This window comes from Triticum aestivum, chromosome 3A (assembly GCF_018294505.1).
Source record: "Triticum aestivum cultivar Chinese Spring chromosome 3A, IWGSC CS RefSeq v2.1, whole genome shotgun sequence".
Taxonomy (NCBI): Eukaryota; Viridiplantae; Streptophyta; class Magnoliopsida; order Poales; family Poaceae; genus Triticum; species Triticum aestivum.
In genome coordinates, this window is record NC_057800.1 from 65,708,225 (window position 1) to 65,780,313 (window position 72,089).

The 72,089-nt window shown below is 45.0% G+C and overlaps 3 protein-coding genes across 11 annotated transcripts; 1 reads left to right on the forward strand and 2 right to left on the reverse strand.

Moving 5' to 3' along the window:
• Positions 1-13,136: 13,136 nt before the first annotated feature.
• On the reverse strand, positions 13,137-17,644 carry LOC123060329 (transcription initiation factor TFIID subunit 15b). Of its 5 annotated transcripts, none has more exons than XR_006427890.1 (9): positions 17,454-17,644; positions 17,154-17,376; positions 15,799-16,615; positions 14,839-14,989; positions 14,665-14,743; positions 13,969-14,169; positions 13,810-13,853; positions 13,650-13,695; positions 13,137-13,375 (listed from the first exon to the last, which is right to left on the reverse strand). XR_006427890.1 is itself a non-coding variant. In XM_044483002.1 (6 exons), the coding sequence occupies exons 1-6, from the start codon at positions 17,515-17,517 to the stop codon at positions 14,061-14,063; spliced, it is 1,443 nt and encodes a 480-aa protein (XP_044338937.1). In that variant the 5' UTR covers positions 17,518-17,644; the 3' UTR covers positions 13,861-14,060. The 5 variants fall into 5 exon arrangements, 1 of the variants encoding a protein (XP_044338937.1); XR_006427889.1 differs by having other exon boundaries at positions 13,139-13,375; positions 13,810-13,859; XR_006427888.1 differs by lacking the exon at positions 13,137-13,375 and having other exon boundaries at positions 13,454-13,695.
• A 2,303-nt stretch (positions 17,645-19,947) lies between these two features.
• On the reverse strand, positions 19,948-26,478 carry LOC123060330 (uncharacterized protein At5g43822). 5 transcript variants are annotated; one of them, XR_006427891.1, is made up of 8 exons: positions 26,351-26,478; positions 25,067-26,090; positions 24,596-24,714; positions 24,305-24,481; positions 23,944-23,991; positions 20,741-20,825; positions 20,521-20,585; positions 19,948-20,432 (listed from the first exon to the last, which is right to left on the reverse strand). XR_006427891.1 is itself a non-coding variant. In XM_044483003.1 (8 exons), the coding sequence occupies exons 3-8, from the start codon at positions 25,196-25,198 to the stop codon at positions 20,389-20,391; spliced, it is 585 nt and encodes a 194-aa protein (XP_044338938.1). In that variant the 5' UTR covers positions 25,199-25,303; positions 26,003-26,090; positions 26,351-26,478; the 3' UTR covers positions 19,948-20,388. The 5 variants fall into 5 exon arrangements, 4 of the variants coding, with proteins under 4 accessions (XP_044338938.1, XP_044338940.1, XP_044338941.1 ...); XM_044483003.1 differs by lacking the exon at positions 20,741-20,825 and having other exon boundaries at positions 25,067-25,303; positions 26,003-26,090; XM_044483005.1 differs by lacking the exon at positions 20,741-20,825 and having other exon boundaries at positions 24,561-24,661.
• Positions 26,479-30,675: 4,197 nt separating this feature from the next.
• LOC123057922 (non-classical arabinogalactan protein 30-like) lies at positions 30,676-31,529 on the forward strand. Its single transcript, XM_044480786.1, has one exon. It carries the CDS (start codon positions 30,676-30,678, stop codon positions 31,219-31,221), a length of 546 nt encoding a protein of 181 aa, XP_044336721.1. The 3' UTR covers positions 31,222-31,529.
• Positions 31,530-72,089: the final 40,560 nt, after the last annotated feature.

The window sequence follows — 72,089 nt, forward strand, 5'->3', positions numbered from 1 at the left end:
TTGATCCACCTATTCCCATGCTTCATGCTAGTATGATTTCTCCATGCGATGATTTACCCATTTATGATGAGTTTGATGATTGCCATGAGGAGTCTATTAGTTGTGATGTCATGTTACATAGGATTTCTTGCGATAATTCTCTTGGTCACATCATGTTTGCCAATCCGCTTGACTTGTCATATGCTATGAATGAGATACACCATATGTCATATTTACAATCTCTTCATAGTGACTATGCATATGCCATTAAGATAAATCCAATTTGCACATATGGCATAGATGACAAGCCCATGGTTATTGGCATTTGTTTTTCTTGTGATGATATTGATATGCTTCCTTTGCATCATTTATCCTATATGCCATGCCATGACCACCTAGCTTCCGATATGCATTGTTTTGGATGTAGTTCATATTCTCCATATGATGTTTCCACTATTTCTCATGAGGAGACCCCATAGTTTCCTCATACATTTTAGGAGATTTTGATCCATCCTATCCATTGCATGATCCCAATACTTGTGTGCACCATATGCTCCCCATGAATAAAAATGATATTGATGTGCCATATACTTGCATTCTTAATTTGTGTCCCCATCGCGTCATACATAACAACTATTCTTTCATGATGGATGACATGTTCTTATACCATGCATCAAATTTCTTTGAGCGATGCTTATCTTGTGCTAACTCACACATGCACATACACATCATGATGGATGATGTGTACATTTACCACGGACACACTTTCTTTGGTTTGTGTCTCTTTTGTGTAGGTACCCATGAATACTTGTAAACCTCGCAATCCCACGAGTTGACAAAACGAGCTCTAGAGAGCAATGATGACTTGGGATCCCATGGATTGTCTTTCCCACCGCTCTCTTCGCGCAAAGACTTCGCGCATTTCTTCTACATGGCTCTCACATGGTTATGGGTTATCGTCCACTACATATTATATGCCCATCTTGCCATGTTCACTTTGCATGATATGCTCATTCCTATGCCTTTTCCATGCATTTGTGACCCATGCTTTGCATTACACATGATGATTGATTCTCCTACTTGTATGTGTATTTGCAAGCTTGGTGGAGATATTGCTTGTTATTGCCATGTTTGCTATGTGCCCCATGCCTACGATGATACTATGATCTTGCTTTGTGTTCGTCCTCGCAATATGTCATGTGCATTCCTTATATCTATTATGTTCTCACATGACATGATTGCCATGACTTCCTCTAGTGTGTTGCATCTTCGCTCCACTAGTTTGCACGACTTGATTGCTATGCTTTCTCATGTTGCATCCAGTTCTTGGATTAGTTGCCCCTATCATATGTTTGGTTGCAACAATGTCATTATTTCACATACGCCATGTACCATTGCGTGTCACTTGCTTCACTTTCTTGCCTCACACATGTTGAACAATTGCTATATCATTTGTGTTGAGTGCCTCCCTTTCTTCACTATACCATGTGCACATTATGCTTGGATTGTCTTGCACTTGCCTCATGCGTTTCAACATATCATCTTCTTTGGTGTTGTGAATGAGTCTTATGCCTACCATAGACCGTTCATGGAGAGTCTTATGCATGTTTGATATGATCTTGAGGTCGATACTTGTTCTCTTGTCACACATATTTGCATCACCACCTCACACATACATGATTGTTTCCATGATGTCTTTGCTTGTGCTCCATTTATATGCCTAAATGCCATGACACACTTCGTTGTCAAACCATATGCTATGCTTGATGACAACACTTGTTGGGTGAATCACCTCTTGAATGCTTGGTTTTGCTTTAATGCCAACCACATTTGTTTTTCCAAGTGCTTGTTATCTTTGCTCCTTTTGAAGGACCTACAAGATAGTGCAACATTGGAGAGTGCCCATTTCGAGCATCCACATGACAAGTGCTTGGCGGTTGTCCACTCCTACATGGCGACGCCATCTCTTTCCCATGGTGATGAAGATCACGATCCGTGGACGGATCTCTCCCAAGGGGGGGAGATGATGCGGAGCATCCCTCGACCATCCCCATGGACATCACGCCACCACCGCAAACACCTCGAGGACCAATGACAAGAGCACGTGCACGCAACATCGAGAACGAGGTCACTTCTTTCCTCTTCGAGTTTCGTTCGGATTCACATATGAATTGGGTTCTACCTCAATTGGAAACTCTATGCACGCTTAGGTACCAAGGAGATGACAGGAAGGAAACGACGACGGAGAGTCAAGCAACCATGGAGAAGGACGAGCAGCGAGGGAACGAGAAGAATGGAGCAACGGAGGGCTCGGACCACTTCGGGTGCCCGGCCACCTCCAACCGCCGAGGCCGCGGCCTCCCTGGCTGGCCCGGGTGCCCGGCCCTCTCCCGCCCGGGTGCCCGGCCCCCCCTGGGGCGGCGCCTCTGAGTGGCCCGGGTGCCCAGCCCCCTGGCACCGGGTGCCCGGCCCCCCCTCCTGGGCCGCGCCCAGCTCACCCCGGGTGCCCGGGCCCTCAACCCCGGGTGCCCGGCCTACCCCGCCCAGCCACCTGCGGCCACCCCCGGGTGCCCAGTCCTAGGACCCCCGGGTGCCCGGTCCACCTACAGTCGGCGCCCCTGACCGGTCCGGGTGCCCGGCCGGTTTGCCCCCGGGTGCCCGGACCCCTCCGCGTGCCTGCGTGCACTTTTGGGTTTTTACCCATGTATTCCCCCTCCTCCTCTTATTGGGTCCCTAGACTATATATACCCCTTCCCTAGCTCATTTAGAGGATAGCAAAGTATTTGATAGACAAAGAGAGAGCTTTGCTCATCTTCCTCCTCATGGAGATCATGACCTCCTAAGGGGGAAGATCCACTTGTGGATATCAAGCCCTCCTCTTGGGGAAGGATCTACCTAGATCATCAAGCCCTCATATCCTTCATAGGATTTGGAATGAACTCTACCATGTATCTTGTTTCCCTTTGATTGTTCATGTACCTTGTGGATCTTGTGTGTTTGTTGGTCTAGTGGATGTGTGATTGGACTTGTTCTTGAGTGTTCCTCTTGTTTTCCCTCTTGTTCTTGGGGATTCCCCCTCCAATTCGTGAAAGATCTTCACTTAGGGTTCCACCCTACAACACATGGTAGTCTGTTATAGCCCGGTTTACCGGAGTCCTGTTAGCCCAGTTGTTACTGCTCCGGAACACTTAGACTGGTCGGCATGTGTCCTTCTTCGATCTTGTGTCTGTCCCTTCAGGGAAATGTCACGCGGTGTCTTTCGGAGTCCTGTTAGCCTGCTACAGCCCGGATTCTCAGAGTCCTGCTAGCCCAGTTGCTACAGCCCGAACTCACTCGCTGATGACCGACACGTTCGTTGCTGGGTCATGTATGCCTGTCCCTATAAGTTAGTGCCACTTTGGGTTCACGACTAGTCATGTCGGCCCGGGTTCTCTGTCATATGGATGCTAGCAACATTATCATATACGTGAGCCAAAAGGCGCAAACAGTCCCGGGCCAGGTAAGGTGGCACCCGTGGGGATACCGTGCGTGAGGCCGCAAAGTGATATGATGTGTTACATGCTAGATCAATGTGGCTTAGGATCGGGGTCCTGACAGCCGGACTAGTCGTGAACCCAAAGTGGCACAAACTTACAAGGACAGGCATACATGACCCAGCAACGAACGTGTCGGTCATCAGCGGGTGAATTCGGGCTGTAGCAACTGGGCTAGCAGGACTCCGGGAATCCGGGCTGTAGCAGGCTAACAGGACTCCGAAAGACACCGCATGACATTTCCCTGAAGGGACAGACACAGGATCGAAGGACACATGCCGGTCAGTCTAAGTGTTCCGAAGCAGTAGCAACTGGGCTAACAGGACTCCGGTAAACCGGGCTGTAGCAGACTACCATGGCTCAATGGAAGCACTAGACTACATTTCCCCATAAGAGAGGCTACCAAGGATAGACAACTAGGTTGTCGGATCCCACACATACCAAGCATTTCAATCATACACACAATATGCTCGATATGTAAAAATACAACATGGCATCACAACAAAACTCTACGACTCAAAGTATTTATTCATAAGACCCCGAAGAGTCAGATATTACAAACATGGGCCTCATGACCCAGCATTCAAGTCATACAAGCAATAGCACAAGCGGGAGCTTAAACATGTCTGAGTACAGACAACTACAAATGAAAAAGGCTGAGAAGCCTGACTATCTACAAGACCCTGCCGAGGGAACAAGATCGTAGCTGAGGTAACAAGCTAAACGTCAAAGTCCACACGGAACTACTAGCGAGACTGAAGTCTCTCTGCAAAAACATAAATTAAGCAAACATGAGTACAAATGTACCCAGCAAGACTTACATCAGAACTATCTACATATGCATCAGTATCAACAAAAGGGTGGTGGAGTTTGACTGCAGCAAGCCAACTTTGACTCAGTGGCTATACTGAACTATGATTGCAAGTAACTTTTTGAGGTGGCGCACACGAGTCCACATATTCACCATATCAATACACCACTATGGATCTGCTCTCGTCTCCCTACGAGAACGCCATCCATAGCACTCACGCTTATCTTGCACATTTTAGAGAATCCACTTTCACTTGTCTATGAACTGTACAAGCAACCCAGAAGTCCTTCACACGGCTATTCGAATAGATCATTTATAACCCTGCAGGGGTGTACTTCTTCACGCATGCTCTCGCCACTTACCACCATGTACACGTCGTGTATCTCGGCAACCTTCAAGCGGAAGCCTGGCGAGGGAATCGGCCACGACCTGACTAACTGCACAAGTCTCTAGTCTAGGTTTATCACCTATTCGGGTTCCATCCGCAAGGAGATCCGGCCGGGGTGTCGCTCACGGCCCCAAACGATGAGAGCAGGGTTCCCGAGGCACCAAACAGGCGTCCGGTACACCGTGCCTCGTGTCTCTACCGCATCATAGCCCATCCCTAGGGTTAGCACTACGCACGGCCTCCAACACATATCCTACAAACACCAGAAACTAGTTGCAACTCCTGAACAGAGATCAAGGCGAGTAATAAGTCGAGAGAGTCAATTAAGGATCCCAATGTGTGGTAGTAGCTGTTCATGGATCACAAACACAGAACTCAGTTCTTGAGGACGGTTTCAATGAGAGAACCCACCATGTACTCCTACATGGCCTCTCACCGCTACCTTTACCAAATCGTGTTCACACACTTAGCTCTCAATAGTAAGACATGTTCACCACATTCCAATTCATCCCCGATGAATCAGACCTGACTCAACTCTAAGCAGTAGCAGGCATGACAAACAAGCATGAATGAGTAGGCACATCAGGGCTCAAACAACTCCTACTCATGCTAGTGGGTTTCATCTATTTACTGTGGCAATGACAGGTCATGCAGGGGAAAGGGGGTTCAACTACCGCAGCATATAACAGATGACTCGTTGTTGTCCTAATGCAGTAAAAGGGAGCAAAAGCGAGAGAGTGAGATTGTATCGGAATGAATAAGGAGGTTTCGCTTGCCTGGCACTTCTGAAGATAGTATAGTTCTTCATCGGTGTCATTGATCTCTTCGTCAGAACCACATTAACTGAGAGGGGACAGTTACCGGCAACATAGAGAAAACACAATCAATGCAATGCACAATATGATCCATGATCATGACATGGCAACATGCTGTGATTTGAGCTAATGCAACTAGAACAGAAGGGTTTGAGTCATTTTGAACCAAAGGTTCAATCCCAAACTCAACTTATGAATTTTAAATAGTGCCTTATCATGTTTTGCACTAAAGAGAAAGGTTAAGTTGCTTAAACATGCATGAAACCAGTAAAGATGGATAGACTGGATTTTTCTGATCATTTTTCATATATAACTTATTTCATTCTGAGTTATGGTTGAATTTCTATGAATTTTAGAAGTTAGCACTATTTTTTGGAATTTCCTGAACAAGAATAAATCCAGAAAATGCATTACTACGTCAGCATTAAGTCATGCTGACCTCAGCAGGTCAACAGGCTGTCTAGGTCAAACCTGATGGCTGGGACCCACACGTCAGTGTCTCAGGGCTGGTTTGGGTGGATGACAGGTGGGATCGGTCAACGCTGACTTGGCTAAACTCAAAGCTGGCACGTGGGATCCGCAAGATTAACACTAATCCAAACAGGAAATTTAGACTAACCTAATTAGTATCAGGGACCCACATGTCATTGACATAGGGCACTAACTAAACATGATTAGCACCTAATCTGATGGTGCCACGTCAGCTGCCGGCGTTTAACCGCCAGCGACCACAGACCGTGGCGGTGCCCGCGTCGGGTTTGCTCTACAGGCCACCATTCGACGCGCGGAAGGGCGCGTTTGAAAGAGGGGAGTGAGACGCATCCGTGGGTGGTCATGGTTCGAGCGGGGTGGATGGAGTCAACAGCGGCGACCAAAATGGCGGTGGCCGGAGCTCGGATGTGTTGCGGGTTTGGTGTTCCAGCCCGCAAACTAACCAACTAACAAGCTAGCCATGTTCAACATGCAGCCACGAGCTCGTTGGATGCTAGCACGTGACCAAATGGTCACCGGAGTGACACTGGCGTCGAGCTCGTGCAGCGGTGGGTTTCGGCCTTGACGGAAACAACGGCTAGAGGACGCGCTGGAGTGAGGGAACAGGGGGGATAGAGAGAGAAGCTCATGGCGGGGCTAGCAGAGGCGAAGGCGAGGTCAGGGAAGCGCTGTGGCTGGCGAATCAACGACGAGGGTGACGAAGCAGAGGCGGCGATGAAGACGATGGTGGCAGCACTCTGCTACTCCTGGTGTTGCGTGCGTAGACGAGAAGATGAAGAGCGGGACGATGGAGCATCTGGACCGGCCGGAGAAGCGAGTGGGAGGCAGTGGATGCGGCGGTGCTCGTCGGTGTTCTCAGGCGCCCATGAACAGAGAGAGCAGAGGGGAGAGAGGCTGTGAGTGAGGGGAAAGGACCAGGGGGCTCGGGCGTTTCCAGTCGCTCGGTCAAGGACGGGGGAGGAAGTAGGAGGTGGCGGGGAGACGTGGCCGCGGCCGTCTGTGATGCGGGCACGCAGCAGCTCCTACTGGCAGGAGCTTGAAGAAGCTCCTGGCGGTTGGGTTAGGCTGTCTGCTGGCTGGGCCAAAACAGGTAAGTGGGCTGGTGCCAGGTTAGTTTCCTTTCTCTCTCTCTTTTCTGTTTTTTCTATTTCTTCTGTAACTTTGTGGCTTTTCTAAAAACACTAAAACTAACTCAAAAATCATGAAACTACTCATTTTAATTTATGTAAACATTTTAGTTTATGATTATTTGGACATTTAAAATATTTTATAGCATTTAAATGTCCAAATGCAAATAACATAAGATTTAATCCAGTGACCTTATGATGACCTAGAAAAGTGTGCACCATTTTTGTCATAGGTTCTGGACCAAGGCGAAGATGATGAACATTTTAGAAGGGCATTTCAGGTTCATTGAAAAAGATTTTAGTAAACCCTAGTTGGATTGAGGGGGTGTTGGGGGTTTCTGTCATCCCCATTTCAACTTTCTGTGAAAAGTAAACATGATGCAGTCACTCTAATGCATGCACTGACTAGGGTTGTGACAACTCACCCCCACTAAACAAGAATCTCATCCCGAGATTCAAGACGTGAGGTAAGAAGACAGAGGGGACACGAAGCTAACACAATCTTCACGATCCAGGTTGCACTTCATAAGAACACTAGAAGAACGCCCGTGCGTTGCAACGGGGCCACATTAACTTTAAGAGTTCAATATTAATCATGTTAATAATACATTTAATATTCTCATACATATCAAGTGACACTAGCAACCTTTTTTGTCAATTTAGCAACGGGCTCAGTTGCAACGGGCTCTTTATACATATCAGACAACTCGCTACTACTTAAACTACAACTATGGCTACCAATATTTTTTTGTCAATTTAGCTCAGCAATAGTGTCTGGCTTAATAGACTGCTTTGCATTCACCCCCTCAGAAGACAGAGAGAACCAACTCAACATGTCAGAAGATTAACAGAAATTTCATTTGTATGGCATGAACATATAGCAGGAGCACCAACACATAGATCAGCAAAGAGCAGAGCACAGCATGCACACACACTCGGGCCATCTATATCATACACACACAGCAACGCACACACGCATCACGCTGGCATACACATACAGAAAAGCAGGCACACACGCATCATGCGCATTGGTCGGTGCGATGCACGCAGAGCAAGTACGTACGCACGGAGAGCAAGCTAGCAAGCACGCAAGCGTCCAACCCCACCGCTGCATGCGCTGGCAGAAGGTGAGGCAGCAAGGGAGACTGCACATTGAAGCTGTCCATGCAAGGCTGGAGGTGCTGGGCCGGCGACGGCGGTGTCGGGACGCCGCTTGATTCGTTCCCGGTGGCGTGCAGCTTGGGGCGGCAACGCGGCGATAGCTAGTGCTCGGGGATGGGGGTTTGGGGCGGGGGCAGTCGACCCGATGGCTGGCGAAGTTAACGGGCTCGGGCGGCTGAAAATTCGGCGGGTGGCGGCGGCACAGCGCGAGGATGGGACAGGCGGAAAACCTAGCGGGCGTTCAACTACCAATACCCACGCCTTTTTTAGGGGAATTGCTTGTGAAAATAACGTGCGACGACGACTTAGCGAGCGGATCCCCTTAAAAAAGACATAGCGAGCAGATTCCCTTAAAACTGGTAGGAATAGATACGATTGATGACGTTGATAAATAGTGGTGAATGTTGGCCTAATTTACTATCATCATGCATGGAAACGAATCATCAAGAAAAAGAATACTTCCTATTACTACACTCATAGGAAGCTTCCTAATCTCTGCTACCGAACAGTTTCTACCCAAACAAGGAAGGAAAGTTATGGACGTGATTCGAAAGGAAACAAACGTTATGAAGATTAATTAATTTAGATTTGATCTTCAGAGATTGATTATGATTGATTCTTTTACATAAAGACATTACTAAATAATTTGCGTCAGTATGGAAACGAATCATCAAGAAAAAGAATACTTCATATTACTACACTCATAGGAAGCTTCCTAATCTCTGCTACCAAATAGTTTCTGCCCAAATAAGGAAGGAAAGTTATGGACGTGATTCGGAAGGAAACAAACGTTATGAAGATTAATTAATTTAGATTTGATCTTTAGAGATTGATTGTGATTGATTCTTTTACATAAAAACAATACTAAATAATTTGCGTCAGTATGGAAAGTTCTGATCCGTTCAGTTTTTTTGTTGTGTGAGAGGGTGAAGTGAAAATAAACCGATGAAGTGGGGGAGGCGACGAAAAAATCTACGACGGTTAACCTATGAAAAAAAACGAACGAAAGTGGTGGGACGAAAAAAAACCTGGAAGCGAGACTACCAACTGCTCCATTAGGAGTACAGATTTATTCAATCATCCTCTTTGTCTCGACGTCTTGCTTTGAGAACTCCATCCAACATGACAATGAGAAGAAAGGAAAAACTCTAGAAGAATCGATCTTTCGAATATCGAGCAACTGATGATCAACTCACGAAATGAGACATTGAAACATCTCTCGGGCTGAGACATGAAACATACATCCAGAGGGATGGAGTGTAACAGATGACGAAGGTTCACCAGGTAGATAACAATTTCACGCTTAAGAAGGTGGTGAACGGTTGTCAACGTAGCGAGGAGTTGAGTTGCCATGATACCATAACGAGACATCTTAAGGAAGATGACTCGCAAAAATATTCCCTTAAGTGGCTAAAGGAATTACTTTTGATTCAGAGATCATTGATACTCTTTATACCAGCCTAAGGAAAATCACAACAATCGTTTGACGGAGTACGAAGGGATGGCATACCCGGACTAGAATGGATGATGTGGACTACCTTGTTGAAGACAACGCAATGGATGATTTTTGCTTATCATCGGAAATGGATGGGACCCATGGTAGGACCACTTTTGAAGGTGATCCTGACCAGAAATTAGCGAGAAGGGTAGTCCATGGTTGAATGACACAATGGCGGTGCAAGCTAGGAACAAAATGCTAATGCTGGGAATGATTCTAGTAACTGGGAGAAACTCAACAGTAGAGAGTGATTCCACTATTTGAAAGGTTATGGCATAATCGAAGAAACTGAGAGCGGATCCCAATTAATGCCGACGATAAATCCTAGTGCTTGCGCGTGCTCTCAAGAACTTGAGCATTTCCATATTCATCAAGGTTTTACCAATATCCGTGTCAAGGATCCTGGCAACACAACATACTACCATGATGAATAGTGATGGACGATGCAGATGCAAAGGGAGATAACACCTTCTCGGATTTCTCCTTAGCGAGGCCAAGGAAACAAAATTTGATGATCGACCGAGACATTTAGCACTCTGCTTCTAATGTTCTCCTTGATGTGCTAGCGTAACCCATTTATTGATATGATTTGGTATCTAGAACATCAGGTAGAAGGTCAGACTTTGGGAGCGCAAGAATCCATAAGGAATAACTATGAAAGTAAATCCTACGGAATCCTTATGGGAAGGTGGCCAATTTTCTCAATCAAGATACTACAATAATGGGTCTTTCGGATGGGTGTGTTGGCCACGACATCCACTTTACCGGGTTATAGAGAGACCAATATTATAGTTCTTGGGAAACATTCCAACCATCACACCTGCCTGAGATTCAGATCTGGTTGGTGTCAGGATAATCCGGACTCATCTAGTCTAGAGAGAAAAATGAAAGTTTGTAACATAAATCGACGAGATGACGTTGCGAGATTCTCGGGAGATGAACTACGATAGCAAGCTCCAAAACATGAGCCGGTTCTGCTACACACCTGCGAACACACTGTCCTAGACAAGCATGACCACATGATAGTCTTATAATAAAACACTACCGAGTTCTGGTTGGGAACCATCATCACGGATAACGAAGTCCTTGCATAAGTCATATGATTAGCTCTTATGAAGGAACTTCTTCTCTTTGAACAAATCAGTTAGTGGCTTGGTGTGCCAGGGATACATATAAAATGAAGGTTGCAAGTCTCCAAACCACAGTATACTTCACACATATGCATGACTGACTTGGGATGATTCCAGAGGAAGCAAAACAAACTTTCTCGAATTCACGGCGACAACTTGCTTCAAATGCACATGAATTAGAGGAAGTCACTTCTTTCATCCAACATATCCTTCATGAATGGGACATGAAGAAAATTCTTACACAAGTTTCCAACACTAGCTGGATGTTCAACACGAATCATGGAGGAGACAAAATGCTGCTGATGGGCTCAACAGCAACTCATCGGAATTTCCATATCACTGGACTCCCACCATTATGTGAACAATGTGATAGTATTGGTCAGACCAAAAGATGTAGTGATGTATGCTCGAGGAATCAACCACGAGTAAGACAACATTACAGATATCGTTGGTTCTAACTTGATTGGACGATGGCCTACACTCAAATCAAGGTTTGGACAAGACGATAGGTTCAGCAACTGATCACGAGGACCAATCGATGAAGAAATCATCTTTCTACAACAAACACACAAAACAAGATATCCCTTTGAAAATGAACTAAGTTAGACAAGCTTTTATCTTCCAACTCTCCAAGTTGTTGTTTAGCTTGACCGACTAGCTCAAGGGTATTCAACACAGATTCTTGGAGAAGGGGGGTGGTTTACAAGAAACCAACTTGATCACGAACTCAACATAGCAGTCAGGTAACAACCTAGTAATACTTCCGAGAAGATATTCGAAAAATCACGAGCCACCGATGTGTTATTAAGCTCGAGAACAATCATGCTTTTCAAGGCAAGACGACATGATCACAAAAGCAAGGGATTCAATCCTAACTCAAAGATCAAAGAGTGCACCATAAATAAGGACAAGGTAGCACAATCAATCCTAGAATAGTGACTTGATAACCAACACGCTAAGAATGATATTAATGTCCATTAACTACCAAGTAACACGGTTGCTAGGAGTATTGATTTCACATATCATGATTCACTTGTCGATATTCCGGTTGCGACAACACAAAACCGATGAGTGAATAATGATGGCAAGAAGTATCAGTACGTCAAGAATTCATAAGAGAAGGTGCAATTCTCATGACATTCCTGACATAAGGTGGGTAATACTTCAGGGTAGAACGGACCAAAAGCTTGATTGCATTTGATCTACAAAATACAATTGCTTTGACCCAATCCTAGATATGAATGAGGTACTGGAGTTTGTTTCTCCTAGTTATTCCGAAATAGAACGGCTTAACAGACCATAGGAATAATAGGCATCGACGAACGATTGATAGACAATGGTCGAAATACAAGTAAAGAGTAACAACTCAAGAAACATATATCTTTCTGAGTTGTGGATGCATAGATTAGTATGTCGAGCAAAGCTCAACATTTCTTTCGGATAACCCATGCAGAAAGGTAGAACTGGCAGATTCACCATGTAGAATGGAGAACTCAAGAAACATATATCTTTCTGAGTTGTGGATGCATAGATTAGTATGTCGAGCAAAGCTCAACATTCCTTTCGGATAACCCATGCAGAAAGGTAGAACTGGCAGATTCACCATGTAGAATGAAGAACTCATTAAAAGCACTCTAGTTGTGATCTTTTGGTTCAAAGAACTTCTGCCATAAACAGTTCATGGTATTTGAAAGAAGGAAATACCATGGACCTCAAGGACTATCGCAAAGGTTACTAATATCCTAAAGGAACTAGCAAACACTATCAACAAGAGGTGAGTGGAGTGAATCTCAGGTTCAAAACCCCCCAGTTTGCCTCTATGTAAAATCACACCCCCCCAGTTTGCCTCTATGTAAAATCACACGGTTGCCGGTGGTTTTGGGGTCCACGTTGGAGATGCCCTGGAAGGTTGTATTCTCACAAAATCAACATCGTATCGCTGTGAAAGAGTTGCTATAATTTTGCACGTACGTTGTGGAAGATTTTCCATCACGTTGGCTCACTACTCTATTTTACGTGTACAGAAAACCCAGTTTATCTGTGAGCTGACTTCTGTGATGGTTCAACGTCCACGCATGGTAACGTAGACGCACGCATTGCGCACGTCCTGTCCTGAGGAGGACAATGAGAGTACCAACATAAACTGATACACATCAGGTAAATCCTCTTGGTAACACATAAATCGTATTTGACCTTCTATTGGCTACAATTCTTCTGAAGAAATAAGTGAAACATTACTCAAGTACCATAAGTTGCTCAAAACATCACCAGATGAAGTGAAATATTACTCAAGTACGTCATATAACAGCTGCAATGAAACATTACTCAAGTATGTCATATGACAGCTGCCGTTTACCGTGAAGAACCATACGAGGAAAGAAATGAATTGAAGAAAATCAGAGCCAATTGAACTGAAGCTGGATCTGCAGCTTCAGGATTGTCTGAAAGAGCAGACAGCAATGACACACCACTGAAGTTCAGTTAGCAGATGGAAACTCGAAAGGACTAGATAAAGGAAATGTCGTTAAGAGCTGCTAATTTCCTCGTATTCATAAAGGCTTTACTTCAAGTAAATTAAATTTTACAAATAGATGGAAAAAATCACTGAGGTGCAAGTCTACGAAGATTCTTTGATACATCTAAGATTCACAGAAACACATCGCTAGCAGACTATCCTGGATCAAGCGAATCAACCACACAACAAAAACGCCCTACCTGTTCTCCAAAGCAAAATCCAAAGCTTACAGCAGTGATCCACCGGCTGAATACCATGTGGAATGTAAGCATTAGATCAAAAAAAGGAAAAATAATAATATGGTGAAACTAATCACCATAAGAGCAAAGCATTGCATAATCATAATAGTTCGGCACTCACCTGTAATAACATCTCAAACATATCAGCATTTGGAGCTTATCCAGCTGCCTCTAAGGAAAAATTCACATAACATAGATCAATCACTTCTGACAAACAAACATCCAACCAACACTGGAGTAAGACAATGGAACAGAAGTCCTGGAAAAGCAGACAACCTACCTTACGATCTCTTGTATGAGTACAAGTCCAGAGAGAACATGAATATAAATGGTTTCTTGCAGATGACAATCTTAGTAATTATATGACTCTTTTCAGTACGGCCGCGAACGTGAACCACCACCCTGGTTTCTGTTAGGCCCATGGCCTCCTCCATCTCTGCGTCTGTCCCCGCCATAGCCACCGCCTCCACCGCGTCCGCCTCTGCACAACAAGTAATGCGGCAAACAGGTTATTTATTAACATCATACAACCAATCATGATTTTAGTTATACTCAGCTGGAGATACGTATGATATATGCTGATTTAAAGGCTCAGCTGCTTAAAAGAAAAACTGCATATTGGTCAACTGTACTTGGCAATGATTCCAGACTTTATCTGGTCATCCAAGGCATATGTAACATGACAACAATGTCTGATACATAATTTGATTCAGGTTAACTTGGTTGGGTTCCATTCTGTCCTCTTCAGGCCAAAATGCAACAACCAGACAACTCATGGCATATTCTCATATCCGCTAAATAGTTTTAAGAGGCCTGTAAATCACACAATGACACAGGACAAAATAATATGACAATGCTAGGAAAATGCAAATTGAGATATCAAACTGTAGCATGAGCCAGAGGGTATAATTGGCCCAGAGTAGACATTACATTTCAGAATTTGCACTTATCATATAATGAAGCAAGATGTACTTACCCATGGCCAGATGTAGGAGCTCTAGGTGCTGATTTCTCAGCCATCACAACACTAATTTTACGGCCTCTCATGTCATAATCTGAAAAGGAAGAGTATATGCATTATGAAGTGGAAAGCACACAGTGTTAAATAGAAAAATGTGATGCATCGTTGCAACCACAGCACTAAACATACCGTTGTAGAATCCTCCAGCTGAATGAGCAGCAGAAGGATCTTCATAAGCAAGGCAAGCATCTCCTTTGGCTTTCCCAGAATCATCAGTGTAGATTTTTATGTTCCAGGGCCACTGGTCTTTGTAGCCACGTTTTTGCTTGATCCTTCCAACCTTTAGAAAGTAGTTGCAAGTATTGAAAGAACAAAATAAAATGACCAACAAGTGCTCGACATAATTGAAAAACAACAGTATTCTATTCTCTAAGATTAACAAAAGCAATGGGGGTGCCATCTTGCGCGTTCTTGGGCAAAGATATGTTACCTGACCGACTCAGCATGGCTATAAAGTTTTTAAGTAAAAAACTAAAACATATATTGAGGTAACAGGAATCAAGAAAATATTGGCCTATTTTGGAGTATAATTATGTGAGCAGAGTCAAGCTGACTATTACTAACTATGTATCAGATAGAATTACCCTCACTATGGTCTCACCACACGTAAACTTCGCATTTGGTTTATAAGCACCTTATATCTTAAAAGAATGATGGATGGGGTCCAACCATGCAGTGATTATAGAAAATATTATTACTAATATCAATAAATGCAGCTTACACACTTAATATGAACTATGAACTGATGAAAACAGAACACAACTTCACATCATATGACACAGGCATTAACAGTCCAAGTGGAAAGTGAGATATTTTAAGAGGAACACATACCAAGCATTTCAGGCAATATAAAGAACTACTCCCTCCGTTCGGAATTACTTGTCGCAAAAATGGATGTATCTAGACATATTTTAGTTCTAGATACATCCATTTCCGAGACAAGTAATTCCGAACGGAGGGAGTAATACATACAGTTCAAATTAAGGAGCACCTCATAAAATATGTTTTTAGAGGACGCACAGATCTACAGCACGGAGATCTCTAGGATATTACATATTGATAAAGAATTCAAGAGAAGGTAAATTATACCTGGCCAATTCCTCCAAAAAGCTCTTGCAGTTCCTCAACAGTCACATCTGGAGGCAGGTTTGAGATGTAAATCCTTGCATTGTCGCAGGAATCATCACAGTTTGCATCACACTGCTTAACCTTTGTAGTAGGTTCAGGGGCAGCATTTGCAGAATAACCACCGCCGCCTCCGCCTCCACCATGATAAGAAGGTGGAGCACCACCTGCGCCTCCACCCCCAGGCGCAGACCGACCACCATAACCACCATCATATGTAGGTGGCAGGCCTCCTTGCCCCCCTGGGGCACCGCCACTATATGGGTTCGGAGGTGGGGCACCATAGCTTGGTGGGTAAGGGCCTCGACCGCCACCATAGCTGTTAGGGGGTGGCACTGCAGAGTCTGAACTGTACACATTGTTGCCTCCATAGGAACTTGGGGGCGGTGCGTAGTCACCTGGAGGAGCGCCATAGGATGGAGGGCCTTTAGGGGGAGCCTGTCCATAGCCACCGTCACCTTGGTTGTTCTCTTGGCCTCTTCCATAACCACCACCGCTCCCACCACGGTGGTCATCAAAACCACGGCCGCTACCACCATCACGATTATATCCTCCTCTTGCTCCTCCAGCACCACCATCACGACCACCAGAGTTGTAATCCCCATCACCTCTGCTGTAGCCACCACCTCCTGAACCATGATCACCACCACCACGATTGTACCCTCCACCTCCACCAGACCTATCGTACCCGCCGCCACCACCACCACCTCCACCTCCACTTGGGTTAACTGCCCCACACTTATTGCACTCAGTCCTCCTTGCAAAGTTCACATTAAGACAGCTGCAACAAGAGTTCATATATTTTTAGTCTCAAGGATTCCATAGAAGATAATACCCTCAGCATCAACACAACTGGTAGTGTTTACAAACTAGAGACCATCAATGTTTCCAATAAGAGCAGAACATTGGTAACACATAAAACCGTAAATTAAATGTATGCTCTGGTGTAACAACCAACAAAATATACTACAGGAATAGCATCAATATTTTCGAATGTAAATAACCAGGGCAAATATGCTGGTATATCAACATATAGCCCAGCACTATTTTTTTGAATATAAATTGCACACAGGAATAGGATCGCATCATAAGTTATGATTTTAAAGCCATAGGGCATCTAGCAGAAGTTGAAACTAAGCCATCAGAATGATGTGATGTTTGAAATTCCAGTCACGGCGCTGCAGCATAAGCTCCCAACAATAAAATACCATGAAAGTTCTGCCTAGCCTAAATCCCCACGACAAGTTCAGAAGACCACGGCTGGATCAGCGAGTCCAACGCCAAATCCTAGAGCGAGATGATGAGAATTCGATACCCACCTTGCATCAGGGCAAGTCCAGTCGCCTTCGCGTCCACCCCCGCGCCCGCCACCTCTCCCGCCACCGCCGCCGCCGTAGCCTCCTCCACCACCACCACCCCCTCTCCCGCCACCGCCGTACCCTCCCCCACCGCCACCACCTCCATATCCTCCACCACCGCCACCGCTGCCGCCATATCCTCCCCCACCGCCGCGCCCACGACCACCTCCGCCGCCGCCGCCGCCTACACAAACACGAAAAAGGTCAGAAAAACGATCCACGAAGAGGAGACAAAACCGATTCCGAGGATCCTGAGGCGACCTCGGCCGCCGTAGCCGCCGCCGCCGCCGCCGCGGTAGTCGTCGGATCCGTACGCCCCCGACATGGGGTTCACGCCAAAGCTAGGGTTTGGGAGTGTTCGAGAGGCCGCGGGGGCGGAGCCGAGTATTCGCGATGCAGGGGAGAGGCGCCCGCTGTGGATTAGGGCAAAACAGTCGCGACGCGATTGCAAGGGTGAAGCATCGCGAACATGGGCCGAATTTTATTGTAAAGAGTTCTGTTTGATTCGGTTGCGCTGACCGACTCCGGCAGGCCTTCTGACTGACTGGGGAGTTGCCTGAAGCCCACTACGTAGTTTGGCCCGGCCCGTTTAGATGTTTTGACGTGTGAAGCCCGCTACATAACCGTCCAATCTATTTGTGTGTTTATATGATGCTCAGAAAAAATGTGTGTGTTTATTTGTGTAGAAAAAATTGTGTGTTACTGTCTTCTCAAAAAAAAAGTGTGTGTTTATTATATTGTTTGTTTGATCTGTTTCAATTTTATACGACTCATCTTTATACAAAAATTCATATAATAACCTTAACGCAATATAGCAACCGTGAGGTGAGCCTTAGCATTTCTCTAAAAGAAAAAATTAAGAAACTTGCAGTTAATCTGAATCTTGATTTTAAAAGACAAATTATGTGGTTTTTACTGAAGCTGAACGACATTTTTCACTTACACGGCATGCATTAATGAACAAGATTAGTGCAACTTCATATCGGGTCTTGCATGTAGGACACACCTGTCAAAGATTTGCGGCTTATTTAGTGAATGTTAGGGAAGATGTCTAGATTGAACAAACAAACGAAGAATAAAGATCCATGACTACAAGTTACGTGGGGTTCTTTGAAGTCGGTGTCTCCAATTATCACTTTTAGCATATCTGCTTTCCACCAAAACATTAGTGAAGAAACTATAGAAGTCCTTTTTTCTGGAAAAAAATAGAAGACAAAGCCTGCATAAAACCATATTAGCCTTAAAGATTTCGAAAAATCGCACGAACCACCCCACCTATCCGATGAAAATATGTGATCATAGCGCGTGTTATGACCAAATACACATCCCTTGACCATTGGAACAAACGTGTCGAAGTGTACTTCATCACCAAGCTCACATGAAGAAGACTATGAGCACCCTGACCCTGGCACAGAAGAATAGAAGAGGAGTACCTTTAACCTAAGCATACTTCACACCATTGTCGTCGCCTTTCACCAACATAGGCCGAAGGTCAAATAAAAATTCATAAGATCAAGGTCTTACCACATCAACACACCACGAGGGAGATAGAGCCTCAAGAGTTTTTGAGAGCCGGAATTTTTTTAAAGCATTCAAGAACTTTTGTAAGTCACACAAATGATGGGTTCTTAATTCTACCCCCTGTCCGAAAATATATGGTGTTTTTTTTTTGTTAAGTCAAGCATTATATATTTGACCAATTTTAAAGAAAGACATATCAACATCTACAAAGCCAGATAAACAAAATATGAAATTATATTTTATGGTAAATTTAATTATACTTTTTTTTGTTAAGTCAAGCATTATATATTTGACCAATTTTAAAGAAAGACATATCAACATCTACAATGCCAGATAAACAAAATATGAAATTATATTTTATGGTGAATTTAATTATACTTTTTTTTGATAGAAAGACTGTAAGGGAACCCCCTACAGTATAATTGGTGCAACAACCCCAAATTGCAAGTACCATGCCTTGAACCTGAGTGGGTGGGAAGGCATCAGCCCCTTCCAACCACTAGGCTATGCCTTAGTCTGCAAATTTAATTATACTAATCTGATACAGTAGATAATAATATTTTTCTCACTAAATTAGGCTTTAAAAACATACACCTTATATTTTGAAACCGAGGGGGTACAATTTTTTCTACCCTGCAAAATCTAATTCAAGGACAACTTTTCCTGCCTACATTGTACACTCCACACGGCTTTAACCAAACTGTTTTTTTACTTGTTGATTTCCTCTTCTCACCTGATAACTTCTTTCTCCACCCTTGCGTGCTCGGGCTCAATCAGTGAAACTCGTTTCGGTAATTCCTCTTTATCCCTATAACGGTCGGCACATGTCATGGTCCATGAGAAAATTGTGACCAGGAACGATGAGCATCCACTGTATAAACACATGGCCGAACATTTTCTAGTGTAATTTGGAAACAACTTGAACTCAGACGACAAGTGTTGATTTGCATCCCATCTGAGTTATGTATGCTCAGTTTCTCTATCGCTCAGCTGGTAATTGATCGCCTGGCGATTGTTCCTCATATGACCAGGTCCAGTTATCATATACTACCAGATTTTTTGAAATGGTGGCCGGTAACAACTTCTTCTATTGCAAGAACAAAAAACTTTACGAAAGAGAATCCCAGCACAATTTGTCCATCCACATTCAATAATTTACATGTTCTTGTACGGTTGTACCAAGCATGGAAGAAATATCCCTCAAAAAATGTTTGAAAGATATAAAACAAATTCGTAATCTCCAGGAACGATAGTTATATAACGATCTTATATTTCTTTACAGAGGGAGTACAACAGAGAACAAAGGGCCAGATGTGCAAAGTTAGGTCATAATCATACACACATTAGCAGCTTCACGCAAGAAACTCTCAGTAGCTTTATATATAAAAAAAAACTCCCAGTAACTATTTTCAGTAGACCACTTTAAGTTGCAGCAGATCAATGGCGCTACTTCCCAATATGTCGACCGCACTATGCACCGACTTACAGGTTTACAAGCTAAACGGTTCTGTAAATTAATTTCAGCCTTGTCACGATTGCTATAGGAATTGGGGCCACTAAACCTGAAACTGCAGACTCCTTCATGCTTTGTCCAGATATAAGAATGTAGATCAAAATACAGTGGCTTCAACATGTCTTGGCAATAAGGCTCCCGATGGTAGGATACACACTCAACTTAACAAATTTCATCCGCAAATATAATGTCGAAAATAGATTGCACTGCAAAACGAGGAAGATACAGTGGAGTAGCATCAGATCAAACCATTATTAAAAATCATATCTTCAGTTCTATTGTTTCATTTCTTACCTTCATCTTTCGGTATGTTTGGTTGGTCTACCAAGAGTTGACGCATTGCAGCGATTTCACTTGAACTGCAAAAGAAAGGGCACCAAAAGTAAATGAAGAAAGATAAGAATCAAGATTTGGCTAACTGCTAGTTTTAAAGGACGGAGTGGGCAGAGGCGGAGGACGGAAAAATTTTAAGGTGTGGCAAACTTTTAAGTAAAAAAAAGTTCATGTTGCATACCTCGGTCTTGATGATTTTCAAGGAGTTGACTATGAAAAGATGTTTGCATCTGTTGCTCGACTCGAGACGGCGAGGTTGCTCCTAGCTATGGCAGCACAAGAGGATTGAAAGGTTTTTATATGAATGTTAAATCTACTTTCCTCAACAATGATCCCATAGAAGAAGTGTACGGGGAACAACTTCTTGGTTATGAGAAAAAAAGATAAAGAAGAGAAAATTTGCAAGCTCAACGAGGCACTATATGTTAATGTATAAGGCCAACTCCACCGCGCGACCCCAAACGGACGTCCGTTTTGTCCGGATTCTGTCCGTTTGGGTAGGACAATGGGGTCGTGTCCGGGCCTGTCCTGGGATGCGGTGGCCGTGCGCCCAGCGCGCGGCCGCATCCGTTTGCCCCATCCCGTCCGTCAGGGCCTAAAATGCCCATATTTTCATATGAAAACAAGTTTGCACGTCCAAATATTAATTGTTTGAAAATTAAAATAGTTTTACAACCCAATCGAAATTGTCTCTAATAAAGATAGTTTTACAACCAAATCGAAATTGTCTTGAATGAACATAAAACGAACCAATACATCTATCGGTTGCCAATATGCTCCCACACGTGTTCAACCAAGTCATTTTGAAGAGCCTTATGAGTATGCCAATCACGCAGCTCACGATGGAACTGGACAAACTGATCAAACGTGGCCGGTTCTTGGTGCAGGGGCTCAACATTGTCACCTTGAAAATCAAATCCTTGGTCGAAGATACTGTCATCACGCTCGTCCTCGACGATCATGTTGTGCATGATCACACAAGCAGTCATCACCTCCCAAAGCTTCCTTTCATCCCATGACAGTGCAGGGTATCGAACGATGCCCCATCGGGATTGAAGCACACCAAAAGCGCGTTCCACATCCTTTCTAGCACTCTCTTGCATTTGGGCAAATCTCTTTCTCTTCTCACCTTGGGGCTTCGAGATTGTCTTCACAAAAGTTGACCACTGAGGATATATACCATCAGCTAGATAGTATCCTTTGTTGTACTGGTGGCCGTTGATCTCAAAGTTGACAGGTGGGGAGCGGCCTTCTGCAAGCCTCGCGAAGACTGGAGAACGTTGCAGCACGTTGATATCATTGTGAGAACCTGCCATGCCGAAGAAAGAATGCCATATCCAAAGATCCTGCGATGCCACCGCTTCTAATATGACAGTGCACTCGTTGACATGCCCCTTGTACTGGCCCTGCCAAGCAAATGGACAGTTCTTCCACTCTCAGTGCATACAATCTATGCTGCCAAGCATGCCTTAAAAGCCTCTAGCTGCGTTGGTCACCAACAATCTCTCTGTATCAGCGGCAGTTGGCTGCCTCAAGTACTCTGGGCCAAACACCTCGATCACAGCCTGGCAGAACTTGTACATTGACATCAGACATGTTGTCTCGCTCATACGCACGTACTCATCCACCAGATCGCCTGGAATTCCATACGCAAGCATGCGGACGGTCGCGGTGCATGTTTGGTAAGAGGAGAACCCAAGCTTGCCAAGGGCATCCGTCTTGCACTCGAAGTATGGGTCATGAGCAACCACTCCCTCTCAGATACGATTGAACACATGCCTTGCCATTCGAAAACGGCGAATGAATTTATCCGGCTTGAAGAGCGGTTTGTTGGAAAAGTAACCGGCATAGAGCAGGGCGTGGCCTCTCTTCCTGTTGCGGTTCAGATTGGGAGCACGGCCAGGGACTGACCCCCTGTACCGAGGAAGCTGCCGTTGAATGTGGTCGTGAACGACTAGTGCAGCCACCACAAGATCTTCATCATCCGACGACGAATCGTCCGATGAACAAAGGAAGTGGTGGAAGAAGAACTCGTCTCCACTGTCCATACCTTTGTGGTCAAAATGTCGAACACCTTGCGGTCGTGGTGGCGAAGAGGCCGCGATGATCACCTGGACGCAGCAAGGGTGGTTGTCGGCCGGCTACTGGCCGCTCTGGAGCCGTCGGAAGCTGATGCGGCCGCTGTGGTACGTCGCCGGCGGTCGTGTCTCCTCTGCTACCGACAAAGACGGCGACGGCCAAACCTCCTCCGATCGACGGCCAAAACTACGACGAAAGCGCGGGCGTGGTGGCGGCCATGTCTACACGTGGTTTGGTATGAACGGCCGGGGGCTGCACGGTGCGGAGGCGGCCGGAGCATAGCGGCGGCGCCGGCGGCGGGGCGGGGCGGGAGAGAGAGGGTCGAAGCGTTGGGAGGGAGGGACTGCTAGTGTCCCCGACAGGCGGGCCACGGGGGGACAAGGGCGTGCGTCGCGGCCGTCCGCGCGCATCCGTTTCACCCCAAACCGAGCGCAACTTTGGACCGGGGATGGGTCGAAAACGGACGAATTCCGGACATTTGTCCGTTTGAGGCCGTGCGTTGGGCCGCGCTATTCGTCTATTTTACTCCAAACGAACGCATCCGGACAAGATGGGGTCGCGCGGTGGAGTTGGCTTAAGGGCTAGTGACCTAGAGGTCGGAACAAAGTTAGACCTGTCTCAGTTTCAAGAGGTATTCCTTCCAGCACGTAGTCTATACAAGAAAATCCAAAAGTTCAACCTGCTAGTTGAAGTGTATGTCGACGATCTGGTTATAATCGAAAATAGCATGTTGGTCTATCCCTAGTCGCATAGTCCGTAACGCTTTGAGCACGGTAAGTCGGTTTTGTACTGTCAAAGAAAATATATCCAAAAAGGTACAAATTGCATGCGTCATCAAAAAGTTCTCCTTTCAGTTTTCTGATCGCAAGTTACGAAAAAGTTCTGTCAAGGGCAAACCACCGAGATAATCGATCAGATCGTTGTGCAGCAGAAGATGCAGTTAGACGTGCATGTGCTAGACAGCACATCAATCAAGCTACCTGCTTGTGTTTGTGTGCTTCCTAGCTTTGCATATAGCATGTGCTTGGCAGCTCATCAATTAAGCTGCGTGCTTGTGTACTTTCAATCTGGGTTTGCATATAAATGCCTTGCGCTTGGCTAAGTGTCTAACAAACAATATATTCATAGGTATAAAAAGTTTTTGACATAGAGTCAAGGTGTGGCGGCCGCCACACCTTGCCCACTGGAGTCCTCCGCCAGTGGGAGTGGGCATTAGTCTTGGGTAAACTAACAGAAATACAGAATTATCGGAAACAAATCTAAGGAGATCAAAAGAGAATTTAGTGGCCATAAATTCCAACTTGCCTGCTTTTCCATGTCAACAAAGAGATGATTGATGATTTTAGCGCATACCTGGCACATCAATGTATTATCAGTAAAGAAGTAGCTTCTGCTATGATAAAAAGAGTAAGATGCATATCAACGAACTGTCACAAAAGAAGGCAAATAGCATCTTAAACCTATGACACCAGCAAAAACAAAATGCTACAAGAGAGACGGTACTGGTGAAAGCAGGTGAGTTTCCCATATATGAGATGGCAAATGTACATATCAGCAATAGCGCGACAGTCAAATGAGTCAGCCACCTATTATTAGCTTCATTTTTTTTTTGAGGATGTTCTAGAAAAACAGCAGGTTTGGTGAAGGGATTTCACTTGGTTCTTACTCAGCCTGGTGCATATCAGACAGCGTTTGTAGCCCACCCAAGCAATCCGCAATAGTTGGCAAAATTCCCACTTGTAATTGCAACTGTTTCGCATTGAATGCCAATCCACCCCTCACCATCTGATTAGTATCGCGTAGTACCTTGCTCAAACCTTTGGCAATGCCACTGAACTCCTCCCTGAAAAAAAATGCAGCAACATTGTAACACCAACTCGAAACAATTCCGTTGCATATATGCTTCTAGAGTTGGACCAAACCAAAAGCGGTTGCAACAACAGTGACAGCAGCTTACAGAGCCTCCCTCATTGAAACAAATATGAGCTCCAAGCTCTCCATCTGCACCCCCAAGAGATCCTCCCTGAAATTGGGCACACACCGCAGGACACCATAATTTTTAGCATCTCCAAGTACCTTGTCAACACATGACACAGAGTAAGATTTTGAATCCTCCAGATACATGACAATCCAACATCACAATGCAGCTAGGTAGCTACTAGTCACTAACATTAAATGAGCACCCTAGCTTGCATATTAGCAGCAGTATCAGGGATCACTATTACTAAATTTTGGTCTCTTCTTTAACTGAAACCAATAAAATTTGCTACTGTAACCACCTTACTGTGAACCGTGTAGAACATTTACTAGATTTCTCAAACCCCATTACAGCTGCGGAATTGAGCATGCGCAGCACATCACTGAAGCTGCTGCGTACAAGTAGGACGCAGATAAATGCAAGGAAGGATCTGAGGAGAATGAAAGGTACTGGAAGGCGGGTGATGATGGCGGCGGCATTGGAGAAGTGGGACAGGAGGCGGGAATTGAGGTCATCCCATCGCTCCGTCTCCTCCCGTGCCTTCCTCACCCTCTGCTGCATCTTCCGCACCGCAGCCTCCATCCCTATCGACCGCTCGTCTCGTTTCCCTTCGCGACCCCGATCCTCGATCAATTTCTTGGCGGCGCTTGCCTGTTGACCCTTGTGATAGGCTAGGCTGGGCTCGACCTGACCATTAGAGGCGATGACGTTTTGAGGAAAAAAAAACTAACATACTTTGAGCTAACAAGAATCATATAAATAATTTTCTATTTGGGAGCAGACTATGTGAGCACACAGACTCGAGAATTCGAGATGATTATGGCCGTGTCAAACTAACTATGCAAGGTTGTTCGTGCACTTTGACGAGCAACACACATTTTCATATTTGATCAGTAGAAACGAGTCTATTTGGTACACTTACCCTCACTATGATCTCACCACACATAAACTTAACATTTGGTTTGTAAGCACTTTATTATCTTAAAAACCTCACATTATATGCCACGAGCATTAACAGTCCAAGTGGAAAATGAGATATTTTAAGAGGAACACATACCAGACAATAAAGAACTAATACATACAGTTCAAATTAAGGAGCAGTATAAATACACATCCCCGTCAGGAAGTGATAGGTTCATAAAATATATTTTGGGAGGACACACAGATTCACGAAATGTGGAATTCTTGGCTATTACGTATTGATACAGAGTTCAATGGAGAATTTAATTATTTTGCCACAATTTACTTTGCATTTTGACAATTTGCCACTAGTTACATTGCAATTGCCTTTTGCCACTCTTTACATTGAACTATGATTGTTTGCCCTTTTTGCCTCAAAACAATTCTTTCAAATGTATTTGATGATAGATGCTCAAAACTAGTTACTGTAATGTCATTTGTATATGTTGACTGAAGAAGTAGTCCTTCACACGAAATTCCCCAATGTGCAGCGATGAACCCTAGCTTCCATGGTCTGCACCAAAATCGGGCAATGTATGTTAGCAGCATAGGAAGCATCGAACAGTAGCAAGCAAGCAGCAGCAAGCCAAGGACAGGGCCAGGTTGTGGACGCAGGAGACGGCTAGGGGCAGTGGCCAGGTTGTGCACTCGGGAGACGGCCAGGTGGAGGACGCAGGAGACGGCCTAGGGCAGCGGCGGCGGCGACCTCTTAAACCTAACCCTAGATCGGCCTTGGGACATGGGGATGAGCAGGACAGGGGAGAAGAGACTCACTGTAGCTGTCGCCGGGAGGGTGCCCCCGCCGTCGATTACCACCGTCGCCGCCGTCCGCCGGTGTGTCGCTTCGAGGAAGAGCAGAGAGGCTGGCCAGGGGTAAAACCGGGATTTCAAGCGGGCCCCACCTGTAAGAGGGCAAACGTCCAAGTCCAGTGTGAAGAGTGGCTAAAAGTTCAAGGTAAAACCGTGACAAAAAAAACAAATTTCCCAAATTCAATAGATGGTAAACCGTGCTAAATCCTAATTTTCAAAAATGATGATGAATTCAAAAATGCTCTCAAATTTCCAAAAAATCCCAAATTTCGAAAAATTCTCATGAATTATTTTTTTCCTGGTTTTAGAAAAATGTTCCCGGTTTTAAAATTATGAATTACACAAACTAAACAATGTAAAAAATAAAATAAAAACAGAACATGAAAAGAATGTGAAAAAGGTAAAAGGGGCAAATAAAAAAACATAAAAAAAATAAAAAAACGGTCCACGGAAGGTTCTTTTCAAAACTAGTGGAAACAACATCACTAAAAGCCCAAAGTGAGTCGGCCCAAATATGCGCCCTGGGGGTGGCCCCCTCCCCGGTGTTACACGTCAAATAGGAAATCCCATGGTTTAGCAAAGCATTTGCAATTACAAAGAAGGGACTCTCGCAAACATGGGTCGGATACTTTTATAAATAATGTGTTTGACTCGATTGCCCTAACTGCATCTGGACTAAGTATAACTTCTGACAAGGGATTGCATGAAGCCCACTACTTAGTTCGTTGGTGCAGCTTTTGGCCCAGTCCATTTTATTTTGACATGTGTGAAGCTACTCTTTTCATGATTTTTTTTTCTTAGTCCACATTTAGCATTATGGTGGATATAACCGTCCAATCTATTTTAAAACAAAATTACCTGTTGTTTGATTAATCTGTTTTAAATACTAACTAATGTCATCCTACAAGTGGACAGGACTGGTTGAAGCACACTTTCATGAAAGTATTATCCCAGCTTGTGTCTCGTTCTCAACAAAGAGCACATGCAAGCATCATTGTGAGTGTTTCGGTCGCACTCGAGGTGTCGCTAGCCTCAAGCGAATTGTCTAGTTTCGTACATGCAAGGATTATGATAATGGTGATGGAAGAATTTTTTTGACTATAATGACGGAAGAATAATTGTGGTGTAAAATAATGGAACTTGATTAAGAGTTGCATGTAAATAACATGAAACTGGATAAACGGAAAGTAAATAGTGGTTCGTGTAATGGAGAAGTTAGGCACGAAGAGGTTCAGTTCATGGTGAATAATGAATGTGCCTTGTGCAATGATATGTAATGGTACCGTCTATATTAAATGTTTGGTAGACAAGTAATCCTTGAATAGCCAAACTACATTGTCCCGCTCACATTACCGTTAGTCCATCACCAATGGTCAATTCAACAGTTAAGGTCATTAAGACGGACCAACACTTTTGGCACCGTGCCTTCTTGTGCTCCTCATATTGACTTCGTTGCTCATTGATATCAACATCTGTCACTGGAGGGCGCGGATTCATTGTCTAATAGGTGCCTAGCCATGTAGGTCTCCAGATCATGTTGCTTGGGCCCTTAAATTGGATAACAATCATTGCAGACGCCATGAATAATTAACCTAGTAATCAGTAATAAAAGTAAGGTCACAAATATATATCAAGAGTGAGAGATAAATAACAACTAAACACATAGATCAAATAGAAGGGGATCAGCTCGAAATTACCATGATTCTCCATAATAAGATGAATGATTAACGAGATTGCGATATCTGAGTCAAAGTACAAATGGAATTTACAAACTCTAGCCTTACGAGTTGGAATCTCTCTATTATGACGTTGTCGTCGATGGTGGAATGGAGGATCGCGCCAGAGAGGAACCCATAATGGATCGAAGTGAAGCAATTATCCTTCGGATCTCTCTTTCCTCTGGCTTTTGTTTTGCCTCCTTTGTCGCTTTGTTGTGTGTTTCCCAGTTACGAACATTGTTGGTGTAGACGAGGGGAAGGCAGCGACACTTAGTATGACCACTGGTACGAGCAGGTGGGTTCGCACCACACGTTGTCTTCCCTCGTGTTGACGTCAAATGCACTTTTTCAAAGGGAAAATTGTCCATTTCCTCGTCAATGATCCAAATATGGCTTTATAACCTTTCATAAGTGTTCGATCCTTAAAATCAAGGAAGAATACAAGGTTTCTTTATTTCCAATAAATATATGTTAGTGAATAGGCGAAAACAGGGAAAACCCTGGATTAAACTAAGCAAATACCCTCGGAGAACACTATATAAAACAAAGCCGTCACTTTTATGACTCGTTTTCTACAACATATCATAAAATAAACACAACATAATTCGGCAACCATGGGTCAGTCGTAACATTTCAATTTTTTGGAAAAATTAAGAAAATTACAATTAGTTTGAAACATAATTTTAAAAAAGACACATTCTACTTTTTTTAATGGACTCAAAAGACATTTTTTGACATGACATGCATTAATGAATAGGATTGATGCAACTTCATGATGGATCTTCGCATGCAAGAGGAACCTATCAAAGTTGTGGGTTTATTTAGGAGGAGTCTAGATTAAAGAGACAAATACAACTACCAAGGATAAAGATCCATGACTAAAAGTTAAATCCGGGTTCTTTGAAGTGAGTGTCTCTAGTTTTCATATTGTGCATTCTTGCATCCCACCATACTATTAGCAAATAAACAATAGAAGACCAAACATGCAAAAACTAAATTAGCTCAAAGGTTTTGAAAAGACCCACAATCGCCCACCCAATAGGTAAAAATCCTAAGATCATTGGACGATTGTGACCGAGGACGCATCCCTTGGAAGGGGAGTTGTTGAAGTATGCTTCACCATCAAGCTCTCAGGGAGAAGACATGAGCGCTAAAGAAATGGAAGAGGAGTACCTTCAACCAATGCATACTCGACACCATTGTTGCCGCCATCCGCCAATATAGACTTAGTCGGACGATAATTTGTACGGCCGGGGTAAATCTGTAGGACCAAATCACCACATGCTCCTTGGTGGCAATTGTCACCACGACTCTCGAGACTTTTGTTCCATGCAACATGCTTTCATGGTCGAGACATCTCCGTCACGATCCTGATACAAAAACAGAAATAAAAGTTGCACTCCAACTTGATCAGTGGTTTTGTCGCCTCTAGGTGCCAGAAGTGCCGCAAAAGGCGAGAGAATAGCATACACACGGGTGATGAAAATGAGATTGCTTTATGGTGGCTAGGGTTCCTGCCTCTGCCTCTGCGTCATGTGTGCATAGAACCTATACTTATGAGAATCGCTTTATTACATCACGAAAGCTTAAAGCCTAGCCAATTAGAAGCATGCTACGTACCCCACTAAGCATGAATTCAAACAAACAGTAGACACATATTACATACTGCCACTGAAACTGGGATACGAGTTCTAAAAAGATAGTACTATTTTGTGATGTTTTTTTAGATCGAAGGACTATTTTGTGACCGTTCATCTAATTTATATTTACGGTAAAAATATTTTAATTACTTGTGTGAGTTAACCACAAAAATAAGGACCATGATAAGTGCCACATGCGTTGCATGAACACATGGCAACTCCGAACGTTTTTTATGTCAAGTTTATTGACGCGAGTATGGCAAATTTAGTTGTGAAGCATGTCAATTTTCTTTTTTTGGTGACAAGTTTCAGTTTTTTGGTTTATTTTTTCGAATGGTAATTTTAGTTGTAAAACGTCAGAGCCGGATTGCTTCGTGTCACACGTGTGGCAGTAATCATTTGGAAAAAATAAACCTTCTATGAGTTTCTGGTGGGTGCATCCATGCCTCCTGGCTACCGTACCAAGAGTTGTTGTTTGTTCCTTGATACCGTGCCTCCATGGTGTTCGATTTGCCTACATGCTTTGTACTAAGGTCCTTATAATCATATACCCATTTTTGACAATAATATATCGAAACCTCCACAGAAAACAAAGTGATCATCACGCACGCAATCTGAAATCTTTGCTGCCGATCGAACGCCACACACACCAATCATTACCCGATCGTGTGCAATGATTTTGTACCAACGTAATCTCCATTGTTCCAATTCCCGCAAAAAAAAAAAAAAATCTCCATTGTTCCAAGACCGACAATCTGAGAGACAAACTGGCTCCCACGTAGGCCATTGCCGGCCGGCCGGCCACCTACATGGCCGCACGTCTACACTATTTTAATACTCTCCCTGACCCCTCACCTGGTCACCTTGCCGCGTCTATATATGAAACCCACGCCTCCCGCCATTTCCACACAGCCAGTCTTCCCTTCCAGCAATGGCGGCCTACCTCCCCCTCGCCGTCCTCGTGGCCCTCCTCGCCGCCACCGGCGCCAGCGCCCACGGCTACAGCCAGACCCCCTCGCCGACGCCTGCACCGGCTGCCAAGTGCGACAAGGTGATGCTCAAGGTGGAGGGCATGGTGTACTGCCAGAGCTGCACGCACCGGAACTCATGGTGCCTCGACGGCGCGACGCCGCTGCCGGGGGCGAAGGTGACGGTCACCTGCCGCGACGCCAAGAACCGCGTCATGGCCTCGCGGACGCCCGTGGCCGACGGCAAGGGCTACTTCCTCGCCGAGTTCGACGTCGCCGAGAAGGCCGACTACTATAAGGGGGACCCCGCCAAGGCCTGCTTCGTGCGCCTGCTCGCGTCGCCGGACCGCAAGTGCGACGACCTCACCAACGTCAACTACGGCATCGAGGGCGCGCCGCTCCGCCACGAGGGCAAGCGGTGGTCCGGCCAGGGGTACGAGAACGTCGTGTGCGCCGCCGGCCCGCTCTCCTTCAAGCCGGACACCTGCGCGCCCAGGGGCCACTACTGATGATCGTTTTTTTGATTTTTTTTAGTATTATCTAATCTAAGCATCATAGCCCAATTTCATCATTTCAAATATGGAGTTGATAACCACGCATACTATGTGGTCGCTGATGATTAACTTCGTTATTTTGAAGTGCATGTGTGTACGCGCGTGCGTGCGTGCGACAAAGCTTATATGCGCCAGGCACGGCTGCTTTGGGTCTCGGACCTTGTATATTCTGTCTTTTTTATTTTCTCCTACAAAACTTCTATTGTATCCATCATCAATCATGACAGTACAAAGAATATCACAAATAATAAAATTTATATCCAGATCTGTAGACCATAACGATGACTACAAGCACTGGACCAAGCCGAAGACGTGTCGCCGTTATCACCCCTTCCTCGCACGGAGTTGGGCAAAACTTGTAATAGTAGACAGTCGGTAATAGCACCCTATGACACAGGAAATACGCTTTGGTTTCTGGTTGTATATACATCCTGTATGGGATTTTTAAAAAATAATTAAACAAAAAGTCAAAATAACTTAGGAGTTTTTTAGAATAAACTTGACTTACTTTTGCACCAGTATATAAATTTTCACGAAAAAAACCTAACATTGACTTCATAGCGAAAAAGACAAAAATTATTTGCTATTATAGGTCACTATTCACATTATTTTGGCCAAAATTTTGTCTTTTTTGAAAATAAGTCAAAGGGGGATTTTCTTTTGTGAAAATTTTCTCACAAGTACAATGTAAGGTCAAGTCTATTTCAAAATATTTTCAGAATTTTTTGACTTTTTATTGAATTGCCTTTTTTTATATAGGGTCTATATGTTACCATAGACCAAAAGTCCCCTCCCCTATGACCCAGCCCTAGGGAACCAATTATCATGCAATTCGTTTACCTTCGATCCATCGCTGATGGCCATATGATCCCATGCCTCAACAAGTCCCTCGCATGCATAATGTTGCGCCATGTAGAAGAACAACCATGTGGGCATGTCACTGACATGATATCCAAGTCTCTGAAGTACCCTGCCTCGAGCACGCGAGCGCTCATTGAATTAGGAACCACAGTAATTCTTCAGATTGGTCTGGCTAGAAGGTAGAGTAGTAATATTGCCCATGTTACTACTCTATGTTACTATCTTTATAGTGGGGAGTAACATATATGTGGTAACATGCAACACTTCATTTATTAGGCTATAGACTTATCTTGCTTTGATATGTGTGATATTATTCATACTAGTAGTAAGAGCAAGTACAATAGAGCTGAGTCAGCTGGCTATAAGAAATAAACTAGTATATTCTTGCTTAGTTGGAGGAAAGAGAAGAAGAGAGAGAAGGGAAGCGGACTCTTGGTGAAGAGCCAGCTCTAGCACGTGCTCCTAGGCACTTTGTGAGAGTGAAAGGTGGGCCATATAATAAAAAGGTAGTACACTCTTCTAATCAACTATTGTACATATTGGCTATAAGATGGGCTATAGATGACATGGTAATGGCTTATAGCCAGCAGTTGGCTATACTATTAACCATGCTCTAAGGCTGGTCATAATGGGCAAGAACATAGTCTAGTAACTTACACACTTCCTTAGACTATGTTACTACCTCCACAGTGGGTAGGAACATCTATGTAGTGTCATGCAACAATGTATTTATTAGGTTATAGACTCATTGTTTCTTGGAGTGTGTGATGTTCCGGTAACTTAGCTAGTTACCACAAGCACCTCTCTTCATTAAATATGTGACACATAAGCAAAGTTGTATTGGAGTGTGTGATGTTACTCCTAAGTTCCTCCCCATTGTGACCAGCCTAACTAGCTATGTTACCACATGCCTCTCTTTCTTTATTTATTGCTTGCCACATCATCTATTTTATCTAGATATGTGTAATGTTACTACCTATATTAGTCTGATTGAAAACATAAAAAATTCTAAGCCCGAGACCACCTTCGCGCTTTCTTATGCACATCTTGTCCCCCGCTGCCCAATAGACTTTCCTCTCACCGTTGGCCGCTTCCCGCCAAAATTTAGAAGAGATAGATTTCGGGTTTCTACACAATTCTTGTAGAGCTAAAATCATCTCATTGTATACATAGGTGTCGCATGCGGCAATGACTTAATGAGAACTTCTCTTCCAGGCTTGGATAAGCCTTGTTCGTTCCACCCTGCCACTTTCGATCTGAGCATTTCCGGACATGTCTAAAACATTCCTTCTCGAAACAGGCTTTCACCTTGCTTTATATATAAAGCAACACCCAAGAAAGTACATGGACGAACGATACAAAATGATGAGGTAGCCCACTTACAGAGCCAATCCTAAGATAACTGGCAGACGCAAAATGTAAGAACTAAACACCCCCACGCATGTAAGAGGGCTACCTCACCATTAATTGGTTTACAATAATTTTGGGGGAATTATGTAGGATAGAATTTCTATAGGAAAATTTTCGAGCCCTTTTGGTTTGTAAGAACGAACATATGATTAATTCCTATCCTTCACCTTTTAAAGGAAAAACGATTTCCTCATACCTAATGGAAAAATATCCTATGAACCAAATGGCATCTCTTCCTACAGAAATTGATATGCATGACATCTCATTCCTACAAATTTCATGTTCCTATGATTATATCCTATGAACCAAATGACATCTCTTCCTATAGAAATTGATATACATGGCATCTCATTCCTAAAAATTTCATGTTCCTATGATTATATCCTATGAACTAACGACCAACCTAGGGAAAATTTCTAAGGTTTCCAATCCTCTAAAATTCTTATGAGCATCCCTTGAATCAAAGAGGCGCCAAATGTAGAATCCAGGATATTCATGTATCTAAAATAGAAGGAATTAGACAATACATCTCGTGTTATTGCAAAAGTTAATTGGAATATATTTCAAGGAGATTTGTTTGTATGAAAGATGAGTATTTGAATTAATAACATGAACACTAAAACTGAAAATACATATGATTTATGCATTGTATAATTGTAAAAAAATATTGAATTTACATGGCATAATGGAATGAAAAACCTTGTACCATGCATGGATGCATGTTAAGGTTTGATTTTTCTATGCATCGCATACTGAGCTTACATGCTTACGGGTTGAGAAATATCACATATTTAGTTATGTAGGACGTGCTTAAGCCCAACAATGTAGTCTTTTGGATAGTACATGTGGTAGATGTTGGAAATATGCCCTAGAGGCAATAATAAATTGATTATTATTATATTTCCTTGTTCATGATAATCGTTTATTATCCATGCTAGAATTGTATTGATAGGAAACTCAGATACATGTGTGGATACATAGACAACACCATGTCCCTAGTAAGCCTCTAGTTGACTAGCTCGTTGATCAATAGATGGTTACGGTTTCCTGGCCATGGACATTGGATGTCGTTGATAACGGGATCACATCATTAGGAAAATGATGTGATGGACAAAGACTCAATCCTAAGCCTAGCACAAGATCATGTAGTTCGTATGCTAGAGCTTTTCTAATGTCAAGTATCGTTTCCTTAGACCATGAGATTGTGCAACTCCCGGATACCGTAGGAGTGCTTTGGGTGTGCCAAACGTCACAACGTAACTGGGTGGCTATAAAGGTACACTACAGGTATCTCCGAAAGTGTCTGTTGGGTTGGCACGAATCGAGACTGGGATTTGTCACTCCGTGTAAACGGAGAGGTATCTCTGGGCCCACTCGGTAGGACATCATCATAATGTGCACAATGTGATCAAGGAGTTGATCACGGGATGATGTGTTACGGAACGAGTAAAGAGACTTGCCGGTAACGAGATTGAACAAGGTATCGGGATACCGATGATCGAATCTCGGGCAAGTATCGTACCGCTAGACAAAGGGAATTGTATACGGGATTGATTAAGTCCTTGACATCGTGGTTCATCCGATGAGATCATCGTGGAACATGTGGGAACCAACATGGGTATCCAGATCCCGCTGTTGGTTATTGGCCGGAGAGTCGTCTCGGTCATGTCTACGTGTCTCCTGAACCCGTAGGGTCTACACACTTAAGGTTCGGTGACGCTAGGGTTATAGAGATATTAGTATGCGGTAACCCGAAAGTTGTTTGGAGTCCCTGATGAGATCCCGGACGTCACGAGGAGTTCCGGAATGGTCCGGAGGTAAAGAATTATATATAGAAAGTGCTATTTCGGCTATCGGGACAAGTTTCGGAGTCACCGGTATTGTACCGGGACCACCGGAAGGGTCCCGGGGGTCCACCGGGTGGGGCCACCTGCCCCGGGGGGGCACATGGGCTGTAGGGGGTGCACCTTGGCCTATATGGGCCAAGGGCACCAGCCCCAAGAGGCCCATGCGCCAAGAGAAGAGGGAAAGGAAGAGTCCTAAAGGGGGAAGGCACCTCCGAGGTGCCTTGGGGAGGAGGGACTCCTCCCTTGGCCGCACCCTTCCTTGGAGGAAGGGCCAAGGCTGCGCCCCCCCTCCCTTGGCCCTATATATAGTGGGGGGAAGGGAGGGCAACCATACCTAAGCCCTGGCGCCTCCCTCTCCCTCCCATGACACATCTCCCTCCTCCCGCAGCGCTTGGCGAAGCCCTGTTGGAATCCCGCTACTTCCACCACCACGCCGTCGTGCTGCTGGATCTCCATCAACCTCTCCTCCCCCTTGCTGGATCAAGAAGGAGGAGACGTCGCTGCTCCGTACGTGTGTTGAATGCGGAGGTGCCGTCCGTTCGGCGCTAGGATCATCGGTGATTTGGATCACGACGAGTACGACTCCATCAACCCCGTTCTCTTGAACGATTCCGCGCGCGATCTACAAGGGTATGTAGATCCACTCCTCCCTCGTTGCTAGATGACTCCATAGATAGATCTTGATGACACGTAGGAAAATTCTGAATTTATGCTACGTTCCCCAACAGTGGTATCAGAGCTAAGTCTATGCGTAGTTTCTATGCACGAATAGAACATAAAGTAGTTGTGGGCATTGATTTTGTTCAATATGCTTACCGTTACTAGTCCAATCTTGATTCGGCGGCATTGTGGGATGAAGCGGCCCGGACCGACCTTACACGTACTCTTACGTGAGACTGGTTCCACCGACTGACATGCACTAGTTGCATAAGGTGGCTAGCGGGTGTCTGTCTCTCCCACTTTAGTCGGATCAGATTCGATGAAAAGGGTCCTTATGAAGGGTAAATAGCAATTGGCATATTACGTTGTGGTCTTTGCGTAGGTAAGAAACGTTCTTGCTAGAAACCCATAGCAGCCACGTAAAACATGCAAACAACAATTAGAGGACGTCTAACTTGTTTTTGCAGGGTATGATATGTGATGTGATATGGCCAAAGGATGTGATGAATGATATATGTGATGTATGAGATGATCATGTTCTTGTAATAGGAATCACGACTTGCATGTCGATGAGTATGACAACCGGCAGGAGCCATAGGAGTTGTCTTAATTTATTTATGACTTGCGTGTCAACATAAACGTCATGTAATTACTTTACTTTATTGCTAACCGTTAGCCATAGTAGTAGAAGTAATAGTTGGCGAGACAACTTCATGAAGACACGATGATGGAGATCATGGTGTCATGCCGGTGACAAGATGATCATGGAGCCCCAAGATGGAGATCAAAGGAGCTATATGATATTGGCCATATCATGTCACTATTATTTGATTGCATGTGATGTTTATCATGTTTTTGCATCTTGTTTACTTAGAACGACGGTAGTAAATAAGATGATCCCTCATAATAATTTCAAGAAGGTGTTCCCCCTAACTGTGCACCGTTGCGACAGTTCGTTGTTTCGAAGCACCACGTGATGATCGGGTGTGATAGATTCTAACGTTCACATACAACGGCTGTAACACAGATTTACACACGCGAAACACTTAGGTTGACTTGACGAGCCTAGCATGTACAGACATGGCCTCGGAACACAAGAGACCGAAAGGTCGAGCATGAGTCGTATAGAAGATACGATCAACATGAAGATGTTCACCGATGATGACTAGTCTGTCTCACGTGATGATCGGATACGGCCTAGTTGACTCGGATCATGTAATCACTTAGATGACTAGAGGGATGTCTATCTGAGTGGGAGTTCATAAGATGAACTTAATTATCCTGAACATAGTCAAAAGGTCTTCCCAAATTATGTTGTAGCTCGCACTTCAGTTCTACTGTTTAGATATGTTCCTAGAGAATTTTTAGTTGAAAGTTGATAGTAGCAATTATGCGGACTAGGTCCGTAAACTGAGGATTGTCCTCATTGCTTCATAGAAGGCTTATGTCCTTAATGCACCGCTCAGTGTGCTGAACCTCGAACGTTGTCTGTGGATGTTGTGAACATCTGACATACACATTTTGATAACTACGTGATAGTTCAGTTAAATGGTTTAGAGTTGAGGCACCGAAGACGTTTTAAAACGTCGCTAAACATATGAGATGTTTCGAGGGCTGAAATTGGGATTTCAGGCTTGTGCCCACGTCAAGAGGTATAAGACCTCCGACGATTTTCTTAGCCTACAAACTAAGGAGAAAAGCTCAATTGTTGAGCTTGTGCTTAGATTGTCTGAGTACAACAATCGCTTGAATCGAGTGGGAGTTGATCTTCCAGATGAAATAGTGATGGTTCTCCGAAGTCATTACCACCAAGCTGCTTGAGCTTCATGATGAACTATAATATATCAGGGACATATATGATGATCCTTGAGATATTCGCGATGTCTGACACCACAAAAGTAGAGATCAAGAAGGAGCATCAATTGTTGATGGTTGGTGAAACCACTAGTTTCAAGAAGGGCAAGGGCACGAAGGGATACTTCATGAAACGGCAATTCAGCTGCTGCTCTAGTGAAGAAACCCAAGGTTGAACCCAAACCCGAGACTAAGTGCTTCTGTAATAAGGGGAATAGCCACTGGAGCAGAATTACCCTAGATACTTGGTAGATAAGAAGGCTGGCAAGGTCGATAGAAGTATATTGGATATACATTGTGTTGATGTGCACTTTACTAGTACTCCTAGTAGCACCAGGGTATTAGATACCGGTTCAGTTGCTAAGTGTTAGTAACTCGAAATAATAGCTACGGAATAAACAGAGACTAGCTAAAGGTGAGCTGACTATATGTGTTGGAGGTGTTTCCAATGTTGATATGATCAAGCATCGCACGCTCCCTCTACCATCGAGATTGGTGTTTGCGTTGAGCATATACATGATTGGATTATGTCTATCGCAATACGGTTATTCATTTAAGGAGAATAACGGTTACTCTGTTTATTTGAATAATACCTGCAATGGTCTTGCACCTAAAATGAATGGTTTATTGAATCTCGATCATAGTGATACACATGTTCATGCCAAAAGATAGTAATGATAGTACCACCTACTTGTGGCACTGCCACGTAAGTCATATTGGTATAAAACGCATGAAGAAGCTCCATGTTGATGGATCTTTGGGCTCACTCGTTTTTGAAAAGTTTGAGACATGCGAACCATGTCTATTGGTGTATATGCATGAAGAAACTCCATGCAAATGGACCGTTTGGACTCACTTGATTTTGAATCACTTGAGACATGCAAATCATACCACATGGGCAAGATGACTGAAAGCCTCGATTTCAGTAAAATGGAACTAGAAAGCAACTTGTTGGAAGTAATACATTTTGATGTGTGCAGTCCAATGAGTGCTGAGGCGTGTAGTGGATATCGTTATGTTCTTACTTCACAGATGATTTGAGTAGATGTTGAGTATATTTACTTGATGAATCACGAGTCTGAATTATTGAAAGGTTCAAGTAATTTCAGGGTGAAGTTGAAAGATCGTCGTGACAAGAGGATAAAAGATCTATGATATGATCATAGAGATGAATATCTGAATTACAAGTTTAGCACATAATTAAGACATTGTGGAAATTGTTTCACAACTAATACAGCCTGGAACACCATAGCGTGATGGTGTGTCCGAACATCATAACTGCACCCTATTGGATATGATGCATACCATGATGTCTCTTATCGAATTACCACAATAGTTTATGGGTTAGGCATTAGAGACAACCACATTCACTTTAAAAGGGCACCACGTAATTCCGATGAGATGACACCGTATGAACTATGGTTTAGAGAAACCTAAGCTGTCATTTCCTTAAAAGTTTGGGGCTGCGACGCTTATGTGAAAAAGTTTCAGGCTGATAAGCTCGAACCCAAAGCAGATAAATGCATCTTCATAGGACACCCAAAACAGTTGGGTATACCTCCTGTCTTAGATTCGAAAGCAATAAGGGATTGTTTCTAGAATCGGGTCCTTTCTCGAGGAAAAGTTTCTCTCGAAAGAATTGAGTGGGAGGATGGTGGAGACTTGATGAGGTTATTGAACCGTCTCTTCAACTAGTGTGTGGCAGGGCACAGGAAGTTGTTCCTGTGGCACCTACACCAATTGAAGTGGAAGCTTATGATAGTGATCATGAAACTTCAGATCAAGTCACTACCAAACCTCGTGGGATGACAAGGATGCGTACTACTTCAGAGTGGTACGTAATCCTGTCTTGGAAGTCATGTTGCTAGACAACAATGAACCTACGAGCTATGGAGAAGCGATGGTGGGCCCGGATTCCGATAAATGGCTCGAGGCCATATAATCCGAGAGAGGATCCATGTATGAAAACAAAGTGTAGACTTTGGAAGAACTACTTGATGGTCGTAAGGCTATTAGGTACATATGGATTTTAAAAGGAAGACGGACAATGATGGTAAGTATCACCATTAAGAAAGCTCGACTTGTCGTTAAGATGTTTTCCAACAAGTTCAAGGAGTTGACTACGATGAGACTTTCTCACTCGTAGCGATGCTAAGAGTCTGTTGGAATTATATTAGCGATTACTGCATTATTTATGAAATCTTGCAGATAGGATGTCAAAACATTGTTTCCTCGACGATTTTCTTGAGGAAAGGTTGTATGTGATACAACCGGAAGGTTTTGTCAATCCTGAAAGATGCTAATAAGTATGCAAAGCTCCAGCAATCCTTCTAGGGACTGGAGTAAGCATCTCGGAGTTGGAATGTATGCTTTGATGATGATCAAAGATTTTGGGTTTATACAAAGTTTATGAGAAACTTGTATTTCCAAAGAAGTGAGTGGGAGCACTATAGAATTTCTGATGAATATATGTTGTTGACATATTGTTGATCAGAAATGACGTAGAATTTCTGGAAAGCATATAGGGTTATTTGGAAAGTGTTTTCAATGGAAAGCCTGGATTAAGCTACTTGAACATTAAGCATCAAGATCTATAAGGATAGATCAAAACGCTTAATGGCACTTTCAAATGAGCACATACCTTGACATGATCTTGAAGGTGTTCAAGATGGATCAGTCAAAGAAGGAGTTCTTGCCTGAGTTGTAAGGTATGAAGTTAAGACTTAAAGCTCGACCACGGCAGAATAGAGAGAAAGGACGAAGGTCGTCCCCTATGCTTAGACGTAGGCTCTACAGTATGCTATGCTGTGTACCGCACCTGAAGTGTGCCTTGCCATGAGTCAGTCAAGGGGTACAAGAGTGATCCAAGAATGGATCACAGGACAGCGGTCAAAGTTATCCTTAGTAACTAGTGGACTAAGGAATTTTCTCGATTATGGAGGTGGTAAAAGAGTTCGTCATAAAGGGTTACACCGATGCAAACTTTGACACTAATCCAGATTATTCTGAGTAGTAAACTGGATTCGTATAGTAGAACAGTTATTTGGAATAGCTCCAAATGTAGCGTAGTAGTTGCATCTACAAGATGACATAGAAATTTGCGAAGTACATACGGATCTGAAAGATTCAGACCCGTTGACTATAACATCTCTCACAAGCATAACATGATCAAACCCAGAACTCATCGAGTGTTAATCACATGGTAATGTGAACTAGATTATTGACTCTAGTAAACTCTTTGGGTGTTAGTCACATGGGGATGTGACCTTGAGTGTTAGTCACATAGCGATGTGAACTGGATTATTGACTCTAGTGCAAGTGGGAGACTGTTGGAAATATGCCCTAGAGGCAATAATAAATTGATTATTATTATATTTCCTTGTTCATGATAATCGTTTATTATCCATGCTAGAATTGTATTGATAGGAAACTCAGATACATGTGTGGATACATAGACAACACCATTTCCCTAGTAAGCCTCTAGTTGACTAGCTCGTTGATCAATAGATGGTTACGGTTTCCTGGCCATGGACATTGGTGTTGGAAATATGCCCTAGAGGCAATAATAAAAGTATTATTATATTTCAATGTTCATGATAAATGTCTTTTATTCATGCTATAACTATATTATCCGGAAATCGTAATACACGTGTGAATACTTAGACCACAATATGTCCCTGGTGAGCCTCTAGTTGACTAGCTCGTTGTGATCAACAGATAGTCATGGTTTCCTGACTATGGACATTGGATGTCGTTGATAACGGGATCACTTCATTAGGAGAATGATGTGATGGACAAGACCCAATCCTAAGCATAGCATAAAAGATCGTGTAGTTCGTTTTGCTAGAGCTTTGCCAGTGTCAAGTATCTCTTCCTTCGACCATGAGATCGTGTAACTCCCGGATACCGTAAGAGTGCCTTGGGTGTATCAAACGTCACAACGTAACTGGGTGACTATAAAGGTGCATTACAGGTATCTCCGAAAGTATCTGTTGGGTTGACACGGATCGAGACTGGGATTTGTCACTCCGTATGACGGAGAGGTATCTCTGGGCCCACTCGGTAATGCATCATCATAATGAGCTCAATGTGACCAAGGTGTTGGACACGGGATCATGCATTACGGTACGAGTAAAGTGACTTGCCGGTAACGAGACTGAACAAGGTATTGGGATACCGACGATCGAGTCTCGGGCAAGTAACGTACCGATTGACAAAGGGAATTGCATACAGGGTTTGATCGAATCCTCGACATCGTGGTTCATCCGATGACAACATCGAGGAGCATGTGGGAGCCATCATGGGTATCCAGATCCCGCTGTTGGTTATTGACTGAGAGCGTCTCGGTCATGTCTGCATGTCTCCCGAACCCGTAGGGTCTACACACTTAAGGTTCGGTGACGCTAGGGTTATTAGGAAGACTAGTATGTGACTACCGAATGTTGTTCGGAGTCCCGGATGGGATCCTGGACGTCACGAGGAGATCCGGAAGGGTCCGGAGGTAAAGATTTATATATGGGAAGTTGTCAAACGGACACCGGGAAGTTTCGGGGTCATACCGGTATTGTACCGGGGCCACCGGAAGGGTTCCGGGGGTCCACCGGGAGGGGCCACCCCTCCCGGGGGGCCACATGGGCTGCGTGGGGCAGGGAGCCAGCCCCTGGTGGGCTGGCCGCACCCCCTCCCTTGGGCCCATGCGCCTAGGGTTGAGGGGGGAACCCTAGAGGGGGCGCCCCCTTGGCTTGGGGGGCAAGCCACCCTCTCCCCTCTCCCCTAGGCCGCCGCACCCCCCCTAGATGGGTTCTAGGGGGCCGGCCCCCTTCTCCCTTCCCCCTATAAATAGAGGGGTGAGGGGAGGGCAGCCGCACCACCCTCCAAGGCGCAGCCCTCCCCTCCCCAACACCTCTCCTCCTCCGTTGTGTGCTTGGCGAAGCCCTGTCGGAGTACTGCCTCTCCACCATCACCACGCCGTCGTGCTGCCGGTGGAGCTGTCTTCCTCAACCTCTCCTTCCCCCTTGCTGGATCAAGAAGGAGGAGACGTCTCCCGTCCCGTACGTGTGTTGAACGCGGAGGTGCTGTCCGTTCAGCACTTGGTCATCGGTGATTCGAATCACGTCGAGTACGACTACATCATCACCTTGCAAGCTTCCGCACGCGATCTACAAGTGGTATGTAGATGCAAACTCTCTCCCTTGACTCGTTGCTTAGATGAACTCATAGATGGATCTTGGTGAAACCGTAGGAAAAATTTTAATTTTCTGCAACGTTCCCCAACAGTGGCATCATGAGCTAGGTCTATGCGTAGTTCTCTTTGCACGAGTAGAACACAATTTTGTTGTGGGCGTGGATTTTGTCATCTTACTTGCCTCTACTAGTCTTTTCTTGCTCAACGGTATTGTGGGATGAAGCGGCCCGGACCAACCTTACACGTACGCTTACGTGAGACCGGTTCCACCGACTGACATGCACTAGTTGCATAAGGTGGCTGGCGGGTGTCTGTCTCTCCCACTTTAGTTGGAGCGGAATCGATGAACAGGGCCCTTATGAAGGGTAAATAGAAGTTGACAAAATCACGTTGTGGTGATTCGTAGGTAAGAAAACGTTCTTGCTAGAACCCAATTGCAGCCACGTAAAAGATGCAACAACAATTAGAGGACGTCTAACTTGTTTTTGCAGCGATTGATCATGTGATGTGATATGGCCAGAAGTTGTGATGAATGATGAATTGTGATGTATGAGATCATGTTCTTTGTAATAGGATTCACGACTTGCATGTCGATGAGTATGACAACCGGCAGGAGCCATAGGAGTTGTCTTTATTTTTTGTATGACCTGCGTGTCATTGAATAACGCCATGTAAACTACTTTACTTTATTGCTAAACGTTAGTCATAGAAGTAGAAGTAGTCGTTGGCGTGACAACTTCATGAAGACACGATGATGGAGATCATGATGATGGAGATCATGGTGTCAAGCCGGTGACAAGATGATCATGGAGCCCCGAAGATGAAGATCAATGGAGCTATATGATATTGGCCATATCATGTCACAACTATATAATTGCATGTGATGTTTATTATGTTTATGCATCTTGTTTACTTAGGACGACGGTAGTAAATAAGATGATCCCTTATAAAAATTTCAAGAAGTGTTCTCCCCTAACTGTGCACCGTTGCTACAGTTCGTCGCTTCTAAGCACCACGTGATGATCGGGTGTGATGGATTCTTACGTTCACATACAACGGGTGTAAGACAGTTTTACACAGCGAAAACACTTAGGGTTAACTTGACGAGCCTAGCATGTGCAGACATGGCCTCGGAACACGGAGACCGAAAGGTCGAACACGAGTCGTATGGAAGATACGATCAACATGAGAATGTTCACCGACGATGACTAGTCCGTCTCACGTGATGATCGGACACGGGCTAGTCGACTCGGATCGTGTAACACTTAGATGACTAGAGGGATGTCTAATCTAAGTGGGAGTTCATAATTTGATTAGAACTTTATTATCATGAACTTAGTCTAAAACCTTTGCAAATATGTCTTGTAGATCAATGGCCAACGCTAATGTCAACATGAACTTCAACGCGTTCCTAGAGAAAACCAAGCTGAAAGATGATGGCAGCAACTATACGGACTGGGTCCGGAACCTGAGGATCATCCTCATAGCTGCCAGGAAACAATATGTCCTAGAAGGACCGCTAGGTGACGCTCCCGTCCCAGAGAACCAAGACATTATGAATGCTTGGCAGTCTCGTGCTGATGATTACTCCCTCGTTCAGTGCGGCATGCTTTACAGCTTAGAACCGGGGCTCCAAAAGCGTTTTGAGCACCACGGAGCATATGAGATGTTCGAAGAGCTGAAACTAGTTTTTCAAGCTCATGCCCGGGTCGAGAGATATGATGTCTCCGACAAGTTCTACAGTTGTAAGATGGAGGAAAACAGTTCTGTCAGTGAGCACATCCTGAAGATGTCTGGGTTGCACAACCGTATGACCCAGCTGAACATTAACCTCCCAGATGAGGCGGTCATTGACAGAATCCTCCAGTCGCTCCCACCAAGCTACAAGAGCTTTGTGATGAACTACAACATGCAGGGGATGGAAAAGACCATTCCTGAAGTGTTCTCGATGCTGAAGTCAGCAGAGGCTGAAATCAAGAAAGAACATCAAGTGTTGATGGTCAATAAGACCACTAAGTTCAAGAAGGGCAAGGGTAAGAAGAACTTCAAGAAGGACGGCAAAGATGTTGCCGCGCCTGGTAAGCCAGTTACCGGGAAGAAGTCAAAGAATGGACCCAAGCCTGAGACTGAGTGCTTTTATTGCAAGGGGAAGGGTCACTGGAAGCGGAACTGCCCCAAATACTTAGCGGATAAGAAGGCCGGCAACACCAAAGGTATATTTGATATACATGTGATTGATGTGTACCTTACCAGTACTCGTAGTAACTCCTGGGTATTTGATACCGGTGCCGTTGCTCATATTTGTAACTCACAGCAGGAGCTGCGGAATAAACGGAGACTGGCGAAGGACGAGGTGACGATGCGCGTCGGGAATGGTTCCAGAGTCGATGTGATCGCCGTCGGCACGCTGCCTCTACATTTACCTACGGGATTAGTTTTGAACCTTAATAATTGTTATTTAGTGCCAAGTTTGAGCATGAACATTGTATCTGGATCTCGTTTAATACGAGATGGCTACTCATTTAAGTCTGAGAATAATGGTTGTTCGATTTATATGAGAGATATGTTTTATGGTCATGCTCCGATGGTCAATGGTTTATTCTTAATGAATCTCGAGCGTAATATTACACATGTTCATAGTGTAGATGCCAAAAGATTTAAAGTTGATAACGATAGTCCCACATACTTGTGGCACTGCCGCCTTGGTCACATTGGTGTCAAGCGCATGAAGAAGCTCCATGCCGATGGACTTTTAGAGTCTCTTGATTATGAATCGTTTGACACGTGCGAACCATGCCTTTTGGGCAAAATGACCAAGACTCCGTTCTCCGGAACAATGGAGCGAGCAACCAACTTGTTGGAAATCATACATACCGATGTGTGCGGTCCAATGAGCGTTGAGGCTCGCGGAGGATATCGTTATGTTCTCACTCTCACAGATGACTTGAGTAGATATGGGTATGTCTACTTAATGAAACACAAGTCTGAGACCTTTGAAAAGTTCAAGGAATTTCAGAATGAGGTAGAGAATCAACGTGACCGAAAGATAAAATTCTTACGATCAGATCGTGGAGGAGAATACTTAAGTCACGAATTTGGTACACACTTAAGGAAATGTGGAATCGTTTCACAGCTCACGCCGCCTGGAACACCTCAGCGAAACGGTGTGTCCGAACGTCGTAATCGCACCCTATTGGATATGGTGCGGTCTATGATGTCTCTTACCGATTTACCGCTATCATTTTGGGGATACGCTCTAGAGACAGCTACATTCACTTTAAATAGGGCACCGTCTAAATCCGTTGAGACGACACCGTATGAATTATGGTTTGGAAAGAAACCTAAGCTGTCGTTTCTAAAAGTTTGGGGATGCGATGCTTATGTCAAGAAACTTCAACCTGAAAAGCTCGAACCCAAGTCGGAAAAATGCGTATTCATAGGATACCCTAAGGAAACTGTCGGGTATACCTTCTACTTAAGATCCGAAGGCAAGATCTTTGTTGCCAAGAACGGATGCTTTCTGGAAAAAGAGTTTCTCTCGAAAGAAGTAAGTGGGAGGAAAGTAGAACTCGATGAAGTACTACCTCTTGAGCGGGAAAGTGGCGCAGCGCAGGAAACCGTTCCTGTGATGCCCACACCAACTGAAGAGGAAAACAATGATGATGATCAAGGTACTTCGGATCAAGTTACTGCTGAACTTCGTAGGTCCACAAGGACACGTTCCGCACCAGAGTGGTACGGCAACCCTGTCCTGGAAATCATGTTGTTAGACAACAATGAACCTTCGAACTATGAAGAAGCGATGGCGGGCCCGGATTCCAACAAATGGCTTGAAGCCATGAAATCCGAGATAGAATCCATGTATGAAAACAAAGTATGGACTTTGACAGACTTGCCCGATGATCGGCGAGCGATAGAAAACAAATGGATCTTTAAGAAGAAGACGGACGCGGATGGTAATGTTACAATCTATAAGGCTCGACTTGTCGCTAAGGGTTATCGACAAGTTCAAGGGATTGACTACGACGAGACTTTCTCTCCCGTAGCGAAGCTGAAGTCCGTCCGAATCATGTTAGCAATTGCCGCATACTATGATTATGAGATATGGCAAATGGACGTCAAAACGGCATTCCTTAACGGGCATCTTAAGGAAGAACTGTATATGATGCAGCCGGAAGGTTTTGTCGATCCTCGGAACGCTAACAAAGTATGCAAGCTCCAGCGATCCATTTATGGACTGGTGCAAGCATCTCGGAGTTGGAACATTCGCTTTGATGAGATGATCAAAGCGTTTGGGTTTATGCAGACTTATGGAGAAGCCTGCGTTTACAAGAAAGTGAGTGGGAGCTCTGTAGCATTTCTCATATTATATGTAGATGACATACTCTTGATGGGAAATAATATAGAATTTCTGGACAGCATTAAGGCCTACTTGAATAAGTGTTTTTCAATGAAGGACCTTGGAGAAGCTGCTTATATATTAGGCATCAAGATCTATAGAGATAGATCGAGACGCCTCATAGGTCTTTCACAAAGCACATACCTTGATAAGATTTTGAAGAGGTTCAAAATGGATCAGTCCAAGAAGGGGTTCTTGCCTATGTTACAAGGTGTGAGATTGAGCTCGGCTCAGTCACCGACCACGGCAAAAGATAAAGAAGAGATGAGTGTCATCCCCTATGCTTCAGCCATAGGATCTATTATGTATGCCATGCTGTGTACCAGACCCGATGTAAACCTTGCCGTAAGTTTGGTAGCAAGATACCAAAGTAATCCCGGCAAGGAACACTGGACAGCGGTCAAGAATATCCTGAAGTACCTGAAAAGGACGAAGGACATGTTTCTCGTTTATGGAAGAGACGAAGAGCTCGTCGTAAAGGGTTACGTCGACGCTAGCTTCGACTCAGATCTGGATGACTCTAAGTCACAAACCGGATACGTGTATATGTTGAATGGTGGAGCAGTAAGCTGGTGCAGCTGCAAGCAGAGCGTCGTGGCGGGATCTACGTGTGAAGCGGAGTACATGGCAGCCTCGGAGGCAGCGCATGAAGCGATTTGGGTGAAGGAGTTCATCACCGACCTAGGAGTCATACCCAATGCGTCGGGGCCGATCAAACTCTTCTGTGACAACACTGGAGCTATTGCCCTCGCCAAGGAGCCCAGGTTTCACAAGAAGACCAGGCACATCAAGCGTCGTTTCAACTCCATCCGTGAAAATGTTCAAGATGGAGACATAGAGATTTGCAAAGTGCACACGGATCTGAATGTCGCAGATCCGCTGACTAAACCTCTCTCGCGTGCAAAACATGATCAACACCAGAACTCTATGGGTGTTCGATTCATCACAATGTAACTAGATTGGTGACTCTAGTGCAAGTGGGAGACTGTTGGAAATATGCCCTAGAGGCAATAATAAAAGTATTATTATATTTCAATGTTCATGATAAATGTCTTTTATTCATGCTATAACTGTATTATCCGGAAATCGTAATACACGTGTGAATACTTAGACCACAATATGTCCCTGGTGAGCCTCTAGTTGACTAGCTCGTTGTGATCAACAGATAGTCATGGTTTCCTGACTATGGACATTGGATGTCGTTGATAACGGGATCACATCATTAGGAGAATGATGTGATGGACAAGACCCAATCCTAAGCATAGCATAAAAGATCGTGTAGTTCGTTTTGCTAGAGCTTTGCCAGTGTCAAGTATCTCTTCCTTCGACCATGAGATCGTGTAACTCCCGGATACCGTAAGAGTGCCTTGGGTGTATCAAACGTCACAACGTAACTGGGTGACTATAAAGGTGCATTACAGGTATCTCCGAAAGTATCTGTTGGGTTGACACGGATCGAGACTGGGATTTGTCACTCCGTATGACGGAGAGGTATCTCTGGGCCCACTCGGTAATGCATCATCATAATGAGCTCAATGTGACCAAGGTGTTGGACACGGGATCATGCATTACGGTACGAGTAAAGTGACTTGCCGGTAACGAGACTGAACAAGGTATTGGGATACCGACGATCGAGTCTCGGGCAAGTAACGTACCGATTGACAAAGGGAATTGCATACAGGGTTTGATCGAATCCTCGACATCGTGGTTCATCCGATGACAACATCGAGGAGCATGTGGGAGCCATCATGGGTATCCAGATCCCGCTGTTGGTTATTGACTGAGAGCGTCTCGGTCATGTCTGCATGTCTCCCGAACCCGTAGGGTCTACACACTTAAGGTTCGGTGACGCTAGGGTTATTAGGAAGACTAGTATGTGACTACCGAATGTTGTTCGGAGTCCCGGATGGGATCCTGGACGTCACGAGGAGATCCGGAAGGGTCCGGAGGTAAAGATTTATATATGGGAAGTTGTCAAACGGACACCGGGAAGTTTCGGGGTCATACCGGTATTGTACCGGGGCCACCGGAAGGGTTCCGGGGGTCCACCGGGAGGGGCCACCCCTCCCGGGGGGCCACATGGGCTGCGTGGGGCAGGGAGCCAGCCCCTGGTGGGCTGGCCGCACCCCCTCCCTTGGGCCCATGCGCCTAGGGTTGAGGGGGGAACCCTAGAGGGGGCGCCCCCCTTGGCTTGGGGGGCAAGCCACCCTCTCCCCTCTCCCCTAGGCCGCCGCACCCCCCCTAGATGGGTTCTAGGGGGCCGGCCCCCTTCTCCCTTCCCCCTATAAATAGAGGGGTGAGGGGAGGGCAGCCGCACCACCCTCCAAGGCGCAGCCCTCCCCTCCCCAACACCTCTCCTCCTCCGTTGTGTGCTTGGCGAAGCCCTGTCGGAGTACTGCCTCTCCACCATCACCACGCCGTCGTGCTGCCGGTGGAGCTATCTTCCTCAACCTCTCCTTCCCCCTTGCTGGATCAAGAAGGAGGAGACGTCTCCCGTCCCGTACGTGTGTTGAACGCGGAGGTGCTGTCCGTTCAGCACTTGGTCATTGGTGATTCGAATCACGTCGAGTACGACTACATCATCACCTTGCAAGCTTCCGCACGCGATCTACAAGTGGTATGTAGATGCAAACTCTCTCCCTTGACTCGTTGCTTAGATGAACTCATAGATGGATCTTGGTGAAACCGTAGGAAAAATTTTAATTTTCTGCAACGTTCCCCAACAATTGGATGTCGTGATAACAGGATCACATCATTAGGAGAATGATGTGATGGACAAAGACCCAATCCTAAGCCTAGCACAAGATCATGTAGTTCGTATGCTAGAGCTTTTCTAATGTCAAGTATCGTTTCCTTAGACCATGAGATTGTGCAACTCCCGGATACCGTAGGAGTTCTTTGGGTGTGCCAAACGTCACAACGTAACTGGGTGGCTATAAAGGTACACTACAGGTATCTCCGAAAGTGTCTGTTGGGTTGGCACGAATCGAGACTGGGATTTGTCACTCCGTGTAAATGGAGAGGTATCTCTGGGCCCACTCGGTAGGACATCATCATAATGTGCACAATGTGATCAAGGAGTTGATCACGGGATGATGTGTTACGGAACGAGTAAAGAGACTTGCCGGTAATGAGATTGAACAAGGTATCGGGATACCGACGATCGAATCTCGGGCAAGTATCGTACCGCTAGACAAAGGGAATTGTATACGGGATTGATTAAGTCCTTGACATCGTGGTTCATCCGATGAGATCATCGTGGAACATGTGGGAACCAACATGGGTATCCAGATCCCGCTGTTGGTTATTGGCCGGAGAGTCGTCTCGGTCATGTCTACGTGTCTCCCGAACCCGTAGGGTCTACACACTTAAGGTTCGGTGACGCTAGGGTTATAGAGATATTAGTATGCGGTAACCCGAAAGTTGTTCGGAGTCCCGGATGAGATCCCGGACGTCACGAGGAGTTCTGGAATGGTCCGGAGGTAAAGAATTATATATAGGAAGTGCTATTTCGGCTATCGGGACAAGTTTCGGGGTCACCGGTATTGTACCGGGACCACCGGAAGGGTCCCGGGGGTCCACCGGGTGGGGCCACCTGCCCCGGGGGGCCACATGGGCTGTAGGGGGTGCGCCTTAGCCTATATGGGCCAAGGGCACCAGCCCCAAGAGGCCCATGCACCAAGAGAAGAGGGAAAGGAAGAGTCCTAAAGGGGGAAGGCACCTCCGAGGTGCCTTGGGGAGGAGGGACTCCTCCCTTGGCCGCACCCTTCCTTGGAGGAAGGGCCAAGGCTGCGCCCCCCCCTCTCCCTTGGCCCTATATATAGTGGGGGGAAGGGAGGGCAACCATACCTAAGCCCTGGCGCCTCCCTCTCCCTCCCATGACACATCTCCCTCCTCCCGCAGCGCTTGGCGAAGCCCTGTTGGAATCCCGCTACTTCCACCACCACGCCGTCGTGCTGCTGGATCTCCATCAACCTCTCCTCCCTCTTGCTGGATCAAGAAGGAGGAGACGTCGCTGCTCCGTACGTGTGTTGAACGCGGAGGTGTCGTCCGTTCGGCGCTAGGATCATCGGTGATTTGGATCACGACGAGTACGACTCCATCAACCCCGTTCTCTTGAATGCTTCCGCGCGTGATCTACAAGGGTATGTAGAGCCACTCCTCCCTCGTTGCTAGATGACTCCATAGATAGATCTTGGTGACACGTGGGAAAATTTTGAATTTATGCTACGTTCCCCAACAGTAGAATCATGTGCATTGAAGAAGATATCCAACGATCAACAATGCTCAAATTTTCCACATCTTTAGCATTAGATTTGCATAATCCAATGTTCAAAAATATTCTTATACTTTGTAGAAGAACATGACAGAATATGAAAAAAAATCTGTTTTTCTTCTAGCTACAAACATTTATGTTAGTGCACCTTTTATCCATTTTAATTTATAGTATTGCTAATGAAGGAATTTAATTGTTTTAAATTGCCTGAAGTAATGGGACTCGCACATGTATTCAGTAAATTGAATTAGTGGTAGAAAGCCACACTTTTCTTTTTAGTGGTACTTAACTCTAGGTGTTATGATCATCTGATGTCACGAAACCACTGAAGGAAATATGCCCTAGAGGCAATAATAAAGTTATTATTTATTTCCTTATATCATGATAAAAGTTTATTATTCATGCTAGAATTGTATTAACCGGAAACATAATACATGTGTGAATACATAGACAAACAGAGTGCCACTAGTATGCCTCTACTTGACTAGCTCGTTAATCAAAGATGGTTATGTTTCCTAACCATGGACAAAGAGTTGTTATTTGATTAATGGGATCACATCATTAGTTGAATGATCTGATTGACATGACCCATTCCATTAGCTTAGCACCGGATCGTTTAGTATGTTGCTATTGCTTTCTTCATGACTTATACATGTTCATATGACTATGAGATTATGCAACTCCCATTTGCCAGAGGAACACTTTGTGTGCTACCAAACGTCACAACGTAACTGGGTGATTATAAAGGAGCTCTACAGGTGTCTCCAAAGGTACATGTTGGGTTGGCGTATTTCGAGATTAGGATTTGTCACTCCAATTGTCGGAGAGGTATCTCTGGGCCCTCTCGGTAATGCACATCACTTAAGCCTTGCAAGCATTGCAACTAATGAGTTAGTTGCAGGATGATGTATTACAGAACGAGTAAAGAGACTTGCCGGTAACGAGATTGAACTAGGTATAGGATACCGACGATCGAATCTTGGGCAAGTAACATACCGATGACAAAGGGAACAACGTATGTTGTTATGCAGTCTGACCGATAAAAGATCTTCGTATTATATGTAGGAACCAATATGGGCATCCAGGTCCCGCTATTGGTTATTGACCGAAGACGTGTCTCGGTCATGTCTACATTGTTCTCGAACCCGTAGGGTCCGCACGCTTAAGGTTTCAATGACAGTTATATTATGAGTTTATGCGTTTTGATGTACCGAAGGTTTTTCGGAGTCCCGGATGTGATCACGGACATGACGACGAGTCTCAAAATGGTCGATACATAAAGATTGATATATTGGAAGCCTATGTTTGGATATCGGAAGTGTTCCGGGTGAAATCGGGATTTTACCGGATTACCGGGAGGTTACCGGAACCCTCCCGGGAGGTATATGGGCCTTAGTGGGCCTTAGTGGAAGAGAGGAGAGGTGGCCAGAGATGGGCCATGTGCCCCTCCCCCTTGGTCCGAATAGGACAAGGAGAGGGGGCCGGCCCCCCTTCCTCCTCTCTCTCCTCTTCCCCCCCCCCTCCGCGAATCCTATTCCAACTAGGAAAGGGGGGGAGTCCTACTCCTGGAGGGAGTAGGACTCCTCCTGGCGCACCTCCTCTTGGCCGGCCGCCCCCCCCTTTGAACCTTTATATACGGAGGCAAGGGGCACCCCTAAGGACATAAGTTGATCCACGTGATCATATTCTTAGCCGTGTGCGGTGCCCCCTTCCACCATAGTCCTCGATAATATTGTAGTGGTGCTTAGGCGAAGCCCTGCGACAGTAGTACATCAATATCGTCACCACGCCGTTGTGCTGACGGAACTCTTCCCCGACACTTTGCTGGATCGGAGTCCGGGGATCGTCATCGAGCTGAACGTGTGCTAGAACTCGGAGGTGTCGTAGTTTCGGTGCTTGATCGGTCGGGCCGTGAAGACGTACGACTACATCAACCAAGTTAACGCTTCCATTGTCGATCTACAAGGGTACGTAGATCACACTCTCCCCTCTCGTTGCTATGCATCACCATGATCTTGCGTGTGCGTAGGAAATTTTTTGAAATTACTATGTTCCCCAACAGTGGCATCCGAGCCTAGGTTTTATATGTTGATGTTATATGCACGAGTAGAACACAAGTGAGTTGTGGCGATATAAGTCATACTGCTTACCAGCATGTCATACTTTGGTTCGGCGGTATTGTTGGACGAAGGGGCCCGAACCGACATTACGCGTACGCTTACGCGAGACCGGTTCTCCCGACGTGCTTTGCACATAGGTGGCTTGCGGGTGATAGTTTCTCCAACTTTAGTTGAACCGAGTGTGGCTACGCCCGGTCCTTGTGAAGGTTAAAACAACACCAACTTGACAAACTATCGTTGTGGTTTTGATGCGTAGGTAAGATTGGTTCTTGCTTAAAGCCCGTAGCAGCCACGTAAAACATGCAACAACAAAGTAGAGGACGTCTAACTTGTTTTTGCAGGGCATGTTGTGATGTGATATGGTCAAGACATGATGCTAAATTTTATTGTATGAGATGATCATGTTTTGTAACCGAGTTATCGGCAACTGGCAGGAGCCATATGGTTGTCGCTTTATTGTATGCAATGCAATCGCGCTGTAATGCTTTACTTTATCACTAAGCGGTAGCGATAGTCGTGGAAGCATAAGATTGGCGAGACGACAACGATGCTACGATGGAGATCAAGGTGTCGCGCCGGTGACGATGGTGATCATGACGGTGCTTCGGAGATGGAGATCACAAGCACAAGATGATGATGGCCATATCATATCACTTATATTGATTGCATGTGATGTTTATCTTTTATGCATCTTATCTTGCTTTGATTGACGGTAGCATTATAAGATGATCTCTCACTAATTATCAAGAAGTGTTCTCCCTGAGTATGCACCGTTGCGAAAGTTCTTCGTGCTGAGACACCACGTGATGATCGGGTGTGATAGGCTCTACGTTCAAATACAACGGGTGCAAAACAGTTGCACACGCGGAATACTCAGGTTATACTTGACGAGCCAAGCATATACAGATATGGCCTCGGAACACGGAGACCGAAAGGTCGAGCGTGAATCATATAGTAGATATGATCAACATAGTGATGTTCACCAATGAAACTACTCCATCTCACGTGATGATCGGACATGGTTTAGTTGATTTGGATCACGTAATCACTTAGAGGATTAGAGGGATGTCTATCTAAGTGGGAGTTCTTTAAGTAATATGATTAATTGAACCTAAATTTATCATGAACTTAGTACCTGATAGTATCTTGCTTGTTTATGTATGATTGTAGATAAATGGCCCGTGCTGTTGTTCCGTTGAATTTTAATGCGTTCCTTGAGAAAGCAAAGTTGAAAGATGATGGTAGCAATTACACGGACTGGGTCCGTAACTTGAGGATTATCCTCATTGCTGCACAGAAGAATTACGTCCTGGAAGCACCGCTGGGTGCCAGGCCTGCTGCTGGAGCAACACCAGATGTTGTGAACGTCTGGCAGAGCAAAGCTGATGACTACTCGATAGTTCAGTGTGCCATGCTTTACGGCTTAGAATCGGGACTTCAACGACGTTTTGAACGTCATGGAGCATATGAGATGTTCCAGGAGTTGAAGTTAATATTTCAAGCAAATGCCCGGATTGAGAGATATGAAGTCTCCAATAAGTTCTATAGCTGCAAGATGGAGGAGAACAGTTCTGTCAGTGAGCATATACTCAAAATGTCTGGGTATAATAATCACTTGATTCAAATGGGAGTTAATCTTCCAGATGATTGCGTCATTGACAGAATTCTCCAATCACTGCCACCAAGCTACAAGAGCTTCGTGATGAACTATAATATGCAAGGGATGAATAAGACTATTCCCGAGCTCTTCGCAATGCTGAAAGCTGCGGAGGTAGAAATCAAAAAGGAGCATCAAGTGTTGATGGTCAACAAGACCACTAGTTTCAAGAAAAAGGGCAAAGGGAAGAAGAAGGGGAACTTCAAGAAGAACAGCAAGCAAGTTGCTGCTCAAGAGAAGAAACCCAAGTCTGGACCTAAGCCTGAAACTGAGTGCTTCTACTGCAAGCAGACTGGTCACTGGAAGCGGAACTGCCCCAAGTATTTGGCGGATAAGAAGGATGGCAAGGTGAACAAAGGTATATGTGATATACATGTTATTGATGTGTACCTTACTAATGCTCGCAGTAGCACCTGGGTATTTGATACTGGTTCTGTTGCTAATATTTGCAACTCGAAACAGGGACTACGAATTAAGCGAAGATTGGCTAAGGACGAGGTGACGATGCGCGTGGGAAACGGTTCCAAAGTCGATGTGATCGCGGTCGGCACGCTACCTCTACATCTACCTTCGGGATTAATATTAGACCTAAATAATTGTTATTTGGTGCCAGCGTTAAGCATGAACATTATATCTGGATCTTGTTTGATGCGAGACGGTTATTCATTTAAATCAGAGAATAATGGTTGTTCTATTTATATGAGTAATATCTTTTATGGTCATGCACCCTTGAAGAGTGGTCTATTCTTATTGAATCTCGATAGTAGTAACACACATATTCATAATGTTGAAGCCAAAAGATGCAGAGTTGGTAAAGATAGTGCAACTTATTTATGGCACTGCTGTTTAGGTCATATCGGTGTAAAGCGCATGAAGAAACTCCATACTGATGGACTTTTGGAACCACTTGATTATGAATCACTTGGTACTTGCGAACCGTGCCTCATGGGCAAGATGACTAAAACACCGTTCTCCGGTACTATGGAGAGAGCAACAGATTTGTTGGAAATCATACATACTGATGTATGTGGTCGATGAATATTGAGGCTCGTGGCGGATATCGTTATTTTCTCACCTTCACAGATGACTTAAGCAGATATGGATATATCTACTTAATGAAACATAAGTCTAAAACGTTTGAAAAGTTCAAAGAATTTCAGAGTGAAGTTGAAAATCATCGTAACAAGAAAATAAAGTTTCTACGATCTGATCGTGGAGGAGAATATTTGAGTTACGAGTTTGGTGTACATTTGAAACGATGCAGAATAGTTTCGCAACTCACGCCACCCGGAACACCTCAGCGTAATGGTGTGTCCGAACGTCGTAATCGTACTTTACTAGATATGGTGCGATCTATGATGTCTCTTACTGATTTACCGCTATCGTTTTGGGGTTATGCTTTGGAGACGGCCGCATTCACGTTAAATAGGGCACCATCAAAATCCGTTGAGACGACGCCTTATGAACTATGGTTTGGCAAGAAACCAAAGTTGTCGTTTCTGAAAGTTTGGGGCTGCGATGCTTATGTGAAAAAGCTTCAACCTGATAAGCTCGAACCCAAATCGGAGAAATGTGTCTTCATAGGATATCCAAAGGAGACTATTGGATACACCTTCTATCACAGATCCGAAGGCAAGACTTTTGTTGCTAAGTTCGGAAACTTTCTAGAGAAGGAGTTTCTCTCGAAAGAAGTGAGTGGGAGGAAAGTAGAACTTGACGAGGTAACTGTACCTGCTCCCTTATTGGAAAGTAGTGCATCACAGAAAACTGTTTCTGTGACACCTACACCAATTAGTGAGGAAGCTAATGATAATGATCATGAAACTTCAGAACAAGATACTACTGAACCTCGTAGATCAACCAGAGTGAGATCGGGCCAGAGTGGTACGGTAATCCAGTTCTGGAAGTCATGCTACTAGATCATGATGAACCTACGAACTATGAAGAAGCGATGGTGAGCCCAGATTCCGCAAAATGGTTTGAAGCCATGAAATCTGAGATGGGATCCATGTATGAGAACAAAGTGTGGAATTTGGTTGACTTGCCCAATGATCGGCAAGCAATTGAGAATAAATGGATCTTCAAGAAGAAGACTGAAGCCGACGGTAATATTACTGTCTACAAAGCTCGACTTGTCGCAAAAGGGTTTCGGCAAGTTCAGGGGGTTGACTACGGTGAGACCTTCTCACCCATAGCGATGCTTAAGTCTGTCTGAATCATGTTAGCAATTGCCGCATTTTATGATTATAAAATTTGGCAGATGGATGTCAAAACTGCATTCCTGAATGGATTTCTGGAAGAAGAGTTGTATATGATGCAACCGGAAGGTTTTGTCGATCCAAAGGGAGCTAACAAAGTGTGCAAGCTCCAGCGATCCATTTATGGACTGGTGCAAGCCTCTCGGAGTTGGAATAAACACTTTGATAGTGTGATCAAAGCATTTGGTTTTATACAGACTTTTGGAGAAGTCTGTATTTACAAGAAAGTGAGTGGGAGCTCTGTAGCATTTCTGATATTATATGTGGATGACATATTACTGATTGGAAATGATATAGAATTTCTGGATAGCATAAAGGGATACTTGAATAAGAGTTTTTCAATGAAAGACCTCGGTGAAGCTGCTTACATATTAGGCATAAAGATCTTTAGAGATAGATCAAAACGTTTAATTGGACTTTCACAAAGCACATACCTTGACAAGATTTTGAAGAAGTTCAAAATGGATCAAGCAAAGAAAGGGTTCTTGCCTGTGTTACAAGGTGTGAAGTTGAGTCAGACTCAATGCCCGACCAGTGCAGAAGATAGAGAAAAAATGAAACATGTTCCCTATGCTTCAGCCATAGGCTCTATCATGTATGCAATGCTATGTACCAGACCTGATGTGTGCCTTGCTATAAGTCTAGCAGGGAGGTACCAAAGTAATCCAGGAGTGGATCACTGGACAGCGGTCAAGAACATCCTGAAGTACCTGAAAAGGACTAAGGATATGTTTCTCGTATATGAAGGTGACAAAGAGCTCATCGTAAACGGTTACGTTGATGCAAGCTTTGACACTGATCCGGACGATTCTAAATCGCAAACCGAATACGTGTTTACATTAAACGGTGGAGCTGTCAGTTGGTGCAGTTCTAAACAGAGCGTCGTGGCGGGATCTACGTGTGAAGCGGAATACATAGCTGCTTCGGAAGCAGCGAATGAAGGAGTCTGGATGAAGGAGTTCATATCCGATCTAGGTGTCATACCTAGTGCATCGGGTCCAATGAAAATCTTTTGTGACAATACTGGTGCAATTGCCTTGGCGAAGGAATCTAGATTTCACAAGAGAACCAAGCACATCAAGAGACGCTTCAATTCCATCCGGGATCTAGTCCAGGTGGGAGACATAGAGATTTGCAAGATACATACGGATCTGAATGTTGCAGACCCGTTGACTAAGCCTTTTCCACGAGCAAAACATGATCAGCACCAAGGCTCCATGGGTGTTAGAATCATTACTGTGTAATCTAGATTATTGACTCTAGTGCAAGTGGGAGACTAAAGGAAATATGCCCTAGAGGCGATAATAAAGTTATTATTTATTTCCTTATATCATGATAAAAGTTTATTATCCATGCTAGAATTGTATTAACCGGAAACATAATACATGTGTGAATACATAGACAAACAGAGTGTCACTAGTATGCCTCTACTTGACTAGCTCGTTAATCAAAGATGGTTATGTTTCCTAACCATGGACAAAGAGTTGTTATTTGATTAACGGGATCACATCATTAGTTGAATGATCTGATTGACATGACCCATTCCATTAGCTTAGCACCCGATCGTTTAGTATGTTGCTATTGCTTTCTTCATGACTTATACATGTTCCTATGACTATGAGATTATGCAACTCCTGTTTGCCAGAGGAACACTTTGTGTGCTACCAAACGTCACAACGTAACTGGGTGATTATAAAGGAGCTCTACAGGTCTCTCCAAAGGTACATGTTGGGTTGGCGTATTTCGAGATTAGGATTTGTCACTCCAATTGTCGGAGAGGTATCTCTGGGCCCTCTCGGTAATGCACATCACTTAAGCCTTGCAAGCCTTGCAACTAATGAGTTAGTTGCGAGATGATGTATTACAGAACGAGTAAAGAGACTTGCCGGTAACGAGATTTAACTAGGTATAGGATACTGACGATCGAATCTCGGGCAAGTAACATACCGATGACAAAGGGAACAACGTTTGTTGTTATGCGGTCTGACCGATAAAAGATCTTCGTAGAATATGTAGGAATCAATATGGGCATCCAGGTCCCGCTATTGGTTATTGACCGGAGACGTGTCTCGGTCATGTCTACATTGTTCTCGAACCCGTAGGGTCCGCACGCTTAAGGTTTCGATGACAGTTATATTATGAGTTTATGCGTTTTGATGTACCGAAGGTTGTTCGGAGTCCTGGATGTGATCACGGACATGACGAGGAGTCTCGAAATAGTCGAGACATAAAGATTGATATAATGGAAGCCTATGTTTGGATATCGGAAGTGTTCCGGGTGAAATCGGGATTTTACTGGATTACCGGGAGGTTACCGGAACCCCCCCCCCCCCGGGAGGTATATGGGCCTTAGTGGGCCTTAGTGGAAGAAAGGAGAGGTGGCCAGAGATGGGCCGCGCGCCCCTCCCCCCTTGGTCCGAATAGGACAAGCAGAGGGGGGCCGGCCCCCCTTGTTGGAAATATGCCCTAGAGGCAATAATAAAAGCATTATTATTATATTTCCTTGTTCATGATAATTGTCTTTATTCATGCTATAATTGTGTTATCCGGAAATCGTAATACATGTGTGAATAACAGACACCGACATGTCCCTAGTGAGCCTCTAGTTGACTAGCTCGTTGATCAACAGATAGTCATGGTTTCCTGACTATGGACACTGGATGTCATTGATAACGAGATCACATCATTGGGAGAATGATGTGATGGACAAGACCCAATCCTAAACATAGCACAAGATCGTATAGTTCGTTTGCTAGAGTTTTCCAATGTCAAGTATCTTTTCCTTAGACCATGAGATCGTGTAACTCCCGGATACCGTAGGAGTGCTTTGGGTATGCCAAACGTCACAACGTAACTGGGTGACTATAAAGGTAGACTACGGGTATCTCCGAAAGTGTCTGTTGGGTGACATGGATCAAGACTGGGATTTGTCACTCCGTATGACGGAGAGGTATCACTGGGCCCACTCGGTAATGCATCATCATAATGAGCTCAGAGTGACCAAGTGTCTGGTCACGGGATCATGCATTACGGTACGAGTAAAGTGACTTGCCGATAACGAGATTGAACGAGGTATTGGGATACCGACGATCGAATCTCGGGCAAGTAACATATCGATAGACAAAGGGAATAGAGTACGGGATTGATTAAATCCTCGACATCGTGGTTCATCCGATGAGATCATCATGGAGCATGTGGGAGCCAACATGGGTATCCAGATCCCGCTGTTGGTTATTGACCGGAGAGTCGTCTCGGTCATGTCTGCTTGTCTCCCGAACCCGTAGGGTCTACACACTTAAGGTTCGGTAACGCTAGGGTTATGAAGATATGTATATGCAGAAACCCGAATGTTGTTCGGAGTCCCGGATGAGATCCCGGACGTCACGAGGAGTTCCGGAATGGTCCGGAGGTAAAGAATTATATATAGGAAGTGCTATTTCGGGCATCGGGACAAGTTGCGGGGTTATCGGTATTGTACCGGGACCACCGGAAGGGTCCCGGGGGTCCACCGGGTGGGGCCACCTGTCCCGGGGGGCCACATGGGCTGTAGGGGGTGCGCCTTGGCCTAGATGGGCCAAGGGCACCAGCCCCTATAGGCCCATGCGCCTAGGGTTTCCACCATGGAAGAGTCCATGTGGTGGAAGGCACCCCTAGGTGCCTTGGGGGGGAGGGAAACCTCCCCTTGGCCGCCGCCCCCCCTAGTAGATGCCATCTACTAGGGCCGGCGCCCCCCCCTTGGCACCCCTCTATATAGTGGGGGGGAGAGGAGGGATTTTACACCAGCCCCTGGCGCCTCCACCTCCCCCCGTTACGTCTCTCCCTCGTAGTCTCGGCGAAGCCCTGCTGCTGTGACGCCCTGCATCCACCACCACGCCGTCGTGCTGCTGGATCTTCATCAACCTCTCCTTCCCCCTTGCTGGATCAAGAAGGAGGAGACGTCTCCCGTCCCGTACGTGTGTTGAACGCGGAGGTGCCGTCCGTTCGGCGCTGGTCATCGGTGATTTGGATCACGTCGAGTACGACTACATCATCACCGTTCTTTTGAACGCTTCCGCTCGCGATCTACAAAGGTATGTAGATGCATCCAATGACTCGTTGCTAGATGAACTCCTAGATGATCTTGGTGAAACGAGTAGGAAATTTTTTGTTTTCTGCAACGTTCCCCAACAGTGGCATCATGAGCTAGGTCTATGCGTAGTTCTTCTTGCGCGAGTAGAACATAATTTGTTGTGGGCGTAGATTTGTCAACTTTCTTGCCGTTACTAGTCCTTTCTTGCTTCAGCGGTATTGTGGGATGAAGCGGCCCGGACCAACCTTACACGTACGCTTACGTGAGACCGGTTTCACCGACTAACATGCACTAGTTGCATAAGGTGGCTGGCGGGTGTCTGTCTCTCCTACTTTAGTTGGAGCGGAATCGATGAACATGGTCCTTATGAAGGGTAAATAGAAGTTGACAAATCACGTTGTGGCTTTAACGTAGGTAAGAAAACGTTCTTGCTAGAACCCTAATTCAGCCACGTAAAACTTGCAACAACAATTAGAGGACGTCTAACTTGTTTTTGCAGCAAGTGGTTTGTGATATGATATGGCCAAAGTTGTGATGAATGATGAATGATCTATATGTGATGTTCATGCTATTGTAATAGGAATCACGACTTGCATGTCGATGAGTATGACAACCGGCAGGAGCCATAGGAGTTGTCTTTATTCTTTTATATGACCTGCGTGTCATCAAGAAACGCCATGTAAATTACTTTACTTTATTGCTAAACGCGTTAGCCATAGTAGTAGAAGTAATAGTTGGCGAGCAACTTCATGGAGACACGATGATGGAGATCATGATGATGGAGATCATGGTGTCAAGCCGGTGACAAGATGATCATGGAGCCCCAAGATGGAGATCAAAGGAGCTATGTGATATTGGCCATATCATGTCATGTTTATTATTTGATTGCATGTGATGTTTATCATGTTTTGCATCTTGTTTACTTAGAACGACGGTAGTAAATAAGGTGATCCCTCATACTAATTTCAAGAAGTGTTCCCCCTAACTGTGCACTGTTGCGACAGTTCGCTGTTTCAAAAACACCACGTGATGATCGGGTGTCTTATTCAGACGTTCACATACAACGGGTGTAAGACAGATTTACACATGCAAACACTTAGGTTGACTTGACGAGCCTAGCATGTACAGACATGGCCTCGGAACACGGAAGACCGAAAGGTCGAGCATGAGTCGTATAGAAGATACGATCAACATGAAGATGTTCACCGATGTTGACTAGTCCGTCTCACGTGATGATCGGACACGGTCTAGTTTAACTCGGATCATGTAATACTTAGATGACTAGAGGGATGTCTAATCTAAGTGGGAGTTCATTAATAATTTGATTAGTTGAACTTAATTATCATGAACTTAGTCTAAATATTTTACAATATGTCTTGTAGATTAAATGGCCAACGTAGTCCTCAACTTCAACGCGTTCCTAGAGAAAACCAAGCTGAAAGACGATGGCAGCAACTATACGGACTGGGTCCGGAACCTGAGGATCATCCTCATAGCTGCCAAGAAAGATTATGTCCTACAAGCACCGCTTGGTGACGCACCCGTTCTCCCTGTAGAACAAGATGTTATGAACGCTTGGCAGGCACGTTTCGATGACTAGTCCCTCGTTCAGTGCGGCATGCTTTACAGCCTAGAGCCGGGGCTCCAAAAGCGTTTTGAGAGACATGGAGCATATGAGATGTTCGAAGAGCTGAAAATGGTTTTCCAAGCTCATGCCCGGGTCGAGAGATATGAAGTCTCCGACAAATTCTTCAGCTGTAAGATGGAGGAAAACAGTTCTGTCAGTGAGCACATACTCACTATGTCTGGGTTGCATAACCGCTTGACTCAACTGGGAGTTAATCTCCCGGATGATGCGGTCATTGACAGAATCCTCCAGTCGCTTCCACCAAGCTACAAGAGCTTTGTGATGAACTTCAATATGCAGGGGATGGAAAAGACCATTCCTGAAGTATTTGCTATGCTGAAATCAGCAGAGGTAGAAGTCAGAAAGGAACATCAAGTGTTGATGGTCAATAAAACCACTAAGTTCAAGAAAGGCAAGGGTAAAAAGAACTTCAAGAAGGACGGCAAGGAGGTTGCCGCGCCCGGCAAGCAAGCTGCCGGGAAGAAGCCAAAGAATGGACCCAAGCCCGAGACTGAGTGCTTTTATTGCAAGGGAAGCGGTCACTGGAAGCGGAACTGCCCTAAGTACTTAGCGGATAAGAAGGCCGGCAAAACAAAAGGTATATGTGATATACATGTAATTGATGTGTACCTTACTAGTGCCCGTAGTAGCTCCTGGGTATTTGATACTGGTGCAGTTGCTCACATTTGTAACTCAAAGCAGGGGCTGCGGAATAAGCGGAGACTGGCAAAGGACGAGGTGACGATGCGCGTCGGGAATGGTTCCAAGGTCAATGTGATCGCCGTCGGCACGCTACCTCTGCATCTCCCTTCGGGATTAGTTTTAAACCTTAATAATTGTTATTTAGTGCCAACTTTGAGCATGAACATTGTATCAGGATCTCGTTTAATTCGAGATGGCTACTCTTTTAAATCTGAGAATAATGGTTGTTCCATTTTTATGAGAGATATGTTTTATGGTCATGCTCCTATGGTGAATGGTTTATTATTTATGAATCTCGAACGTGATGCTACACATGTTCATAATGTGAGTGCCAAAAGAAGTAAGGTTGATAATGATAGTCCCACATACATGTGGCACTACCGCCTTGGTCACATAGGTGTCAAACGCATGAAGAAGCTCCATGCTGATGGACTTTTAGAGTCTCTTGATTATGAATCATTTGACACACGCGAACCATGCCTTATGGGTAAAATGACCAAGACTCCGTTCTCAGGAACAATGGAGCGAGCAACCGACTTATTGGAAATCATACATACTGATGTGTGCGGTCCAATGAGTGTTGAGGCTCGCGGTGGCTATCGTTATGTTCTCACCCTCACTGATGATTTAAGTAGGTATGGGTATATCTACTTAATGAAACACAAGTCTGAAACCTTTGAAAAGTTCAAGGAATTTCAGAGTGAGGTTGAAAATCAACGTAACAGGAAAATCAAGTTTCTACGATCAGATCGTGGAGGAGAATACTTGAGTCACGAGTTTGGGGCACACTTAAGAAAATGTGGAATAGTTTCACAACTCACGCCGCCTGGAACACCTCAGCGTAATGGTGTGTCCGAACGTCGTAATCGCACTCTGTTAGATATGGTGCGATCTATGATGTCTCTTACCGATTTATCGCTTTCTTTTTGGGGCTGTGCTTTAGAGACTGCCGCATTCACTTTAAATAGGGCTCCGTCGAAATCCGTTGAGACGACACCGTATGAATTGTGGTTTGGGAAGAAACCTAAGCTGTCGTTTCTAAAAGTTTGGGGATGCGATGCTTATGTCAAGAAACTTCAACCTGAAAAGCTCGAACCCAAATCGGAAAAATGCGTCTTCATAGGATACCCAAAAGAAACTATTGGGTACACCTTCTACCTCAGATCCGAAGGCAAGATCTTTGTTGCCAAGAATGGGTCCTTTCTGGAGAAAGAGTTTCTCTCGAAAGAAGTAAGTGGGAGGAAAGTAGAGCTTGATGAAGTATTACCTCTTGAACCGGAAAAAGGCGCAACTCAAGAAAATGTTCCTGAGGTGCCTGCACCGACTAGAGAGGAAGTTAATGACAATGATCAAGATACTTCTGATCAAGCCCCTACTGAAATTCGAAGGTCCACAAGGACACGTTCCGCACCAGAGTGGTACGGCAACCCTGTCTTGGAAATCATGCTGTTAGACAACGGTGAACCTTCGAACTATGAAGAAGCGATGGCGGGCCCGGATTCCGACAAATGGCTAGAAGCCATGAAATCCTAGATAGGATCCATGTATGAAAACAAAGTATGGACTTTGACTGACTTGCCCGTTGAGCGGCGAGCCATAGAAAATAAATGGATCTTTAAGAAGAAGACAGACGCGGATGGTAATGTGACCATCTATAAAGCTCGGCTTGTCGCTAAGGGTTATCGACAAGTTCAAGGGGTTGACTACGATGAGACTTTCTCACCGGTAGCGAAGCTGAAGTCCGTCCGAATCATGTTAGCAATTGCCGCATTCTATGATTACGAAATATGGCAAATGGACGTCAAAACGGCATTCCTTAATGGTTTCCTTAAGGAAGAATTGTATATGATACAACCGGAAGGTTTTGTCGATCCTAAGAATGCTGACAAAGTGTGCAAGCTCCAACGCTCGATTTATGGGCTGGTGCAAGCATCTCGGAGTTGGAACATTCGCTTTGATGAGATGATCAAAGCGTTTGGGTTTACACAGACTTATGGAGAAGCCTGCGTTTACAAGAAAGTGAGTGGGAGCTCTGTAGCATTTCTCATATTATATGTAGATGACATACTTTTGATGGGAAATGATATAGAACTCTTGGACAGCATCAAGGCCTACTTGAATAAAAGTTTTTCAATGAAGGACCTTGGAGAAGCTGCTTATATATTAGGCATCAAAATCTATAGAGATAGATCAAGACGCCTCATAGGTCTTTCACAAAGCACATACCTTGATAAGATATTGAAGAAGTTCAATATGGATCAATCCAAGAAGGGGTTCTTGCCTGTGTTACAAGGTGTGAAATTGAGCTCAGCTCAATGTCCGACCACGGCAGAAGATATAGAAGAGATGAGCGTCATCCCCTATGCCTCAGCCATAGGTTCTATTATGTATGCCATGCTGTGTACCAGACCTGATGTTAACCTTGCCGTCAGTTTGGTAGGAAGGTACCAAAGTAATCCCGGCAAGGAACACTGGACAGCGGTCAAGAATATCCTGAAGTACCTGAAAAGGACTAAGGAAATGTTTCTCGTTTATGGAGGTGAAGAAGAGCTCGTCGTAAAGGGTTACGTCGACGCTAGCTTCGACACAGATCTGGATGACTCTAAGTCACAAACCGGATACGTGTATATTTTGAATGGTGGGGCAGTAAGCTGGTGCAGTTGCAAGCAAAGCGTCGTGGCGGGATCTACATGTGAAGCGGAGTACATGGCAGCCTCGGAGGCAGCACATGAAGCAATATGGGTGAAGGAGTTCATCACCGACCTAGGAGTCATACCCAATGCGTCGGGGCCGATCAAGCTCTTCTGTGACAACACTGGAGCTATTGCACTTGCCAAGGAGCCCAGGTTTCACAAGAAGACAAGGCACATCAAGCGTCGTTTCAACTCCATTCGTGAAAATGTTCAAGATGGAGACATAGAGATTTGTAAAGTACATACGGACCTGAATGTAGCAGATCCGTTGACTAAACCTCTCCCTAGAGCAAAACATGATCAACACCAGAATTCTATGGGTGTTCGATTCATCACAATGTAACTAGATTATTGACTCTAGTGCAAGTGGGAGACTGTTGGAAATATGCCCTAGAGGCAATAATAAAAGCATTATTATTATTATATTTCCTTGTTCATGATAATTGTCTTTATTCATGCTATAATTGTGTTATCCGGAAATCATAATACATGTGTGAATAACAGACACCGACATGTCCCTAGTGAGCCTCTAGTTGACTAGCTCGTTGATCAACAGATAGTCATGGTTTTCTGACTATGGACACTGGATGTCATTGATAACGAGATCACATCATTGGGAGAATGATGTGATGGACAAGACCCAATCCTAAACATAGCACAAGATCGTATAGTTCGTTTGCTAGAGTTTTCCAATGTCAAGTATCTTTTCCTTGGACCATGAGATCGTGTAACTCCCGGATACCGTAGGAGTGCTTTGGGTATGCCAAACGTCACAACGTAACTGGGTGACTATAAAGGTAGACTACGGGTATCTCCGAAAGTGTCTGTTGGGTGACATGGATCAAGACTGGGATTTGTCACTCCGTATGACGGAGAGGTATCACTGGGCCCACTCGGTAATGCATCATCATAATGAGCTCAGAGTGACCAAGTGTCTGGTCACGGGATCATGCATTACGGTACGAGTAAAGTGACTTGCCGGTAACGAGATTGAACGAGGTATTGGGATACCGACGATAGAATCTCGGGCAAGTAACATATCGATAGACAAAGGGAATAGAGTACGGGATTGATTAAATCCTCGACATCGTGGTTCATCCGATGAGATCATCGTGGAGCATGTGGGAGCCAACATGGGTATCCAGATCCCGCTGTTGGTTATTGACCGGAGAGTCGTCTCGGTCATGTCTGCTTGTCTCCCGAACCCGTAGGGTCTACACACTTAAGGTTCGGTAACGCTAGGGTTATGAAGATATGTATATGCAGAAACCCGAATGTTGTTCGGAGTCCCGGATGAGATCCCGGACGTCACGAGGAGTTCCGGAATGGTCCGGAGGTAAAGAATTATATATAGGAAGTGCTATTTCGGGCATCGGGACAAGTTTCGGGGTTATTGGTATTGTACCGGGACCACCGGAAGGGTCCCGGGGGTCCACCGGGTGGGGCCACCTGTCCCGGGGGGCCACATGGGCTGTAGGGGTGCGCCTTGGCCTAGATGGGCCAAGGGCACCAGCCCCTATAGGCCCATGCGCCTAGGGTTTCCACCATGGAAGAGTCCATGTGGTGGAAGGCACCCCTAGGTGCCTTGGGGGGGGGGGGAGGGAAACCTCCCCTTGGCCGCCGCCCCCCTAGTAGATGCCATCTACTAGGGCCGGCGCCCCCCCCCCTTGGCACCCCTATATATAGTGGGGGGGAGAGGAGGGATTTTACACCAGCCCCTGGCGCCTCCACCTCCCCCCGTTACGTCTCTCCCTCGTAGTCTCGGCGAAGCCCTGCTGCTGTGACGCCCTGCATCCACCACCACGCCGTCGTGCTGCTGGATCTTCATCAACCTCTCCTTCCCCCTTGCTGGATCAAGAAGGAGGAGACGTCTCCCGTCCCGTACGTGTGTTGAACGCGGAGGTGCCGTCCGTTCGGCGCTGGTCATCGGTGATTTGGATCACGTCGAGTACGACTACATCATCACCGTTCTTTTGAACGCTTCCGCTCGCGATCTACAAAGGTATGTAGATGCATCCAATGACTCGTTGCTAGATGAACTCCTAGATGATCTTGGTGAAACGAGTAGGAAAATTTTTGTTTTCTGCAACGTTCCCCAACACCCCTTCCTCCTATCTCTCCTCTTCCCCCCCCTCCGCGAATCCTATTCCAACTAGGAAAGGGGGGAGTCCTACTCCCGGAGGGAGTAGGACTCCTCCTGGCGCGCCTCCTCTTGGCCGGTCGCCCCCCCCTCTTTGAACCTTTATATACGGAGGCAAGGGGCACCCCTAAGGACATAAGTTGATCCACGTGATCATATTCTTAGCCGTGTGCGGTGCCCCCTTCCACCATAGTCCTCGATAATATTGTAGCGGTGCTTAGGTGAAGCCCTGCGACAGTAGTACATCAAGATCGTCACCACGCCGTCGTGCTGACGGAACTCTTCCCCGACACTTTGCTGGATCGGAGTCCGGGGATCGTCATCGAGCTGAACATGTGCTAGAACTCGGAGGTGCCGTAGTTTCGGTGCTTGATCGGTCGGGCCGTGAAGACGTACGACTACATCAACCAAGTTAACGCTTCCGTTGTCGATCTACAAGGGTACGTAGATCACACTCTCCCCTCTCGTTGCTATGCATCACCATGATCTTGCGTGCGCGTAGGAATTTTTTTTAAAATTACTATGTTCCCCAACAACCACATCGTTACGAAATGTGCCCTTGCCTTTGTTGATCCTCACCTTATAGAGTTATAATCAAGCTCCACTTCTGTTGAGCCATTGCCATGTGGAATGATGACATATAAAGCGATTACCATTACTAGCGGGCAACAGTTGGTTAGAGTAAGGTTTTGTAAAATTATATGACCATAAAACCAAGGGCTAAGTGATATAACCAGGAAGTAAGATACTTCAATTACGACAATAAAGTTTTTAATAAATTACTTACTATGGCAACCACTTATCGTGTTAAACTCTCATGTTAATTTGTATGAAACATATGAAAAAGATACTCAAGTTCAGTTTATAGAGTACAATTTAACTACACAAACATTGCTTTGCATGTACACCTAATTTCGTTTTATGCCCTTTTGTATGGAAACAACTTTTTAGAGGGAACCTTTTTTATGTATGTAAGAATACACGTAGTGCAAACCAGAGGGAACTGTAATTGTGCAAGGCCACGCATGTGTGCAACTTTAGTTCCGCGCGGAAAATAACAAAAAATGTAAATGTGCACAAAGAGATAGAAAAATAGAAAGGACAAATATGCATGAATCTCCTTCTAATATGACGGTCATAGCAGTTATTGAGATTCAACTAATTCTTAATTGATGAAGAATTAGCAAATCCAAAATAAGTTTTACCCGAAGTATAAATATATTGTATTCGACAAACCAGCTATGCCACGCGGCGCATGCTGGTTGGCTGGGGTAAGAAATTTTTTGACTTTTTGATAGATTATTTTGAGATGTTTGAAGCGATACCTTTTTTCTTTTTTTTGATAAGTTTTTTTTTGGCATTTTCTTTTCTTTTTAAGATGGATGTGATGTCCATGTGATGCAAGAAAATTTTATTTTTATTTTGAGATGAAGGTGAGTGATTTTTTTTCTTTAAGATGAAGAAACACGCACATAACTTTCTCTCAAGCGTTGCGGGCCGCAACCACTAGTTCTCAAGACGAATCAAAATGCACTATCTCTTTTTAAGAATGCGCTACTCGTGTGTATAATGCGTTTGAAGTGAAAAAAGATATGCTTGACTTGTCCAAGGAAGAGGTCTCAATAAGACTTGCCTAAAAGATTAACAAAAAATTATTCTATCAATAAATAGAACAGAAGCAAAAGAAAAAAAAACACATGAACAAAGCCTTCAAGCTCCACAATTTTCTTAAATCCAAAGCAGCAGCGCAGGCGCGTCTAGCTTGCGCACGCACGCGCGCGCGCGTACATGCAATTCAAATCAACGGACGAATCAGTAGTGGCCCCTGGGCGCGCAGGTGTCCGGCTTGAAGGAGAGCGGGCCGGCGGCGTACACGACGTTCTCGTACCCCTGGCCGGACCACCGCTTGCCCTCGTGGCGGAGCGGCGCGCCCTCGATGCCGTAGTTGACGTTGGTGAGGTCGTCGCACTTGCGGTCCGGCGACGCGAGCAGGCGCACGAAGCAGGCCTTGGCGGGGTCCCCCTTGTAGTAGTCGGCCTTCTCGGCGACGTCGAACTCGGCGAGGAAGTAGCCGTTGCCGTCGGCGACGGGCGTCCGCGAGGCCATGACGCGGTTCTTGGCGTCGCGGCAGGTGACCGTCACCTTCGCCCCCGGCAGCAGCGTCGCGCCGTCCAGGCACCACGAGTTCCGGTGCGTGCAGCTCTGGCAGTACACCACGCCCTCCACCTTGAGCATCACCTTGTCGCACTTGGCAGCCGGTGCAGGCGTCGGCGAGGGGGTCTGGCTGTAGCCGTGGGCGCTGGCGCCGGTGGCGGCGAGGAGGGCCACGAGGACGGCGAGGGGGAGGTAGGCCGCCATTGCTGGAAGGGAAGACTGGCACTCCGTGCGTGCGTGCTAGATCGATGGAGATGATCGCAGCTGGCTTTGGCTGTGTGGAAATGGCGGGAGGCGTCGGGTTCATATATAGGCGCGGCAAGGTGACCAGGTGAGGGGTCAGGGAGAGTATAAAATGGTGTAGACGTGCGGCCATGTAGCTGGGCGGCCGGCAATGGCCTACGTGAGAGCCTGTTTGTCTCCGAGATTGTCGGTCTTGGAACAATGGAGATTACGTTGGTACAAAATCATTGCACACGATCGGGTTATGATTGGTGTGTGTGGCGTTCGATCGGCACCAAAGATTTCGGATTCCGTTAATGGCGACCACATTGTTTCGGAGATTGTCGGCGTCAGAACAATGGGGAGGTTACGTTGGTACAAAATCATTAGACATGATCTGATAATGATTTGGTGAGTGTTGCGTGCGTGATGATCACATTTTGTTTCTTTAACTAAGCTACACACCTTACGTGTCTGCCGGTATGGGGTGAGGTGAGGATTGAGTTGATGCTATAAAGGACCAGTTTTAACCAGCAGTGTAAAGACTAGCCGAATGTTCATGCGTTGTTGTGGAACAACAAACTTAGACATTTAGATATTGATCAAAATGTCATTATAATTCACAATGTATACATCGTATGTGACTTCTAATTAGTTACGACAAATAACATCTTGTACTTATACGCAAA

Excerpts from the sequence above, each read along its gene's own strand:
- LOC123060330 (XM_044483003.1), bottom strand. The coding sequence starts at position 25,198 with ATGGAGGCTGCGGTGCGGAAGATGCAGCAGAGGGTGAGGAAGGCACGG. Across the intron at positions 24,715-25,066 it reads CCATCATCACCCGCCTTCCA|GTACTTGGAGATGCTAAAAA; the intron begins GTACCTTTCATT and ends TGTGTTGACAAG. Across the intron at positions 24,482-24,595 it reads GTTTCAATGAGGGAGGCTCT|GGAGGAGTTCAGTGGCATTG; the intron begins GTAAGCTGCTGT and ends ATTTTTTTTCAG.
- LOC123060329 (XM_044483002.1), bottom strand. The coding sequence starts at position 17,517 with ATGTCGGGGGCGTACGGATCCGACGACTACCGCGGCGGCGGCGGCGGC. Across the intron at positions 14,744-14,838 it reads AGCTGGAGGATTCTACAACG|ATTATGACATGAGAGGCCGT; the intron begins GTATGTTTAGTG and ends CTTCCTTTTCAG. Across the intron at positions 14,170-14,664 it reads GCTCCTACATCTGGCCATGG|AGGCGGACGCGGTGGAGGCG; the intron begins GTAAGTACATCT and ends CTTGTTGTGCAG.
- LOC123057922 (XM_044480786.1), top strand. The coding sequence starts at position 30,676 with ATGGCGGCCTACCTCCCCCTCGCCGTCCTCGTGGCCCTCCTCGCCGCC.